The sequence below is a fragment of the Mesitornis unicolor genome, unplaced genomic scaffold, assembly GCF_000695765.1.
Source record: "Mesitornis unicolor isolate BGI_N332 unplaced genomic scaffold, ASM69576v1 scaffold18451, whole genome shotgun sequence".
Lineage (NCBI taxonomy): Eukaryota > Metazoa > Chordata > Aves > Mesitornithiformes > Mesitornithidae > Mesitornis > Mesitornis unicolor.
The window spans coordinates 1-52953 of NW_010166047.1; the positions used below are offsets into that span (position 1 = coordinate 1).

A 52953-nucleotide genomic window follows, 5' to 3' on the forward strand; every position below is an offset into this window, starting at 1 on the left:
TCCCAAGTGGCCAGCCCCTCCTTCTATGATCAGTAAACTCTCCTCTTCCACCTAAGCCTACCCAGCAGTTCCCTGTTTAACCAAGCAGGTCTCCTGGCTCCTTTCCTTGACTTCCTACGTGTCGGGATGCTCCGATCTTGAGCTTCATAGAAGCAGTCCCTGAATGCTACCCAGCTATCTTGGGCCCCTTTACCTTCAAGCAGCTTTGCCCATGGGATTTCCCTTAGCAATTGCTTGAAGAGGTCAAAGTTTGCCCTGCTGAAGTCCAGGGTTGCAACTCTGCTTGTTATTTTGTTTCTGCTACATGAGATCCTGAACTCCACCATTTCATGGTCACTGCAACCAAGGCAGCCCTCAACCTTTACTGCTTCGACCAGACCCTCCTTGTTAGAGAGGATGAGATCCAGTCTAAAAGCTGTAGAGCAACTTCTTACAAGGGCAGGTAGTGAATAGGACAAAGGGTAATTGCTTTAAACTGGAAGAGGGTAGATTTAGACTAGATATTGGGAAGAAATTATTTACTGTGAGACACTGGCACAGGTTGCCCAGGGAAGCTGTGGATGCACCCTACCTGGAAGTGTTCAAGGCCAGGTTGGACAGGGCTTTGGGCAATCTGGTCTGGTGGGAGGTGTCCCTGCCCGTGGCAGGGGGGTTGGACTGGATGATCTTTAAGGTCCCTTCCAACCCAAACCATTCTGTGATTAGGGATGTTCCATCTTTTTTGCAACTGGAATGAAAATTTTAAAAAAAATGTTTATATGTACTTTTAAATAAAGAATCCAGAATTGTGCAAGTATGGAAAGCCTCATCTGGACTAGTACTGCGAGACCTCTCAAGAGTCACTAATGCTTTTCAACCATTTCTGTAATGAGGAACAGTGATCTAATTAGAGGGTCCTTGAAAACAGTATTTTGATGGAGGAAGGGACCTTGGCTGACTGTAAAGTGCAGGGAAAAATGTGTAACTCCCTTAACTGCACACAGAGAGAGAAATTGATGGAGCTCCTGTTCCAGGAAGGGATCACAATGTCAAGATCACACTTAAATGCTTGAAAGCCGCCTCTTGAAAACAGAATCCAATCTCATGTGCTACACACAGCAATCTCCCTCAGCCCCATTTCAGCCAAGCTCGCGGTGTTTTCTGGAAGGATGTCTGGCGACAGGAACAGGACAAGCTGATGGCAGGTTAGCACTGTGATATGCTGAGCCTGATCCAACTCCTATTAAATTGAGTGGGAGCAGACTCGGCCCTTAAATGCAGGAAATATTTTATTGTGAAGTATCTGCATGATGGCTGCCAGGTAGATCAATAAGGGCTTCCACTGCTTCCTGCCGCTCACCTTTGATGAGTGCTAGATTTATAACAAACCCACAAACTAAAGCCAGCTCATTTGGTCTGCCCTGATGGCAGCTGCTGCTGGAGATAAGACAGACTTTATTGCCTTGACTGGCTGGATAAGGAAGAAGAGTTATCTGCAGAAAGGTTAAGAAATGAAAGTTTTTGCAGTTCTCTAGCCAATTTGACTGTGGCTTCAGAAGGGCTCACATTGTGGCTTTAGGGATGGAGGAGAAGGGTTTGTTTGTGCAAATATTAAAGAAAAATTAATGAGGTTTATTTCAGAAAGAAGAAATACGATATGTTTAAGGATTAACCTGTCATGTCAGATGATCTGTGTATAAATCCAAACCAAAAATCTGTGTGGTGAATGAAGAGCCTTGCGATGCTCTTGAGCACGGTCACCTCTGGAACACATGAGGCTCGGGCATAGCTGTAGCAAAGAGGCGTCCCAGCATCTGCAGAGCAGCAACACCAGAATAGGCAGCAGCAGTGAAACATTAACGCTGTCAAAAACATTAGTTGAAGTTGTGACACAAAAACGCTGCTGCTTTGCTTAATGTCTGTTCTGTACGAAGGAAGTAGTTCTAAGCAAAAAAGAAAATAAAGTGCTCTGCAACTTGTGTTTGTTTGCAGTGTCTCATGTGATGGGGTGCAGCATGCTAAGCAGGTAAAAGGGAACGTATTTGTCGAGGCAGTGACAATTAAAGTGTGGTGGTAGTATTAGGTTGTGTGCGTTGTTGTTGGCATAGCTGAACTGGGAGTCAAAAAGATTGAGCTTTGCTCCACACGCACCCCTCCAAGTCTCTGCTTGCTCATTTGACTGTTCCCTTCTCTTAAGTCACAAAAGGAGATGTGTTTTGTTTCACAAAGCTCTCCAGACTCCTTCAGGGTCAGTAGACTGAGCATACTTTAGAGATCCCAAATGTCAAGGAGCAGGGAGGAGTAGTGAAAGATTTTAAGGGCAGGAGGACCTCTCCTTGTAAGGCTGCTGCTGGACACCAGGCCATGTCAGAACATGTCACATCGCTCACTGAAATGGGACTTGTCTTCTTCCTTGTTTAAAAAGAAGGGGGTAAAAGTGTGTGGGAAGAGAGTGTAAACTGCCTTATTAAATATAGATGATGTCTTGTTATATATAACATCATAATATTTGTGTGGTATCTGTGGCTTGGTTTCTGCCCATAGGCTTACATGCAGCCCCACTTACTGGGAAATGAGTTCACGCATTTAGAGTTTCCACGGAGGGTGCAGCGCAAGGAGGTTGGAAAGAGGATGCTCTACCGTGACTTCAACATGACTGGCTGGTAAGACTGTGTCCTTCTCAGCAAGGGGTCAGCCTTCTCCGAAACCCATGCATGCTTTGTGTGTGTCTTTGATTAGTGTAAACTGCATCAAACATGGATGTGTATACCCCTGTACTAAAGGGAAAGGTATTTCCTACTTTCAGATATATTTTTGTTACAAGTAAGTGTTTTAAGTAAGTTGACCTTTCTCCAGAGCCAGAACCTTGGTTCATTTTAATGTGTGAGCACTCAAAGCAGAGCAAACACATAAAGGGGAAGACACGCCAGGGGTCTTCCTGAAAGCTACACAACTTTCCTATCTTGGAAGTGGCTTTTTATAAAATCTGGATCAGTGGGCCATCATGCCTTTGCATGCTAAGGAACACTTGCAGAAGGGAAGAGCTGCCTTCCATACTCCAGTGCAGCTGACCCCTGATTTGAGTAACCCTTGAGGAATTGTTTTAGAGATGGGCCAGCCTAAAATGAAAAAGTTTGAATGAACAGCATTGACTCAATGAAGTGAAGACAGGAAGAATGATGAGGTTTTTGTCTCTGGCTAAATGTCTTTATTGTTTTGTATTGGTTTAAGAGACTTCTTCTCAAGTGACTCCCACTCCCTTAGAGACACCCTAATCCTTGCTGTTTTGGGCTCTGTGTGTGATCTGTGAAAGCAAAGACCCTATACATGCAAATGTATATATGCAAATTCACTTCCAAGCTGTTTGTGTTTCAGCATCCTTAGCAGGATGGGGAGGGAAGAATGGAGGGGATTAAAAAGCCTGTACTCTTGTATGTTTGGAGACTTGGATGCTCATATGCAACTACAACTCCACATGCTTCTGATTTGTCCCATACTTTATAGACCATAAATATAATGATGTTTCAATGGCAGAATAATGATAAAAGTTTAGTTTTAATCTGGAGTGTTTGTACAGAACATGTTAATCTGGGAATAACTATCACTGTCCATCATCTTGAACAGCTGCTAGTATAATATGCAGTCTCACCCTGAGAATGATGACTTCACATTTTAAAAGGGCTACAGGCATGAGCAAAAGAAGAGGAACAGAATGAGAACGTTGGATCAACTGAGGACTTAAACAGCAAAACACTTGGAAGATCATGAGACACTTTCCCAGTTTCTGCTATAGGAGTTTTCTTAATAAACTCCTGAATGTCTCTAAAGACATCAATAGAGAATGGCTTTATGTAGACTTCCAAAAGCTCTTTTTCAAGATGTGAGATGCTACTGGGAATTAAAAACAAAACAAAACAAAAAAAACCCAACCTTGTAATTTGGGGGACAGCTCCAGAAGTAGCATAGGCCAAGAGCTTCCTGAGAGGAGGGTAAGAGCAAAATTCTTTCATCATGGCTGGAAGGCAAAGAGGGTTTCTCCAGGTTTGTGAGAGCTGTTTTCCATTTCCCCAGTTGTTTCACAGTCTGGAAAGGAAATGAGGTTAGAATGATTGAAGTTGCAGCATTGGCAGGTGACACCACAGCTCTTTTCCTAATAAACAAGGAGGGCCATGAGGAAGTGCAAAGAATTAAGTTATTTACATCAATGGATATCACAGTGACCAAATTTGGTATCAATAAATACCAAGTAAAGCATGAAGAGGAAAAGATTTGCGCACGTTACAGGTTCCAAATGAAGTTGAGAGCCATGTCAAAAAGCTCAGTGGAAGTTTTGCTTACTGTGATTTTTTTTTTCCAGTCAGAGTCACCAGTGGAAGGCTGGGATGCGTACAGAGTTGGAATGGTTAAAAATTAAACAGAGAATTCCGTATATCAGCTTGTACCTAATTTGTGAATCTGTGCATAGCACTTCACCTTTTTCAAAATGGTTATTGCATAGCTAATACTGTTTGGTATTAGAAGAAAGATAAACAAGAAGGAATGCAAATTTTAAATGTAAATAATGAGTAAGCTGGGTAAATCTAAGCGGATGGCAGATTTGATTCAATGTATTGTTTTTCAGTACTGGTGTGTGAACCCCGTTAACTCTAGCATATGGCAGGGGGGAGAAGAGAGTTTATTTTCCTGTTGATTTTTCTGAATTTCCTGAAGTGTAGGATACATGTTGATCCAGTTACACATTCTAAAATGGTCAATGCAAAAATTACCACCAGTTTAGCACAAATATGCCTAGCTGTAAGCAGTTATTCCAGCATAAGTACTTAAACAGTGACTTGAAAATTCAAGTCTGAATTCACCTCGGTGTTGTCCCAGGCAGAGGTGGCCTGTGCCAAGCAGAACCGTGTGGAGGCTCTGATGAGACTCTCTCTCCCTGCTGTTCCTTTTGACCTCTGGCTGGAAGTGGAAAATGGGGGCTGCGGTTTTGTCCTGAATGTGAAAATCGGAATCTTTTATCTGTTCCATAGCCCACAGCTCGTACACCAGTTACCTCTTTCTTTGTTCACCTCAGGACAATAAAATGGTGAGGGGAATTGCTCTGTCACCATACATTTATCTAAATCAGAGCCCTTCTGAATAAGGATCCATTTCTTTTTGTAGGGTGCTTGCCCAAAGGAGTCTTGTTTTCCATCAAATTGTGTGCAGTGATCTCCTAAAGCAGAGGAGAAGCAATCTATTTCTATTTATCTAAAAGTCTGGGTCAATCTTAATGGCTGAGATTGTGGACAAGATGTTAGATTTCCAGCTTGGTGGGCCCTCAGAGGTGATGGTTTGAAGTGACTGGTGTTTCACAGTGGCCATTTTCCGCTTCAAGGGTTTTGCTTCTATTTTCTTGCCTTTCTAATTCCCAAATTTAACTGCTGCATCAAGACACAGTGGCTGAGGACACGTCTGTTCTGCCTTTGTTTCTAAGGACAGTATCTATCGTGGAGACTAAATTAGCATATATATTCCTTTTCTAGAAAACGTCAGATGGAGCTTTGGCCGGCCAGAGCTTGATACACTAAACCGCTGCCAGACTTTCATCACTTGCAATGCAGAACATCAATTGTGTGAACCTTTTTTTGGTCAGTGACTTCACTGTGTGTTGACATTTACCTGTACATGTAGAGAGGTGCAGGTGACGAAACAGGCACTTTTACAGTTAATTACTGGCTCATTTAGTGAGAGAGTGTAAAACCCTCTCTGCTCTGATGTTTCCTCAGGAAAATGAACTGGTTTAGAATTCAGGACACTTTCTGTGTTTTCTGTTTGAAGCTGCATGATTTTCTTTTTTTTTTTTTCTTCATTTTTACCCTTCTCTGGTGCTCTGGAGCTTTTCAGACTCTCAACAATGGCTTGGCTTGCCCAGCCATTGGATTACAAAAGGTTATTGTCTTTGGGTCTGTCATAATGCACTTGGCGTTTTTCTTTTTCTTTTTTCTTTTTTTTTTCCCCTCGTGTGAAGTTTCCACACTGGCTTTGTCTCAGCAGCCCACAGTGGTAGCAGAGCTGCCAAGTTTCCCCACAGCATTAGGACAACCACTGATCCAGCAATGTGTACCGCATCGCTAGTCCAGACTGCGTGTAACTGCTTTGAGACCAGCCTTTCCCTTCTCCCTTTGGCTCTCTCACCCTCTCTCCTTTCTTTGCAGTGGTGGCTGGGATGAGAAATCTTCTGTGTTAGATATATCTAAAATAAATCACATTTAGGTGGGAGCTGCCCCTCTTGTACCCTCGCCCCACACATGCTGTGGTTGAGCAGCCATTGCAAAGCACGTACTGTAGCTGGCAAGGCACCTGAAGAGCTGTGTCTCCTGCTGACCAAGCCTCCGAGCTGTCTCAGGCCGTAATTTGCTGGCAGATGTTTGTGTTACTGACAGTCTTTCACAGCTGGGGCTCTGGGCTGGGGTTTGCAGGCCTGTGGCTTGCAGAGGTTAAATGTGTATTGAGGAGAGGGTAGTTCTGGTGGCTTGGACAAGTCCTGGCAACAGAAGCATCAGGGAAGACTCGATGGCCACATAGGCAAAGTGCTGCCAGGGCTAAAAAAGGGGTGTAAGTAGCCTGAGGTAGAAATATATGGGGGAGAAAAAAACCAGACTTGATGATAACTGCTCCTTTAAAGGGCTGCACAGAATTAGTATTCTCTGTCTCCACCTTTTATTTAAAAGTTAAGACACAGCTGATCAGGTTTTCTTTACTCATGGGTAAACCCAGTGTGAACAATTTTGAAGTGCTTTGCTCTTACTGTAACCTAGACACCCTCCCAGAACCTGGTTTTCTATCTTACTGTGTCCCTCACTGGCACAGTGGCTCCTTCCAGGACTCCCCTCTCAGGATCCCGTGGGGCTGGAGGAGCTGTACAGTGCTGCACTTAACCAGAAGCATCCAGAAGGCACCACCAACTGGCATCGGCTTTTGTGGTTTCAAAATTAATTTTTTTGCCCCTGCTTGGAATGCAAACAGTGACCTTCCTGCTGCTCACATTGAAGTGAAGTTCTTTAAATGCTTGTTTCCAGATCAGAGCTTTAGCTTTTGGGCTTGACTTTAGGGTGGCAAAAGAGTCTAGATAACGAGTCCATTTTTGGACCGGATTTGCTGACAGCTTGCTTTGCCCTCCAGGAGCACGCAGAGTTGAGCTGCATCACGTTAAAAATGGTCTGAGGTGGTGTAGCACCCACCACGTGTCGTGGGCTGAAGCCCAAGGTGGCGGCAAGCAGGGGAATTGGGCGCTGCCTCTGAGCAGGCTGTATGTTTCCCTCGCCAGCTCGTGTCTGTGTGTCTGGCAGAGGGGAGCTGTGGCACACGATTTGCCACCCCAGGGTCAGCCCGTGCTGAGGAATCGCGTGATTTATTCCAAAGCAGAGAAGCTGGTACCCTGGGGCGAGCACTAAGCAAAACCCATTTTATTCTAGAGTCAATATTGTCCACTGCCTGGAAAGCTGCCAGCCTTCTCTGCGCTCGCCCTTTTCTCTCCAGCAGGGAAGGTCTTTCAGCCTCCAAGCATCTGATTAAAAAAGCAACTTCACTTTTCAAGCCATTTTATTTTGTTTGGGATGGATGCCTTTTGCTTTCATTGTGCAGCCTGCCTTGCCGTCTGCGGTTCAGACTCCAGCTCACAAAAACCAGGCTCTCATTAATCACTTACTGGGGATCCAGAATACCCCGGTGAGAGCCAACGTACATGTTTTGCTTGGTAATGTGTGAGCTGATTTGAACAAATATTGCCAATGCGGCTGCTATCTTATTCTTTATTGCTGGGCTCGATGTCCTCTGACAGCGCGTTCAGGTAGCCTGCCCAAGGAGTGCCTGAGCAGATTGAGAAATGCCACAAAAAATGCTTTATGGAGCAGATGCTCGCGCTGCACCCCCGTTTAATATAAATTGATTTATTGAATCAAGCGCAGAAGCCCTGCTACAGAAACCTCGGGCTATATCCTCTGGAGAACCACCTAATAAAACAGCCCCAACTGACACTCCTCATTAGCTTTTCCACCGATCCCAAGGCAGTATTTAAAGTGACAGTGTCCCTCTTTTCGGCCTGAATTTATCTGCTGGCTAATGCCTGTGGGTCTAATTAGCTTAGCATTATTAGTCTTATTCAGATAAGCTGCATTTCCTAACAGCTTGATTCCAACTTGTAAAAAGTAATTGGAAGTCTGCAAACCCTGTGCTGTAACCTGCTTGATTGCACCTTTTAGCCAAATTCATGTAATTTACAGAAAGTCATCTTTTCTTCCCCTCTCACTTTTTTAATTGAGCTTTTTTGTCTAGCGAAACCTTCTGTGCATCTTCTGTTGAAATCCTGGCTGTATTGTTGTGTTTGAGACCTCAGCCGTATCCTTTGTACGATCGACAGGGAGAGATCAAATTTTAATTTCATAATTACTTCACAAGAAAGCAGCCGTTTCCCCAGTCATGCCTGGTATTAATTTCCTCCCAGCAACTTATATTTTCATAATTTAATGATTATGGGCCACCTTTGCAGCACTGGGCCCTTTCTGGAGAAGGGAGAGATAGGATGTCATTTTTGCGGCAAAAAGTATAATCCACAGCCACTTCCCTTCTGTTTTTTTGGTCTTTGCTCTCGTCTCATTGCGAGGGAGCCTGGAGCGGGATGAGGCGGGCCGTGCCGTGCCTTTCTGGTGTGTGCAGCCAGAGCAGCTTGCCGGGTTATGCCTGGGTGTCTGGGGTGCAGCTCTGCGATGATGAATGGCTGTTTGCAATGTGCATGTTATGCATCTTTTCAGGATTTGCAGCCCTCGCTGCAGGAGCAGCGGGAGGTGAAAGCTGACCTGCTGTGTGCAGCACATCTCCTGACAGTGATGAATGGCTCTGCTCTCCCCAAGTGCACACATGCCACAGGAGCTGAGCCAGTGTCTTCAGGGCAGGAGAAAGCAGAAACAAGAAAGTAATGGTGCTGCAGCAAAAGAGAAAACTTAAGTCTGGGGTAAAGCTCTTTGTGAATGTCCTCTCTGAGGCCAAGTGAGCCCGACACGAATGAGAATGGTCTGAGTTGCATCTTGCAGAGGCATCTCCTTCTGGAAGCAGTGTGGCTAAGGCCTGTCTCTGTGTGGCTGTGCATCTCTGCTTGGGCTTTGCTTTGGCGCGAGATCAGGTGCTGCCTATGCAAGGGCAGACAAAAGGGCAGTCTCTTTTATCAGAAAGAAACCAAACTGAAATGAAGTAATCTTCAATCTAAAAACCCAAGCAAAACCAACTCTTATGCCTGGTAAGGTGAAGTCTCTTCCCCAGCTGCACAAATTTGACGTAACCTCAGCTGGGTCCCTAGGAAATCCTCTTTTTTCTGTTGCCACCCAGGATTGATTTATGGCTTTGCTCCTGGCTGAGAGGATGCCCCTTGCTCCTCGGAGGAGTTTCCAGTACTGCTGTGGGATGGTGAGGTCCCTGCTTGCTGTGTCTCACTGCCTGCCCCATCCTATGCTACAGTGATCTTTTGCAGAAGGGTTTGCTTCGTGATTCCTCCTTAACAGCAACCTCCTTTCCTTCCAGAGGATCCCAGCTAACAAGTGTGGAGCAGGCATTGTGAGGGTAACGTGCAGTCTTTCTGCTGTCTGCTTCACCACATCGCTTTAACAAGAACTACACCAAAATGTGAATTTACAAACAGTTTTTCTGTCCATCACAGTGCGTTAAGCCTGCTGTGTTAACAGCCTGCTTCCTTTACTCCTCTGTCTTCAGAGAAAATTGCTGACAAACCTTCCTGTTTGTCTTTTAAGTGTAGAGAGATAAAGTAAATTATAAGAAGCCTCAAGACAGCAAATTCTCTGGGGAAAAAAAAAGACCTGGACTGGTGAGACTTGCAGGTCATGGATCCACTCAATGTGCAGCTGCAGCGTCTGCACACAGTTCCTGTCACTCGTGGGTGGTGGAAGCTCAACTGGTCACAAGCAGTGGATGAAAGCACTCAGAGTACGCTTGCTCTGTCCCTCCCAGACTTGAGCACAAAAGCAGCAAGAGAGGGTGCTTATAAATACCTTCAGTTAATTTTTTCCCTGATTTGTCCTCAGCTGCATTTCAGGAGGTGCCTGAGAGAAGATGCCAGTGCTGGAATCTTTAAAATGAGCTGGCCAAGATGGACAGAGTTTGTTTTGCTTAGGAATTACTTCCACAGCAGTGTGTGGTGCTGGAGGATATGTCCTCTCCAAATTCCAGACTCTGTTTTAGGACCATACAGGACAGTGAAGGCTCCCTGGAGGTCCAGAGCTCCCATACTGGTCTGATTTGACCAAGCCAGAAATCATACATGTATACAAGTCATGCTGAGATACTTTATTTTATTTCGTTTATTTAAATTTGTAGATGACAGAACTGGCATTTGCAGAATGAAGCATTATACAGAAGATGTTTCTGAATTTTCTGGGGAAAACGCAGGTTTTCAAGCTTGAATGTTTTCCTCTTCACCTGAAAGAAATCCCAGGACAGCGTCTTGGTTTAGAGTAGATATTTCCCTAAAAATTGTTTTGTGCACATATGCACAAAACAGTCGGTTGTCTTTAATTGATTTGGGTTTGCCATCATCTTTTTTCGTAACAAACGTTACTATAGTTTGTGTGCTTTTATTATCTTTGTTTATTGTAGTTTTGCCTCATTAAAGTGTGTATCAGATGAGTAATAGGGGAAAGATACTGAGGTACTGGAACATTAAAGCTAACCTACCTAGAGGGTACTTAGTATCAGTCTGGATTTGGAGATCCTGACTCTGCAGAAGCACATATGTGTAAAGACATTTTTTAAAAACTATGGCTGCTTCAAGGCATATATTGCGTAATTTTCAGTGGCTCTGTACCTAGCCTGTGCTGCACATCTTTTCTTGGTAGTAAGCACACATGTGTACTGGTTTGGTTCCTGTAGTTCAGTAGGCAGTGCAGATAAACAGTTCCTTTTGGGTTGGTGATTTAAGCTCTGTTATCCAAAGGGTTATTTCCAAACCGCTGATTACTTGTGTGGGAGGGGGGAAAAAAGCCAGTTTCTATCAAGTTTTGTGTTGCTCAGGGATTAAAATCTGATTTTCTGTCGGTTTGACCAAGTTGAGCTTGGACAATGGGAGCTTGGTTGGTTAGCTGGGATAGCTTTGTTGTGAGGTTTTTTGAGGGGGAGTGGAGGGGTGTTTGAGGATGGTTCTGGGTTTGGATTTTTTTTATAGAGTGCTAGGAAAGCAGTGCTAGGAATACAGTGAATCTACAAACCTGTCTCAAAGGAGAGCCTTCATCCCTGTACTCAGTACGAAATAGGACATTTCTGAAGCCGTGGTAATTTTTCTTTCTTGCTTGCTTGCCACAAGTGGGTTTTGCTCTGTGCTTTAAGCTAAAACCCTTTGACTATTCTTTTAGCTCTTCCTTTGGTTTATTTTTCAGTTTGCTCTCGGGTATCATTAGCAGGGATGTGAAATACAGACAAACTTTCTAAAGCCAAGTGCTATGGAAAAGCAGAGCAGAGAGCCTGGATTCCCCCGTCATTCACAGAACTGAGCCTTCCAGGTTAGGGTAGGTTGCGTTTTTGCCACCATCTGCTGTGCCTGGGGATCCCAACACAATACTTTCCAGGACCAGTAACCTTATACCGTTTGGTGTAAAAAAATAAAATAAAATAAAAATATATCTATAATGTAGATTTTTTTTTATTTTTTGGCTTTGTCAACTTCTACTCTTACGTGAATATGTGCTTTCAGAAGGCCAATTTTAAGAACAAATTGTATGGCAAGAGAACACGTAACACATGTAAGAAATTATCTAGGATTTTGGCTCTGAAATCTGTATTTGGGACCTGACCAGTTTTTCAAGTTCTGACCCAGCAATATGCAGGTAACTTTGATAATCTTTTACTTAAAGAGCACAAATGACCTCAGCACTGAAGCAAACTTCTTCCCTAGATTGTCTTGTGCATTTAGCAGCTTCTGGTGACTTTTTTGCCATGTATTTAGAGCAGACTCCAGTTAGCATATGAGTAACATCATGTCAGTCCTAGTTCTTTCGTTCTGACATCTCTTTTGGCTCCCAGTGCGATTTGGCCCGATTTTCCAAAATGTTGATCCTGAGTCCAAATGTAACTTTGTGGGTGGTACATATGTCAAGCCCTAGTTCAGTATTTTTGGACAGCAGTAGCATTTCATAATTCTTTTGAAATGAAAAGAAGAAATGAAGCTAACTGAAAAAATCGCAGCTAGATGTAGCTGGGCACAAGCTCGCCTTTTCTACTCCCCCCTCCACCTCCCTGTTTTTCCATTTGGAAAAAGAGGTTTACGTGGCAGAAGCACTTGACAGGATTCAGGCACATTCAGAGCAATAGCATATCCTTGTGTTTATAACCTGTCTTGTCATGCCCTGGTGGTGGCCACTGAGACCTCCTGGGATGCAGATGAGGAAGATGGGGAGAGGGAAAGGTTGCAGCCCTGTGTTGGTGTTTGCTAGAGCAGTGAGCTAGGCTGAATTACGTAGGTGGCTGAATAAGGCCATGTTGGCACTAAGAAAGGCAAACAACCCCCTCAGGTTCTCCGTATGTCTGTGTTTGATATACCTACTGCCATATTATATCTTTATATACAGCACACTCTAAACAGCACAGGAAGGTATAAATACAACTTTATTACATAAAATCAAGTTAAATAGTCCAGAAGGTTGTAGCCTGTGTGAAATAAACACACGTATGAAGTACAGGAGGTTTCACAGGGCATAAATCAAAATGAACTTCATAGCTTCCTTCCTTCCGTCTCCCCATGCAGTTGCTGAGCTGCTCACGGAAAAGCTGTCCTTCATTCTTCCCTTGCAGCAAACCACAGGCTCATATATTATTAATTGTGTTTCACTGGTAATGCAGTACATAGGTACATTTTCTAGAGTGTCTCAGGTTGCTTTTCAGTGTTTCTGTGCCAGCTCCACTGCTGTGGTTGTAGTTCTGAGCATTGTTTTTCAAGTGCTGATAATTTTTCAGGCAATAGCAACGTCAACAGAAAAGGCATGTTTGAGATGAGTCTTGACACCCAAGTTTTGAGCCCAAGAGGCGATTTGCTGTGAGAAGACACAAAATAAATCACAGTAGCCCTCTGGGCCTCCTTCACTTAGTCACATAGCTTCAGGAGGTGACAGGCTAGCCAGCTGCCCTTCCTAATCCGCTGGTGAAACAAGTTAGCGTCAGCCTTTTGCAACATGGCCTCTTCTAGCATCCTTGCACCGTTGTGTCACAGTTGAAGGCCCTAGGGACAATGGTCCTTATGGTGCTCCCATAAAAGATGCTGGACTCGGCAGTGGAGACCGTTCTTTTGAAGGACACGAGCCTAAATGATGCCTCTTTCACCCTTTCTTTTTTCCCCTTCTTCCTAAAGCAATCAGTGTGAGGTGCTATGAAGGAGAATATAAGAAAGGAGGGGAGAGAGGGAAGAGAACTTGGTTCCTGGTTTTTGGCTGCTTACAGGACAGTATGTGCTTCAATCTGAAGGATTTGTAGTTGTCTTGCAGATAATACAGTCTGTGGGTAAAGAATGGTTTCATTTTTCCTTTAAAAAGGGAGCTGCAAATAGTTAAGTCACATCAGCTTAGTCTTGTTTGCCATTTGTAACAAATATGTACAAAAACTTGAAAATCCAATAAGAATGCTTGTCTTGTCGGGCTTATGGTTTGATTACTCCTTTGACTGATACCCAGTGTGGACTCAGCTGATCCCCTTTCTTGATGTCAGTTCACAACTGGCTTTACATAAGGAGTAGGAGAGATTTCAGACTCCTCCTCAAGTAGGTTTTGCCGGGTCTCCCAGCAATGTAGGACCAGCTGGAAGCTTTGGGACATGTTCATGAGCAGTCAGAGATGGTAAAATTCTTCCTCCACGTTCAAACCAAGATATCCAAGTTGGTGAGTGAGGCAGAGACGTTAGCTATTCCCTGTTGGAAATAAAGGAAAGAGCAGGAGCAAAGTCCATGACTGACTCATCCCTGCCAACAAAATGCTATTCTAGGATTTAAACATCAGGGAAGTTTTATTATGCTGGTTACTTGTAGTGATTTGTGCCTTTTTATTTGGTTTAAGAGCAGTCTGTTTGCCCTTTCCAGTACAAAAATGCCATTTCAATGCCTTCTCTGTATTATCTTATAGAGATGCCCAAGTGTCATGGTTATGCACTCAAGATATTCTTGACTGTGTGCTCTCCCATGGAGCACCCACTCAGTGTGTTTTGCAAACCTCACGTGGTTCCATTTTGAGATTTCACACATAGTGATGCTTTGTAGTACGGGAGCAGAGTCCTCCACTACTGTTTCTTCTTTGTATTTTGGTTGCTTTTCCTTTTTTCTTTTTCTCCCCCTAAACCCTGATATGGGTCCTACCTGTGATTACTGGGAAATGTAAAGGTGGGGATTAAATGTCTGTGCTACGTCCTTTGAGTCTGAGGTTTGCCTAGGTGATGCAGCACGTATAACTACGTAATACACCACCATTTATTGATCCCAGGTCTATGCTATATTTTGGTGAAGCATGAGGCAGTTTGATTACAGTATAGGATTTCACCCCTGATTTTTAATTTCCTGCTGGTTTGTGTCACAGCCTTAACATTGTTTAAACCTGATTCAATGCGACTCCCCAGAGCTCAAGCAACCAGTTCGGCTGGAGTGCCACAAAGCAGGGGCTGGCGGTGGCTGGCAGAGGACCCACTGCAGCCCCTTCCCTCATCCTGCCTCTCCCTTCTGCTTTGGTAGGGAGCGCTGATTCATATGCTCAGGGGATGATTTTGGAATCACCGCAAGGGCTTTGGGCAGAGACGGGCCAGGTGGGAAGGACAGCACGCAGGGCTGGGGAGTCACCGGGGAGTGACAAAGTGACAACTTTGTGGTATGAAGGGAAGCGTGTGCCTCTGAGGGGGATGTACTTCAACCAGAGAGGGTCCCCAGCACCTTGGCTGAAGCATGTGTTACACAAACCACGGGATTTTGCAGTTTGTGAGAATGACAGCTGTCTATTTTTTTAAATTTTATTTCTCACTGGCAAAATTGCTCACCTTCTCACCTCATCAGTGTCAACAGCTGGATGTGGAAAAGGTAGAGTATGCAGGCATGAGGTAAACAGAATCAGAACACGAGCATTTACTTCTCTTGGCCATGGAAAAGCTGCTGTGAAATGTGAACTTTGACAACCTCGACTGGTGCAGTCAAGGTCAAATAAGCACTAAATATCCTTCCAGCACTCTTCAGCATGTGAAGCTTGTCTTGGCTTAAGCAGTCGTGAAAGATGGGAACAGGATTGGAGAGCTCTTTCACACTTTGTGTACACATCCTGCCGTTGTTTACCATCTCATCTTGACAGTGTGAATCTAGTCATTGGTTGGCTTCTTGGTGGGTTTGGGTTTGGTTTTTGTTTTGGTTGGTTGGGGTTTTTTATGACACTGTATGACACTACAGCTGCTGCCATAGCCAGCAATATCTTACCTGGTTAGGATGTTATTCAGTCCACCTCTTTTTCCTCACAGGCAATAGGAGCAGCTTAGCATGTTAGTTATTTCCTTGTGTTCACTTTTTGTTTTGGTGAAAGGGATGATTCTTTAGGGAAAATCTTTCCACAGAAAAAGAAATTTACATCTTGGTTCAAAGACAGAGTAGGAAAAATATTTTTTTTTTTTTTAAATCACGGCTGCTTGTTTCAGGCACTGGGTCACTGATTGAGTGCAAACTTTATAAACGTTTTTTGTCCTCCTCCCACAGGGCATACAAAACCATTGAGGAAGATGACTTGAAGTTTCCTCTTATATATGGAGAAGGCAAGAAGGTGGGCACATTTGCTTTCCTCAGACCAAAGGAAGAAGGAATTCTGTGCTGTTTACTACTCAGTTTAGCCTGTGGCAATCCAGTGTTTTCCACTCAGTATCTCTTTATTTTATCGTTTTGACAGCTTGAAAGAATATCTTGGTGCTGTCATAAATCAGTCTCATGTCTGGGGGGCGGTGGGGGGAGCTCAGTATACTAAAAAGCATTTTTACAGCAACCATAGTAATTTGCCATTCCATTTGCTTTTGTTTTTCTTTTATTGTAAGTAGGCTACAATGGAACCATCGCCTTAAAATGTTCCTGGTTTCATTGTAAAATAAAACTGGGCGGAATGAAATTAGCAAAATACCTCATGTTTGCTGAAAACAAAGCACTAGGATATTTAATAACATTTTGGAGTGCTTTTGAGATGCAAAATCCTAATTTAAGAAAGCGAGGGATCAGGACAGGATTTGAGAAGTATGTAACACACCTTAACTGTATCATGTTTAGCTAGTGTATGTGAATTCACTATTGACTTTTTCTGATGTGAATGCTGATAGCTTTACTTGAAAGGAAGAAGTGAGCTGTTCTATTTGAGTGTACTTTGTTTCCAGCTCCGTGATTAAGAACAGTGAGATCATTAGTGCTGATCCCAGCAAGCTTAGCTGGATGCAGCAACAGGATCAATATAAGGACGCAGTGGTGTCAGTTTGCCGATATTGGTATGCTTGCTGTGTTTCTAAATAGTGTTCCCCTGCTGTATTAGGTTCTTATCTCAATGCAAAAATGCACACCTTTCAAAATTAGTCCAAGTTTTGAAGGTTCAGATCTGCAGCTTATCTCTGAATTTGGTTAGGTTTATAATTATTTGCAAAATGTTTCATGCACATCTTTTTAATTTACTTTTTTACTGCCTTATGGAGCCAGGGGTTAGTGAGGCAAAATAATCTTGCACCAGTTGCTTGCCGTTACTGATGCTGGGAGCTCTCTTGCTCAGAAGCTGCTGCAGCTAAACTAGAGTTTGGGGGAAGTGATGTGTGCAGAGAGCGAGGCTCCCCCTGAGGCAGTCAGCCTGGTCAAACCTTGGAGAAACGCTAATGAAGAAATGCCAAGCACCTCTGGGGAAACAGCTGTTGCAGAGGAGGTGACTGGGAAAGGAGATGGTAGACCTGAGGTAACAGCAGACCTGCCCTGGACCGGCTCTCCACAGAGGAGAGCACTGTGGTCAGTGCCACTGTCACCTGCGTGTTAAGCAATTGAAGGTGGCCTTTGGCACTCTTCCTTGGTGGAAGGAGCATATGGTAATACGTCAATAGGAAGAAGCGGGTGAGTAATTAGGCTCCTCATCGTTTTTATAAAACCTGTTTACTACCAGTATAATTTGCTGAAGGAATGCTCTCGTAGACTGGGGACAGTGAGGCGGCTGGGTTAGGTTTCCGTAGTCCCAGTCCCTTACAGATTGTCCTAATCTAAGATAGGTGTATGCAGACTGGGATGTGGACACATACAAAGCTTGAAATAATGAGGGAAATGGAGATGACGTGAATGTGAAAAGTGCTGAAGTTGATTAGCTGTGTTAAATCTAGAGTTTCTGGGAGAGAAAAGGGAATTAATCCCTAGCTGTAGCAGTTACAGAGTAGGAGTATTGTCTCTTCCCCTATTGATGCAGTGCATGTAGCAAGATTTTATTCAATTGCTTTTCTTTATTTCCAGGCTCGGGTTATGGCAACAATTGGAGTGACCCGAGGACTGGGAGACCATGACCTCAAAGTGCATGACTCTAATATATACATCAAACCTTTCCTGTCCTCATCTCCTGAGGTAAAATGCCAAGGTTCAACTATCTGATCTGTGGGAGAGAAATGAATTTACTTAGTGTGCTTATTTGTTCTTCTCAAGTTGCCCATTCTGACTGTGGTCCAGTCCATGTAATGCACTGCTCCTCCCCATGGCCTCAAGCTAGTAACATCCACATAGTAGCAGGAGTGTTATAAGTTCCTCAGCTATGTGCACTGGCTCTGGTTGCTCCACATCCCTGGTAGAGCATTGATGCCTTCTCACTCCCTGGTCTACAGTTATCCTGTAACTTCGTCCTTCAGCGTGACAGAGATCCATTTCTCCCCGCCTTCACATGTTCCAGATCCCCTTGAGGCCTAGATCACGCTGCCTTCATAGGAGCTGATGTAAATCTCAGTTCTCCAGAAGGCAGCACTTGGATGCCTTTCACGGTAGGGTGGTATCGTGCATTACACAGAGGATACCAAATCAGCTCTTAAGCAGGAAAATGCCAAGAGCGGTTGGAAGAGTGCTTTATGCTTCCATCTGTCCACCTCTTTACCTCCAGTTCTTAATTCTTTATGATGGTTTTGTGCAAACACCAAATAATGGCAGGAATGGCAGTGTGCATTCCCAAATGATGGCATAATGAGGGGATTATGCAGTATTTGTGTTAGAGGTAGCTTTAAATGCCTTCATCATTTTGACTTGCCTCGCCACAAACAATTCCAGTTTTTGACCACCAGAGACATTGTACTGAAGGATATCAAGCCCTCCAAAGGGATTTGAATGTATTTGTTAACAAGAAACATGCAAACCTCGCTTTTTTTTCCCTCTGTAACTGCATTCCTGGTCCTACGTCAAGGAACAGATGACACATATTTTTCATAAAATATTAAGCAAGGGCAAACCATCTGATTGCAGCACAAAAAGAGGAGGCTTTGCTTCTGTGATTCAAATGCTGTCCACTGTCAGCTGGCTTGCTGGAGTTTTAACTGTACCCAGTATTTGACCTTGAATTTGTTGCTTGCTGTAGCAGTGCAAGAGAATGAAAATTGTTATACAAATGACATCATAATGCTAGGAAGGAACCAAATTATTAATTTAACCTTGCTTAGAACATCTTTGAGACTTTAAAAATAAAAATTTAAAAAGTGCTGATTGATTCTGGACCTGAAGAAAAAGGGGGACGTCTACAGACAGCTCCTTCTTCACATTTCCTTGCTGTCAGTCCAGTACCTTCCATGTCCCTGCTTTGACTGTGTGGTATGCCTCACTTGGGACCTCCTGCTGTTCTCAGCCAGGCAGGCAGCAGCTCTGCCCTCATCACTCTGATGGATTTGTTTAGTGCCAGTGAAATGATGCAATTCTACCTATTTATTTTTCTTTCTGGCATGCTGAGATCCAGTGTTTCTGGGGTATGTAATGGCTGCAGCACAGTATCATCTCTGCCAATTGCTGCTGCAGTATTTGTCTGTGTGTATAAACCAGAGCTTCTCATGGGCTTTTCTGATTTGTGTGGAGTGTCTGTACGTGTTCAAATTCTGGAATATGACATCCAGTTCATATGCTATCCACATTTCAGGATCTCTTAACTGCTTCGCAAAAAGGAAGCAAAATTGGCTTTGTTTCCACATTGCCTTCACAGCTAAATTCAGCAGAAGTGTACTGGGACAGGAGGAGGAAAGACAGAGCACCAGCCACCTCAGTGTAGAGATACTGGCAAAAAAAAAGCCTTGGATTTTATTATAAAGTAACATATGCTCCGACTTGCTTTCCATTGCACCTCCATCTCTGAGCCATCTCTTCCTTTTCTTCTGAGAGAGAAACCCAGGGCTTTATCACCTCATGTTTTTCTCTGACTTACTCTGTCCATATGTGGACAGTGCACCTTGCACAGAAACTGGCATTAAGAAACACCATCTTTGTGCTGCCATCTGGGAAGCTTGGCACTTGGAAGGAAAGGCGTCAAGCAGCAGTCATATTTGGCCCTTGTGCAGCATTGGATTTCAAATTGTTTATGTAGAGGTAGGGAAGCACAACGTCTGGTTTCCAGACCTGGAAAAGGGAAGGCACAGGAAATTAAGGTGCACAGTGAGTCGTGACAGAGGGAGGATCCAAGTCCTCTGGCTTCTGTTTCTGTGCTGTAATTACAGTGTCCTTTCCAAAGTTGAGGGCAATGTGGTGTGATTTCAGAATATTTTATTTCCAGTGCGATAAAGCTCTGGTATGCCATGGCCAACAAAATTTAGCTGAAGGAAAGGTAAGCGTCCCCGAGTCTACAGCACAAAGTAGGCATAGAAAAGTAATTTGAGGGTGGTGCGAAATGGTACTTTGATAGAGTGCCAGGCTATGGGAGGAGAAGTCATGTAGCCAAGACTGACAAATATAATCAGGATTCAGTGGCTCAGCTGTTATGAGACCAGATTTGGAGGACTTCTGCAGGTTGGTGAGCTCTAGAGAATTGAGCCTTTTATAATGAACTGGAGTAGCACAAAGCAGACCAAGCTATGGCTGAGGCTCTCTGGCATGGAATTAAATATTTATTTTTCATAATGGAAGAGTTCATTTGAAAGCCTTCAGCAGGAAATTCTGCTTTTTCAAGCTCAGCAAGAGCCGCCTCATTGCAGCTGAAAAGCAGAATTTAATCCTGAAATTTTTTGGACAGCAGTTCAGCCACTTGGTGGGAGAGGTAGGGCTCTGATGGCAGAGTTTGGCCCTTCCCAGCGATGAACCCAAAGCCAACCACCAAGGCAAATGGTAAGGAGGTAATGAGGGAGCATTTTTCTCCTTCCATTATGTCAGTAAAATCTTTCTGACAACTCCACAAATGTGTCAAAGGAGACCATTTTAGATTCATGTCTGCCTTCTGGAGAAATCTTCAGAAATTACACCGTTGAAAGGAACAAGCAGGGCAAATACATGGAGAAAGGAGAGTATGATCAAAGGGAGTGAAGGTGGTTTCAAGAAGCAAACATCACACTTCAGTGGCTTGAAGTCCTTCAGGGTTGTGTCTACCAGAGAATTAAAAAAATAATAACAAATGCAGTAGCTGGTCTTGCAGGAGCACTTTGATTTCTCAGGAAATGTTTGAGAAACTGTTCTGCATCACAGGTTATTAATATAAAAAGATATGAAGCTACAGACTAAGTGGAAAGTTGGCACAGTCTACTGGAAATTGGCTAAAGGGCAGGAAACAAAGGGTGGCGGTAAAAAGCTAAAAGGAGATTAATTGGTGAGTGCTGCAGGGAGCGATGTTGGGACCCGCTTTTTATTATTTACATATAAATTACTTGGAGGGTGGTATTGAAAGATCTCGTCGTTCGCCAGTGAAGCTGCGCTGGATAACATTGCACATAAAAAGGGATGATACAATTAAGAAAGGGCTTAATTTATTGCAGTAGCCAAGTTGATCAATAGTGCAGGCGAGTGAATGCAGGCTGTTGTTTGGCTCAAATTCCCCCGGGGCCGGCAGCCGAGGAGCACCTCAGGTGGCTGCGGGCTCACTTGTCACTCTGTTGTGAGCGGTTTTGCGGCCGCAGGGACTCGCATCGGCTGCCTCTGAAAAACAAGCCTGGCAAACGAGCCACGGTGCCTTTGCAGAGCTGCTGTGGTCCTTTCTGGCAGCCAAATGCAGGTTTTGTCTGGTGGGTGGATCCATTCGAAATGTAAATATAAACCTGGCCCACCTGTTTGTTCGTTGCTTGCCCGGAGCATTTTTCTCAGTGCTCTTGACTACACGTCAGTGAGCAAGATGAGAAACAAATACCTGGATTGAAGAAAGGCGCTAAGTGACAAACTGCATAACACACGTTCAGAAAGATGTCGTGTGTGACTGCTCTAGCAGTGTGTATCCACTGTTACCTGTCAGCAGACTTCTGTAAGTACCAGTCAGCATAACACACAGTGTAACCCGGTGCTTATTGTCATGGATGTCTGTGCTACCAAGATTCCAGTGCTCCTTATAGTTGACTTCTTACATTTTTATGGTTACTAAAGTCAAGTTTAGGTAGTTAACAGGTCAGCTGCTCTACATCAAGGCAGACATCAATGGATCTTAGAAGTATGGTGACCAAACTCGTCTCCTTTGAGAGCTGCCCTGATGCTCCAGAGAGATGTTAAAGAGCGGGAAAGTTGGCCAGGGCAGCACAGGAGGGACTGGTGGACTGGGAGGAGTTGGTGGTCAGGCTCTCAGGACAACACAGGAGGCAGAGGACAGAGCACTGGTAGCCCAAGGCATTTGGGGCAGAGGACATGAGTTCTGTGGGGCACTATCAGGATTGACATCTGGCTGCAGAAGCAAGGAATCATGAGGGAAGGACTGAAGATTCAGGGTGGAACTGCCAGGAAATTTGTCAAGGGTGCAGCACCAGGTAAGGAAACCCCTGCACTGCCAGCTGGTGTCTGGCCGTCACCTGCCCTAGCAGGGCTCTGCAATACTGTTTTGCAGTGTGTGCAACTTTGCACAAACTTTTGTCACAGACAGAGCATCACTTAAACCTCACTGTTGTTTAGTTTCCCGAAATACAGCTACAGGAAGGAGGCAGTCATTGGGAAGGTTGGCTCTGGAGTTACAAAGGAAATAGTAGTAATTTCGATTGGAGGCAATGAGCTGCTTTTGATCATGTAAGATGTACAGTGCCAAGGGGTTGCTCACTGTTGCAGGCACTTGGGTAACTCCCTGGATCTCTCCTCATCCTCCCGACACTCTGCCATATTGCACTCCCGTGCCTTTTCTGCACAGCATGCGTGGAACACGCTCTGGAGTACTGCACAGTGTGGGGGTGTGTGGAGTGGGTGTTCAGTGAGCTCTGCTGCTCTGAGCATCAATTGCACGTGCCTTGGTGGTGCTGGCCATCCTGTGGGCCTAATGTGTCGCTGCTGTGGTAACCGGATGCCAGGCAAAGCTGCATTTCAGTGAACATTTTGTGGCACGTCCAACTGGTCCTTGTGTACAAGAATAGTACCTGAAATTGTCCCAAGCTTGCCTCCTGTCATCTTGATGCTCTCTTTTCCTTAGCCTGGGTACCAGCCTAGCACCCCTTATTGCTCACCCCACTGCCCTTCTCTGCATCTCTTTTGACAGCTGTGCCCTTCTCAGTGGGACCCCTTTCTGGAGGTGCTCAGTTCACAAAGCTTTTTGCTTTTGGGAAGTAGCCACCTTGTTCCCAGATTACCCATAAAATCAGTTATTGCTTCTTTCTTTCTTTTCCCCAAAAACTAACATGTTCGTGGTAAAATAGTCTGGTTTTGGTGGTGCTGTAGCATTGTGCTGCACCAAAGATTTGGACCTTTTGCCCTATGGGTTGGCTGCAGGTAGCTTTGACAGGTTTCTTACCTGCTCCAGCACCCCTCCTCAGTCAGACAAGATTGTTCATTTCAGGAGGATCCAAATCAGTGATGCATGGTCTCGGTTTCCTACTTTCTCTCCCATCAACGCTGCAAAAAATGCTCTCGTGGTGTGGTGTGTGCTTTGCCTGGGTGGGAGAGCCCTGGTAGATGTGTTTGTCTGAGCGCTGATGTTTGAAGCTTGGTTATTCCTGCGAGGGGCTTTGCTGCTGAGTGCATCCCTGAGCATTAACCCTGATGCTTTCTCAAATATTTGCCTGTACCCAAGAGATCTGACCAGAACACGTGCTTATTGATGGCTGTGTTGGCAAATTTACCCCGCACACCCCAGTGATTTCTGAGTTGAAACCCTGGGCTGTTACAGGCTGAGCTCAATTTTGGGGAATGGGGCTATGACAGCTACTGGTTTCTGTGCAATGGGCTTGAGAGGAGAGCTGTGCTGCATAGAGGGATCTTTTCTATAGCACTATTCCCACTCAGTCTCAATAAGGAGATATGCGCTAATGAAGACAGTATCTTGCCTTGACTTTAATCCTCTCCAAAGTCCTTATTCAGCTGCTACCTTAGATAATGAAGTGAAGGTTATGATTTACAAATGACCTTCTTGTGCTTTTTGAGCGAAAGGCGAACAAGTAAGGATTAGCAGTCAGGTCTAGGTGATTTTTTTTTTTCCTCCGGTACTGGTTGCAGTCCCATAAAATCATAATTACATTAAAAGGTCCAGGCATTTTATGTGCATTGCCTGCTCCATGGCTCCTAAGGGAGAATGCACCAGGAGGGAGAATAAAACAGCTCATATTTTCTAGTTATGCCAAATGCTTGTTCTGACAAATTTCCTGACTGCCACTGCTGTTAGTGGAGCCTGAGGCCAGAGCAGGGTGCGTGACGAGGTGCACCGTTTCCAAACTTCAGTACAGATGATCATTTCCTCCTGCCTGCCTTGCCAAGGCTGTCACACTTCTTTCAAACTGTGGTACTTGCTGTGGTAATTAAAGTGCTCCGTGAGCCCTTCGTAACGGCTCCCCATCGCAACCTGGAAATTGCAGGCACTTTATCAGCTGGAATACAGTGTGTGCTGGAAGGAGAGTTACACTTGACCAAAGGCTCAGTTTAAAACACTTGCTGTGACCTTTCCTCATATTCTGGCCTAGCTGACGGGCTCCTGTGTGCCCCCTCCACTCCCAGCCTTCCCCAGCCTCGTTAGGAAGAGGATGGTGGAGGCTGTTGTAAAGGCAGGGTGTTAATGGAGGTGCTGGCAGCAGTGGTCAGCCTGACTGTGGCTGCAGACTGACAAGGTGAAGCCAGTGGACGTTTTAATGGTGTGGATAAGCCTGGGAGTTCACTCTTGTGCTTGTCTTTTATCAGTCTCTGTGTACTGAACCCCTTACAGATGCCCATAACTGAGCAGGCAAACATTTTTTCTCTGTTTCATGGAACTACTTGCTTGCTCAGGCGTAATTCTTGAGTGCAGCATCTGCCTCAGGTCTAGGAAAGTGAATGTGATGCCGTCTGCCACATAGGCGCTTCTAAACATGTGCAATTTATCTGGCAGAGCTAAATGGATCTGGACAAATAGTGAAAACAATTATTTGTGAATATTTTATTAGAAAATATCAAAAATTCATCAAATAAATTATTCAGCTTCCATATGACTAGTCCTGCCAGTGATAGGGAAGAGCCTCAGATGCTGAAAGCCAGCTGCTGGGTGGGGGAGGCTGCAGCAGGCGGCACGGTGCTGTACAGCCTGGCATAGGGCTGCCTGTGTTCATCCACAGCCATGCTGAGCTGGAGAAGGAAGGGTTGCTGACTCAAAGGCTAAACTCGGCAAACCCTAGCAGTGCTGTAGAGTCCCTCGAATAGAAGGAAAGTCTTATAATGAGAGGCTAAGGGAGCTGGGGTTGTTTAGCCTGGAGAAGAGGAGACTCAAGGGGGACCTTATCACTCTCTACCACTACCTGAAGGGAGGTTGTAGTCAGGTGGGGGTCGGGCTCTTCTCCCAGGCAACTGGTGACAAGACGAGATGGCATAGCCTGAAGCTGCGCCAGGGCAAGTTTAGGCCAGATATTAGAAAGCACTTTTTAACAGAGAGGGTGATCAGTTGTTGGAATGGACTGCCCAGGGAGGTGTTAGAGTCACCATCCCTGAAGGTGTTTCAGGAAAGGCTGGATGTGGCACTTAGTGCCATGGTCTAGCTGATGTGGTAGTGTTAGGTCATAGGCTGGGCTTGATGATCTCAGGGGTCTTTTCCAGCCTCAATAATTCTGTGATTCTGTATTTCAGTGCCCTGACTGAACCTGCTCACGCACAGCCGGACTCAGCAGTGTTTGACAAACAGTCTGACAGTCTCCTCTTTCAGGGATGTCTCTCTGGTTTTTTTGTTTTAGGTGAGAGTCTATGACCTCCTGCAGTACGAGCATGGGCCTGACGATGTTCTGATCCTAGCTACTGATGGACTCTGGGATGTGCTGTTAAATGAAGAAGTGGCAGAAGCTGTCACTAACTTTCTACCAAACTGTGACCCCGATGATCCCCACAGGTTCGTGGTCATCCCTGATTTTCTAGCTTCTCTGCAGAAGAGCACTTTCTGGTAATGTATTTGTGTAGAAAGTATGGTATGAATAACATTCAGTCAGCACACAACACTTACAAGAAGACATTTTTATAAGTTGAATGGAAACTCTACAGCGAATGTGGTGGTTTGGGGCTGTTATAACTCAGAGCTGCCAGTCTTCAAGGGAGCAGTTGTGAGATCACGGTAACTTGGTGTGGGATCCATTTTGTTTCCCATATGAGGTCCAGAAGTAACTTGAAGGAGGCTGAGGTCTTAGAATAGCATGGCAACAGATCTCCGTCTCCAGCAGTCACAGGTTTCCTCTTAACTCTCCTCTGGGTAGTTCCTCAGCACTAAAGATTGCTTCTCACTGGGACATCATCAGCGTGTATCTCCCTCTCTCTCACTGAATGTGTGTACGTGTAAATACTGCACAGTGTGGTTCCCACGCATTCCTGGTCATACCATGACCTTTAAACCTGCCTGCAGTAGGGGATGCCCAGTGCTACCAGCTGCAGGACAGGTGTGGTGACAAAATAGGTGGAAAGTGTGAATATTTCATTTAGTTGGATTCTGTTTCATTGCATGATTTTAACCTACCTCATCCTCTTCATTTTCCTGCCTTTATCACCTCTTGCTTGATCGGTTTCTCTCTTTAAACATACCATCAAGCAAACAAGTTCCCAAACAACTGCCTTGAGTGGGTCCATCAGTGTGTCTGCTGCTGAATTCAGTGTCGCCATGAATTAATACATTACGCTAGAGATCAGAGGTCTCTTGCTTGTAAAAGGAACGACTGTGAAAGTGGAAAGAGCTTTATCCTTCCCTAGGGACTGTTCAGGAAGGGAAGTGTGTGTCGCTCCTGAATTCAGGCCTGGCCATCACTGTCTTCTGCCCATGCCCTGGGCTGAAATTGAGGAAAAGAGCTTTTATATGTCCCCAGTTGGCCGGTGGAAAGCAGGAATTCAGAAATAAGCTCTGGGATATCTTGGCATCCAAGTGAAAACACACAGAGAGCTCAAGTTACAGCTGTTTAGATGTGCCAGCTCTTGAGTACATGGGGAAACTCATCTCAAAATGCTTGGTGTTTCTCATGTTTCTAAGTGGTCTCTTAACATGGTCAGCCCTGTTCTCCATCAGCAAACAAGGAAGGTAACTGGGACACCCTGACAGCACTTGGGCTTTAAAGTGAGAGCAGCTCTAAAGTAACTGTGGGACATTAGTTAGTCCCTGTATGTGGCAGCATGAGTACAACACACTCCAGAATTGGGCCTGCTGTGTTAGGAGTTAGAACAAACATGTTTATTAGTGTTTGACCTCCTGGTCTATGAATGGACATCTGAACTGAAAATAAATTTATTCTTTTAAGTAACTTTGTGCCAGGTCATTTAGAGGCTTACAAATAGCAGTGGAAAGACATTTCTCACACCAGCTTGCAAAAGGTAATTAGAGCAGTCCCTCATATAGTTTACAATGATATTTATGAAAATAACCTGTGTGGAATTGCTCTTGCTGCTTGGTTGTAAAGAATATTTAAAGGGCTTAAAGTACTGTGTGAGAGGTTTTACGTAATTACTTCACAGTGGTCCAAATGAGCTATAACTAATGAATTTACAATAGCACAGCAGCTCAGACTGTGGAGCTGCGTTCATTCCTCTTACTACTCAGTGACAGGAAGATCTTGTTTGCTGTATTATCAGCATTTAAAGAAAATGTTATCCCACAAACTGTCAGGTTCTGTGACGGGTGTAGTGACACAGTCTGTGGTGAGGTGATCAGCTGGAAGTATAAAATCTCTAGGGAAGCAGAAAACTTGTCAGACTTGGCCCTGGGTTTGGTAAAGCTTTGCTCTTCTGGAGAATCTACCTGTGGAGCAGACCCAGGATCCACCTGACCCAGTAGCCTACTGACTCCCTGACAGCAGCATATTAAAATAAAATAAAGCCAGAGAGGAAGATCTTATTGCTGCAGAGTACTTATCTGTTACATAATTAGCTCTTTGAGGGAACAATATCCCTCCCATTTGAATTAGAGCTTATTTTATAGCCTGATGGGTAAGAGCTTACAGCCCTTGGCAGTGCTCTTGGGACTCTCTCCTGCTGATATTTACTGTCAGAACTGTGAGTGTTTGTTGCCCACAGAAAAACATCTTTGAATCCTGTCAAACACAGCATGTGTCTGGGCACCTCCAAGTGCAGGGAGAGCAAAGTCCTCGCATCTGTCCTCACCCAGATGTACAGACACAGCCTCAGGGGATTTGGGCAGTGGGTGATGGGCGCAGACTTGATGAGAGAGCGGTTCCTCTGTGAGGCTGTGATGGAGTGAAGAAGCTGGGGTGGAGCTGGATTTGTTAGCCCGCTCATTTCTTATGGGGATTGTGGCAGACAAGAGCATGAAGGAGACCCTGTGTGAAGAACAGGTGGTAGCGACACACGGCTGCTTTTCATACATCATCTCTCTGAAGAGGTATGAAGATAGAGAAGTGTGACTCTTGCCCGTTTCCTTCAGCTGCACTTATGTAGGTCTGTCCACTGACCTTCGGAATCTTTTATTTCTCATCCTTCCTCCTGTCCTCTCTTGTTTCCCCCCACTCACTCTCTCCCACTAGCTAGAGATTTATGAGGATGCTGGGGAGTTGCTCCACATCTGTTGGATGTGAGAAGATAAGAAGCTGCTCAGATAGCAGCACATTTCCCCCACTGTCACCGTTTCTCCTGCAGTCCTTTCACTGATCAATACTGAAAGCTTCAGCAGAAGAAAAAAAAAGTATATTTATTCTTAAAACACAAAAGTTGTATTCCAGCGAGGCTGTTCATTAGGGGTAAGTGGATACTTTAAAACTACTTCAGCAGTTTTCTAATGCTGTCTCGACAGCTGAATCCCAAGTTCACAGCGCTGGAGAATAAAGCATTCAGTAATGGACTGCTGCTGCTATTCATCTCCAGGTACAAGAGCCTCACCCTATCTCCTCTAGTGCCAGGCTGAACAGCACTGCTTCAATTCAGCTCTACACAGGGAGAGGAATATGTTACCTCGCTGCTGCCTTCACCTGCTCCTTTTCCTTTGCTTCTCTTGTGTATTTCACAGTCTGTCTACGAGATAATTTCTGGTTTGTTAAAACACTTTTTTTTTTTTTTCCAATCTTGCCCTGTCCAAACACTGAACAACAAAAGCTTTACACAATCAAGAGCAACGCTCATTCCTTTGTGCTCTTTAGATGTGGGGAGCTCTTGTTAATTAGAAAAAGGAGGAAGGCAAAGTTTTCTCCCAGAATGATGTGTGTTTTCTTCTCTTAAATTCTGACAATAGCTGAGAAATCTTTGGAAAAGATGTTATGGCCAAAATTCACTCAGCATCAGACATGCTGTGAATAAATATTCCAGTTTGTTCCTTGCCACGTGGAGTCCTTTTGTTCCTTAGCCCTGCATCTGATCTGGGGATTTGGGAGCTGGGAAGTGCAACTTTGTGTGGGATTTTTTTTCCCCTTGGAAAATACAATTTAATGTTGTATCAGGACAATAGGGGCAGCGCTTCTTGTTACATCCTGCCATTGGTGCAGACTCATCTGGAACCCGTGGACAGCATGCACGTGTGCGTGCAAGCCTGTGTGGTAGAGTTCGTGCCTTGGACCCATCTCTTGTCGCTAAAAGTACATCTTCTGTCGAAACTAGTGAGGGCTAGAAATTTTATCACTCAGTACCATCAGGAGCAGGGAGTGTGTTGCTTCTGTATGACATTACTTGGATTTAACATCAGACCTTTTGGGTAGTCAAATGTTGGTTTATTTCCATTGGAGGAATCTTTCTAAGCAGAGCAAATAAATCTGTTCCTGGTTCGAAGAAGCCATTTGAGTTGAAGGCACCAAAATTGTAGAAACAGAACACAGTTGGGTTTTTTTTCCCTCGTTTTATCCCCAGAGAGTGAATAAACTCTCCTCTGATAGAAATTACCATATAATAATACATTCTCTGGTGCAGATTTCTGGGGTTAGAGCAGTCCTGGATTCTCCCTTAATAAACTTCCCCCCACGCTGCTTCTGATCAGTGGAGATTTCGTTCCTTCCCATTCCTCAGGTGAGGTCTGGGCAGACCATTTCTGGCCAAGGATCCTCCCTAGAAAAGGGGGTCTTGAAATGCAAACCTTTCTTGTCCTTCCTGGTTTCTGGGAACTGCAGAGGTGTCCTTTGCTTCTGGTGGCCTCTGTGTTTGGCTTCATAGACCCCCGCATCATCTTTAGAGATTGATACTAATGCTTTAAATAAAACACGGGTAGACACAATATTGAAGTGGTTTTTATTGTCAGTCTTTTAACTGTTTGATTAATTTTTAATTATCAAATGATAGAAAAGCTTGCCTCTACTCAACCAAATTCAAAACAGCTCAGGTCCTGGTGTTGGACTGTTGAAGAAAAACATGTGACATTAAGCTGCTTCTCAGGGAGTACACAGAGGTGTTGATCCAGTACCAGCAGGTAAAATTATATGGGAGAAGATGTCAGAGCACAGGATTCTCTGTGCACCACCTTTTGGGCTCTGACATCCTTCTGCCCCCAGGGAGCACCTGTTATTTTTTCAGGACAGAAAATAACTCCCATAAGTCCAACACTGCTCAGCCCAGCACAGGCTGGAAGTTTTGAAGCAACATGAAACTTAGTATTTCATTAAATTAAGGACGTGACAGCTCACATTCACACAGTGTTCATTGAACTCATAAATGTGAAAGAACTGTGGGACTCTGTTAATCTGGCTGCATTAACTGTAAGTTTCCTTTCTCAGTTTCAGAATAAAAGAGATTTAAAAATCATTCTTATGGTCAAGGAAACCAGACAAGTTAGTCTACTTGGTTTAAGGTATAATTTGGATTTTGCTTTTAGTGCTCTATTACTTGCTTTCAAATGACTTTGTTATAGTTTGTCTCTGAGATAGTTGAGCCATGCTTACCTTCAGGTGTGTCAGTGAACACGGGTGTAGTTTTCAACAGTAAGTAGTGTTATTTTGGGTCTTCATTTTTTCAGGCTAGTCCTAGAAAGCCAGTTTGTTAAAGCAAGCGTGTTAATATTTTTCTGAAAACTGGTGAAGCCAGGCACCCAAAACAACCACTGACTTTTTGATCTATTGGTGCCTGTCAGATACCTTTAGATTCTGATGCAGAAGCTGTCACTGAACTGGAAGGGGTTGCTCTGTGGTTATGCTGTGGTTTGCATTTCTCCTACCTGTTTCTGAAGCACTGGGAAGTTGTCCTGGTGGCTCACAAAGGTAAATCTGGCAGGCTCTGAAACCCGCTTTCCTCACCAAGATGCGCACTCTTCTGCCTTCTCCGCAGGTACACGCTGGCGGCGCAGGACCTGGTGATGCGAGCCAGGGGGGTGCTGAAGGACCGGGGCTGGCGAATATCCAACGACAGGCTGGGCTCTGGAGACGACATCTCTGTCTACGTCATCCCTTTGATACATGGGAACAAACAGTCGTGAAAGGAGCATCCAGAGTGGTCACAGGATGGGAATCTTTTTGGGAAGGGCCTGTGAGAGACAATGTGGTTTTGGTGATCTGACCAGGACACTTCCAGTTGATGTAATCTATTCAAAACTAATGCTGGAGGGGTATTTTTCTGCCCAAAGGTAGGGCACTGCACATATACTGTATATGATTAAAGATAACCCTTAAGATTACAATTTCCCTATAGAAATGGTTTTGGTGCTTAACAGGAATGGGATTTAAATGCTGCTAGCATATTATGGATTCTGTCATCCCTCCAGGTGGGGAATTACTTTTTTTTCTCAGTTTACCATGTAGCTTGGAAGAGCCATTTCAGTTGTGAAAGTAGAAGTGGGTATCAGAAGCCACACAGGCTCCTGAAATCTACCCCCAAATATTCAGAAGGTGACTCGGGTCACATCTCATTTAAAAATACCTATATATACATATATGAGACTCAGTAGTTTTCTTCTTTCTACAAGTTGCATTCATGACTTACCTATGGACAACTTCCAACTTGTGTAATCCTTCAAACCCCCATCTTCCTCTTCAGTAGACTCTACTCCTGTATTTTAGTAGGAAAACTGAAGTTGTTTTCAGTGTGACTATGCCTGTTTACTGCAGCTAAAACAGCCACCTGCAAAATTGTCCAGGAGAAACAGGTAACAGTCTTGTATGGCAAAACTTGTTCTGGTGTGGGGAGTTATTTGTCAGGATTCCCTGTTGGGTGTATACCACGATTAGATAGAGCACGCAGCTCAGCTCCATGTGATGTTTACCTGGAAGCCATGGTTCGTTGGGATCAGAGATTTTCATTCATTGAGTGGTTCCGCCTGCTTCATCCTGTTGAAAGGATCCCTGACTCTACAGCTTTTGCAGCACTTGGGATTCAGTAAATTTATTTGGGCTCCTGAGTGTATTTTTAGTTGGATTCCTACTTGAAGTGGTGGTCTTGCTATCAACTTGGATACCCAGATAGTGATCTATTTAACAGTCATTTCACTTCTTCCTGCCGCATTTATTATTCAGTGTACCTTTGCCAGCTCGACTTGGCAATCAGAAAGCAACAGCTTTTAACTTTGTCCTCACAGTACTGAGGACTGCACTCAAGGATCAGAAGATCACTGCGATAGATAAAAGTCCTTGGCTTGCTTCAGCAGCTTTTTTCTTACCGATTTAAATAAAGCAGACCTGAGTAAAACATTATCAGAGTGGAAGCAATAGTCCAAGAGGGAAATAAGTAAGCAAATCTGCAGCTTAACCTGGCCGCCTGTTCTTCATCGGCAGGAGCTGAATCAAAAACAAGGTTCTAGCGTATAGGCAGTTACATTGGCTGGGGAGCCAAGTTCAACCAAGAGTTGCCCCCAGACCACCTACTTTTGGAGCTGCTTGTCTGGTTTGTACTTTTTGGATAGACAGAAGGCAGGGAGCTGACGTGATCGTAGGGCACTGACTAGGCAGCTCCCAAATGGTGTCTCCTGTCCAGAGGAGGAGGAGGATGCTGGGCCCTCTGCAGCCTTTCTCCTGAGCAGGCGTGGCCTGGAGCGTGCCAGTTCTGCAGTTTACAGTGTGCTGTGTAAGCACCGTGCAGCGTGCGTGCGGTGTAGCTGCCCAGATGCTTTATTTGATTGCATCCAGAAGTACACGTGCCAGTCTTGGTGGATTTAAACTACCCTTGCTCCAAATCTCTAGACCCGGTAGGAATCCCAGTTTGAGAGCAGGCAGTGCAGGGTGTGTAACAGCTCAAACATGCAGGAAACTGCATGATTTCAGCCCAGAAACTGCTCTGTGCATTCCCCAGTGCCTGCATGTGATAAAGCTGTGCAGAACACGGATATTTTATATTCTAGAGCTTCAGCATAAATCAATGGCATATCTGATTATGTGTTGTCATGCTTTATTCTTTCCTTTTTTTTTTTACCTTTATGTCTTTTTCTGTGTGCAGCTGGGTGAAAAGAGAGGTTTGGAGTCTAGAATATTTTTCACATGGCCCCTCATTTGTTCTAAAGTTTAAGCAAGAAGTCTTCTCTTGCACATTTTTTTGGCCTAATAAACTTGTAAACATGCTTTTCACGCTCTGTGTAACTCTTCTTGTCTCTTTGCAAACGCATTTGTGTAGCTCTGTAGTGATTCAGATCCTCTTTCCCAAAGAAACCAATGCTGGCAATTCTGACCGAGTCGTCTGGACAGCAAAGAAGCTGGTGCTCACTGGTACGAACCGCAATCCTGAGTCAAATGTTTCGGTGCCCGTCTTCATTATTTGGTAGCGTGGTGACAACACTCATACCAGTCATTATAAAACCACTGAGTACAATGTGGTGGAAATAAGCTTCTAGTGTAACACTAGCCAAATTTTAAAAGTGAAACTTCAAGGCAATGGAAAATGCACGTTCTCGTTCAGGGCTGTTTTAAATGTACCCCTGGAGAGATGGGTTAGCAGAAGGGGCGACTTGGTGGGAACAAACTGGCTGTTAATTCCCAGAGCAGAATCTCATGGGTGCTGGTGTGGCTTTGTGAACTGGCCTCCATGGTGTGTGGTGTTCACCCGAGGCACTGCTGTCAGTCAGCCCCCATCTCTGCAGCTGCTGTACCCAGGTGGAGCTGTGTTACTGGCCAGCTCCTCTCCTGGAAAGGGCACAAGTACAGTACCCACCACTTATAACAATGAGCATCGATTATGAAGTTCTGAGAACTTCAACAAATAGTAAGTTTCCTACTCAAATGTATGTGACAGAATGTATGTGTTGCTTTTTGTTTTGCTGCTTTACACATTGTCTGTTACACATCTACATGCTTGCCTCCCTAGAGTGTCTCTGGTGCCCCTCTGAGTCACTGAGTTAGTGCCTGGGCTTTCACCTCTCCCTGCTGTCAATAGGAGCATCTTACGTGCCTGCACTGTGGTCTGTGCTCTGCTTCAAGGCTTGGTGTAAACACACACACACTGAAGCATCATAGAAATAGGAGGCAGGAGTAATTTACTGGGGAGGTATTGTGTCAGAAGCAAGAATAATTAAAAGCATTTCCTATTCCCTTTACAGGTTGAATTATTTTGGGAGTCACAGGATGAGAAATCACTGATGGCAGGGAGGATTTGTGGTGCACAGCACCATTTTTCAGCCAGGCACAGGATGGATGTTGCCACGTGCAGATTTGCAGCTGCTCTAGGGCTCAGTGAAGCTCCTGAGTTGGAAGCACCCGGCTCGCCTCCTCAAACTGGAGCAAGTGAGGCACCAAGTCCAAATTTTAGGTCCTTGGCACATCATCTTAGTTACTGTCTGATGACGGCAGCACTGTGGCTTTTTTCCAGTGAAGTTCCCTTAGTATCCGAAACTGCTTAAGCCTTAGCAGCAAGGAGCCTCAGCCCTGAGTTAGGTGTGTATTGATATCGCTGTCGCATAGTGCTGTACGCAGGCAAGTGTTAAAAGTTGGGCAAGTTCTTGTCCTTCCTTGGACAGCGGCAAGGAAAGGACACAGCATGGTTATCACCACGGTTATAGTTCAGGTTGGCTGGCACTGCAGTGTAACGCTGTCTTCTGGTCCCTAGTCCAGTCCGGTTTCGAGAAACTCAAACCCAAGAAGCTTCCAGCATTTTCCTGTTAATACTGTTTTAGGTAGTACAGCCATTTTGGACATTTGTCTCTTGCACTACAGTGTAAAATATTCTCTGGTTACTTTGATGAAGAAGGGAGGTAGAAATTTCATTTACAGCTGCAGTGACGCACACAAACGTCTTTTGGTACGTTAAGGCAGTGATGCTTCCTTGGTGAACACAGGAGTGTTGACTGAGAGGGCTGATGTTCAGGGGCCTCATGCTGGAGAGAGAGATTGATTTTTTTTTTTTATGCATTCTAAAAAACAACAGGACTCACAAGCTGAAGGAGAAGTGATCAGAGTCTGCTGTTTCCATGCTAGAGTTACTTCCGTGTTACAGGATGACAAGAGAGGTCTGAGAGGTACAGTTGACTCCGTGCGTCCAGGATATTTTTGAAGAACTGCACTTGATGTTTGGGCAGATTTTGGCTTGGAACTTTTTCATAGGTTTTTAAAGAACACTACAAGCAAGTCTGCTGGGTTTCTTTCTGCCTCGACGTGTTGCTTTTATTTTACATTTTATGTACAAATAACTTTCAACATTTCTGTATCCAACATGAATCGCAAACTGCGTGGAGGAGTTGTTCCTCCTGGTCATCTTTGGTGTGTAAACAGTTTTCCTCCATGTGTCTCAGATGAAGATGTAGTGATGTGGCTGCCATAGAGAGAGTGACCAAGCGATGCTGTAACTGTGCTGCTGTATTTCTACCCGTGATGTACTTGAAGGAGGATGCCCTCATCCACCTACACTCTTTTTTCTCATTTCTTTTTTCTTTCTTTTTTCTTTATAACCATGGTGGTGGTGTTCTTTCATAGATGTCTTATTTTGGTTTGGGATTTAATTTTTTTTAATAGCTGCCACCTTTTTCTTTCCTTCATTGGACAAGTCATCTTGTTTTGAGATCTGTACCACTGTCCAGGTTTTATGGCCTGAAGAATGGAGGACCTGCTGGAGGAAGATGTTTTGGACCAATGTACTTCTGCTTTGTGACTGTGACATGTTAATCTTTTTGTAACCTGAGAACAAAAATGTTTAGTAAAGGGATATATTTTGTGTTTTTTGAAACTTTTCAGTGCAATGAACAAAAGAGGAGGATGCTGAAGGAGTGTATGCGCAAAGTTTTAAAATAAAATTTTAAATTATGTATTATCTATATCCATCTATATCTATAACCGTAATTATTCTGCCTTTGTCCTGAGGAGTATCTAAGCATCTGTGTGTGTATCACTAATTGTGCAGTACAGACTAGTGTACACTCTGCTTTGCAAGGGAATGGATGTTTCACTGGCACGAGGTCTCACTCCTGAAGTGAATCCCAGTGAGGTGCATTAGGGTACGGGTTGGTCTGGAAGAGTTCAGCTGTAGGACAACTCTGTGAGCTGCCGTGAGGTCGTGATTCATTGCTCAGGCTGCCAGGTGCTGTGTTCTGATGCAGTGAAGAGCTGTGCAAAGTGATCGGCCATCGACTCCTGTGGCATGAGACATCGGGTGTAAGTTTTGATTTTAGCTGTTGAAATAAGTTCTCCCTCCTCCCCAGTTTAAGAAGCACAGTCTCAAATTAGAGTAAAACCAAGGGTGAATTCACAGGTTCCCCCAATGCAAGCTGTTGTGGTTATTTAGTAACCAAAGTTGGATTTGGAGGCACCAAAGATGCAGAAGTAACACCAGCCTCTGCATTGCGCCAGCACGGGCAATACCCATCAGGTTGCCAGCGAGAGACATGTTTATATCTTTTTATCATATTATGATATGTTTGTATCTTTTCAATAACTGCATTGCAGCACAAGCAGTTCTCCCAGTTCCTGTTTCACCTCACACTTAGAAGAGCAGTGCAAACATTTGTTCTGGTGCTACCCCAGTGTTTAAGATGCTGCGTACGCCCGTTGTGTTCACTGAGCGGAACGGAGAGCGCAAGGGGAAGCGATTTGTTACTTTCACTCTGGTTCTTCTTACTCTCCTGTTAAATCCTGCAGTTTATTCCTGCAGTCTGACCACTGGGTCGAGTTTAAAATTCTTCTGCAAGTGAACTTTGGCACAGCTTTGCCTGGCTCGCTGGTATCAGCTGAGTGAGTGAGCGTTGGTAGCGTGCAGTGACAGGAGCCATTGCACGTCAGCTGAACCTGAAGGAGCTTGCTCCACGCCATCCTCATGCTTTTACATCTCCTATGTCCTAAATTCTGTGAGCTTGTAGGTCAAGTAAGGCTTGTTATTTTCTTTTTTTTAGGATACAGCTCTTCAAATTTGGGTATCGGTTTCTGTAATTCCTGTAGGCAATAAATCAGTGCTAAGCCAAACAATATATCCCTGGTATTTTACTGAATGCACTCAGTTAACTAAAGCAACATAAGGGAACAATCTCAGTAATTTATTGTATTTTGTCCAGTTACTGTAAAACCGAGGCCTGAAGTTTCATCTTCGAAATGTATCATAGCGCAATGTACCTTCACCAAAAGTTTACTTCCTCATGCTATTACGCTGCAGCTTTTATTGATTCCAGAGTTGCTTTCATGCTTTCCAGGAAGGCTTATATAAACCAAAGTTATTGCACATCCTGTTCTTGTTAGAAGGAAGGACGAAAGCTTTTTTTAAAAAATCCTCCACTTTGCAAAACAAAGGATGCCATAACATTTAGGGACATAAAATGATTTCAGGAGAAATTGTGCTTTGATGACAAGGTTAATAAAGGAAGACAAAATGTGTCTACAGGTAGATAAAGAACAGATTAATTGGAAACTTTAAAAAAAAAATAATTTAAGACCAATTAATCTAAATTTGAAGCTGCAGAAGTCTACAGCACCGTGCCACAAAATAGGAAGGGGAGAGGGGAGGAAGCTGCAGTAGGAGAAATAATTGGGTCTTTACCGCAGCTAATTGAAGGCTGATTGTTTAGATGCACAGGCAGATGAGATCTCTGAACCTTCATGAATTTTAGGCCACCTAAGATTAGAATTGCGACCTTTTTCTTGGTGTGCGAGTGCATAATTTCTCAGGCTCTGAAGAGCCAAAATGCCTCTGATCTTTACCCCTGAGCATTTACTCCCTTCAGCAGTAGAAGGCAATCCCTTGGGGCGTTCGTCTATACAGCACTACAGCAGCTGTCATGGTTTGGCGTTGTCCCTCCGCTTCAGAGCCATCCCTGGATTCACAGTCCATTGGTTGGGGGCTTTTTTTTCATTTCTGTGGTAAATGAAGACCTTTCCCACCAGGCCGTAGCCCAGCAGAGCGTCTTTCCCATTCACTTATCTTAGGGGTGGTGTTTTACCATCCTCTTGTTAGCAAGATGCTACCAAAGCTTACTTAGATGCAATATATGAATTCTCCTCTCTGAAAGAGGAAACTGATGGTTTAAAGTTCGTTTTAGAGGAGTCTCCTTTTTTTGAGCTGTTGTTTCTTTGGCCCAGCTATTCTCCAGGGAAACGACTTCTCAGCAAACCAGGACCTGGCTGCAGAGCTCAGACACAGCATGTAGCTTCTGGTGTGACAACTGTTTATTTCTGTAATTATTGCTTTGACTTTTGGGTGACTAAGCAAACAAACCTGAAATCTTGCTATTTTTGTTTTAGGAAGGGAGGACTTAAGCAGATGGAAATTCTGCACAATATGCATGAATTAAAATCACAAGCAAAGATACTGTTGTCCATGCGAGAGGCTGCTGAAGACAAGTGACCAGGCAGTCACCTCATCGCGTAGCACAGATTGTTCCTAACAGAGGCTGTTTCCCTGCCCGGTGCAGCAGTCTGCAAAGCACAGGGATGCAGAAGCAACTGACAGCACCTGCAGCCATTTCGGCCTCTTCAAAAATTTAGTCTGAGTCTGCCCATCCGGATCTCTTAAGTGCGTGCTGGTTCAAGGTTTAATCCCACAGCCCTCTGCAGCTGTTTCACCACAGCAGATGTGGGCTGCGGCAGCTGTTTCGGGCTCTGGTCCGGTATCACAGCGCATACCAGGATGGGGGGGACCTGGAGAAGCCAAATCCAGTTGCAGCTCTCCAGGATCTAGCAGCAGACAAACCGATGACTCAAACAGGGAACTGCCAAAGAATGTACAAAGAGTGGGGAACTGCTGCATCCTCAGGCAGTTTAGACCTTGGTTCTGAAAGCTCCTCTCATCCCCATGTTTTTCTTGTTTATTTTCATTCCTGGGTTGGTACTGCAGCGCATTGCATCAAAAGTCTTTTACTTCTTACTGTCCTGCAGCTTTCCCTAGAACTTTGCCAGCTAAATGTCAACTGCATCTCCCCCAGCTGAGATCAAGGTACTCCACAAACGAGCTCCTAATGCAAACATCTTACACTGCATTGTCTGAGGAATGAGCTAACTTTGCTCCCAATTAAAAAAAAATAAATAAATTTACTTTGCTGGTCTTTGCACCCCCCCTCTTAGTGCTTGTTTTCCACCAGAACGAATTTTACATCTGGGAATTCAGAATATGTTAGAGCTGGAACATCACTCTTACCCCTTCTCTGCTCGAGTGCGAGCATAAGAGCAGTTTAAATGAGCCAGACAAGAATCAAAACACACCCTTCAAGCTAAGTCTCATGTCCAGACACACAAGTATTTTATGAATGGGAAAAATATTAAACACAATGGTCAGACAGTAAATCTTGCTGTGGTTACATTTTTCTCAGAAGAATGGTGTTCTAGGGAAGGTCTGTTTAGCGCCAAAAGAAAAAAAAGGAGAGTTAAAAAAAAAAAAGAGCTTTACGATTTTGTAAAGTTTCCCAGGGGTGCTTCTCTGCTGCTGCTGCTGCTCCTGCAAGATTTCCTGGTGCTGGCTTCACTGGGAACGTAGGCAGGGACCTGGGTACTCAGTTAGGAACGGTCAACCTTCAGGACAGCGACAGTCAAATCAGCTGGGACATGGGGAGGACACCACCAAACTAACCCGAGGCCCTGATGTCAGCTGCATGGCACAGACTGAGTTCTGACAAATACGCGCTTGTAGAGTACTGGGTCTATAACTATATGTGTGTATATATATATTTATATATAAATACAGATATAGATATGTATATGGGGTGGGGGAATGGGAACTCTGACCAGCAACTAAGATGTTGGAAAAACGTGATCTGTTCCAGGAGCTGAGAGCAAGCAGTGGTCAGTAAATGCACCTATTTTAGCTGCCAGTTACCCAGAATACAGCTAACTCCATGTTTGCGCTTTTGTTAACAAATCCTCCACATTTTTTAGGAAGATTGGGGGGTGGGTGGGAAGAACAGCAAGAGACCCTTTTCTTCAGGTGTCTCCTCATCAATGGGTACAAAACTGTGTTTTAAAAACTGAACAGGGAATAACTCGAGTTTGTTCGGTCTTTGGAGGAGTCAGCAGCTGCCTCTGTATTGCAAAGCCTCCTGTATCTGCAGGTCCTGGGCGTGCACCTGCCTGTGGCCAGCAGACAGCCTGGTCCCTGAGCCACCCGCCCCCGGCCAGCAGCATTTGGGTCTCATGGTGATCAATGGAGACTTGGGAACCTGCAAGACTGAGCAGTGGCTACAAAACAGTGTAGGACATGGCCATATAAGCAGAGGGTTAGACCCTTCAGGATATATCCTCCTCCTCTTTTTTTTTCTTTTTAATGAAAGCTGGTAATTATACCCTACCCAAAACACAGCTCAGGAGCAACACCACCAGCTCTCCTCCACTCAGGAAAATGGACTCATCTCTCCATCTGCCCTGGCAGCAGGCAAAGAGAGGGAAAAGCATGGCTTTGCCAGCAGTCAAGAACCTGCACCCCTGCTGCACATAAGGGCGTGGTCTGCCTCAAAAATGGTGCTTGGTAGTGAGGGTTTTGGGGTCTCCTTGTTGTGCTGGGCTATAGCTGGCACTCGACCATGTTGGTTATTGTCTGGCAACAGCCAAGGAGGCTTTTGTTGCTTTTCATCAATCCTATGTAGCTCCTAAATTCAAACGTGCTGATGTTTCTGGAGAAACAGTTACTACTTTTGCTTTTAAAAATGCATCTAGGTCCATCGCAGGATGACTGCATGCCAGCCTCCCCCAGCAACCATTCAAACTCGCCCTTGCCCCTGCCATGTGCAACACGCCCCTTGCTCCCAGGAAGGTGATTCATTTCCAAGAGGCACATTTGTAGGGTGTTTCTGTGGCTCTGTGTGACCTGCATTGGGGATGAATTAGAGACCTCAGCATCGCAGACATATCCCAGGGTCGCATTCAGGAGGCACAGGGAAGCAGTGGGGGAAGGATGCAAGCAGAGTGGTCAGCTCTGTTGCTTCACATGAAAATCAACTCTAATAGCAATTAAGGGAAAGGAGCAGGACATTAATAAGGCAGCAGTGATTTTTTTTCCAAATTGGTCACAACCCATTGGTTTATCCCTCAAAAAGCTCAGCTGAGAAGGATTCTCTCATCCCTTTGTCCCCCCTATCTCTTTCAATAATCATCCTTCTTCATGCAAATAGAGACGGGAAGGGGAGCGCAGGGAAAGGTTAACGCGGAGGCAGGCGATCTTTCATCGAGATGGTAATTTTGCTGCCTGGCTCCACGCCAAACGCAGGCTGCAGCCACTCGCTGCCATTCCAGCGTGAGTGAAAGGATCTTTAATAAGAGTGTAAATAAAAGCCAGGCTGAGAAATGAGTTTTCCATCCCAGCAATCGCTGGCCTAACCTCTGCTGTAAATAGTCTCTCAGAGCAGCACAGATGGAGTACCAGCACCTGGGGATCAAGGCAATCTCTGCACAGCGCAATTTAAACAGCTGGGTACAATTGTAACACGAATTAGCAGGGGTAGGCGGAGGGATTCCATTTTGTGTGCTAGGTAAAAACAAATCACTTTCTCCTTTTTCCCCTTTAAAAAAAAAAGTGGGGTGGGGGGGAGAACTTTTGACATGATCTGGTGGGAGGTGCTCTTCCCTGCAGCTGTTAGATTAATTTAACCATGAGAATTTCCCACAAGGCGCTGTAAAAACAGAGCCCTAATTTATGATCATTGATTTAACAGCTTGAAAGTGATTTATCTGACCCTGGTAAAGATAGCGAGGACACCAGAAGAATGATCGGTCACTCTGGGCTTTGTGCGGCTGTGATTGGCCTTATTAATTTAGAGCAGAAGGTCTGTTTCAGTGTCTTACTGAGACAGTCAAAGGCGCTTGGCAACTGAACCATTTTAAATAGTGGGGGTTTTTTTGAAGCATTACTAATGCTGCTAAGTACTGAGAATTTATTCCACATGGAAAAGATCCTCATTAGTTAAGAAATGGTGAGGCTTCATTTAGAACTGCACACAAACAGATGCCAGGTCTTAGATCTCCAGGTTGGCTTTTTCTTAAGTAATTGTTATTTTTTTTTTTGCTGCTGTTGGGAATCTGAAGCACACTGTGAAACAGAATTGTTAAGCATTACGGTAAATGAGAAATAGCTTTGGAAGAGATAAAAGAGGTTGGCACGAGGGACTGCCGGCTCTTGCTCTTTTAAAGGGCCGATTTCAGAAACATCTAAATGCTTCACATATTTTACTATTATTTTTATCATTCAGTCCTCTTTATGGAAGTTATAGAGCACCTCTGTTGACAAATATACCTAGGCTTTGTTTCAGAAGAAAGTGCTTTGAGTTGAAATGAGTGTGGCATCCGCTGCTGAAATGTCACAACTGAGTGATGCAATTTCATGGCACAAATACGAGGAGAGAGGCTGAAAGGCAAAGGGAAAGGTGAGTGCTCTCTCTCCAGAAAGAACAACTGCTTTAAGATGAAATACAGATGCTTTAACAGCTTATCTACACCAGAAAATCTGAATACAGGATGAAGAGTGTTTGTACATGTGCACAGAAACGACCCAGGAGGTGCCACAACTGTTTCTGGTGCTTTAGGGTGCTAACCCGGAAAACGGGCTGGAAACAGCTGAGTACCAATTTATTTTGCCACCTGGACTGACGTGCAGCGGGGTTGAATGTCACTGATTGGGATGGCTCTGCCTCTCACTCACTGCTGGATTGTGCCCAGATTTAAAGCCCATCCATGGGGATCTTGGCAATTTCCCGCCACTTTTCCAGGTGGGAGCCAGAAGGGCTGCAGGGCAGGATTTCATCCACAGGGGAGGAGTGTGCCCCGTCCTGATGAAATGCTGCCATCTGACCTGAAACGAAGGCACTCCACTTAATCTCCATACAACAGGGGGGAAAAGCAGAAAACAATATTTCAGCCCTCCAAAATGTGACATAGTAACAGTTCTTTTTAGAAGTGAAAAGACAACACAAAACAATAGAATGAATTAGGAAATATGTGGAAAAGCCTCCACAAAAATCTCACACACGTTGTCAAGAGATTGAAGGATAAATGTGTGAACAGTGATCTGTCTTGCTAAAAGGTTTGGGGGGGGGCAATGGTAACTATAAAAACAACCCCAGAATCCCATATGAAATAAACCAAAGCTGAAGCCCAGATTATGGGCCTGAAGAATACAGAAAGCTGTATGTCAGCCTGCACAGCATCTTGCCATCACCTTGTGTTGCCATCAATCTTCTGTTGCTCCCTATAGCACACCATGGAGGCATTAGGAGAATCTGATCATTAATGTGCAGCATTACTTTGCTTAAATTCAAATTTATGGGGGGAAAAATAATCAATAAGGTGAGTGGCGCACGAAAATGTTTCTGCACACCGCTTATACCCGTGACAAGAGTCCCCTAAATAAATAAAATAAAGCTGCTTCTTCAGAGTACAGACCCACATACCAACAAATCCTTGTCCCTCCCAAAATAAGGCCAGATATTTCTTCCCACTTAAAGCCCATTCTGGATGGGCTCAGATCTAATTCTGGAAAATTACAAATAAGCATCCTCAACACCACAGAAATCACAAACACCTCTAAAGAAATGATTGCTTTTTACCAAATGGATCGCCTTTTCTTCTTTGATCCCTTAATTTACCACTGACTTCATACTAACACTTGACACCACGGCACACATGGATGTAAATGAGTCTTCAGGTTAGTTTAAAAGTACAACTATTTTTCATTTACCATAGCAGGAACAACAACCTAAAAGACGTTCTCAGTTAGGTGCTACACTCCACGTGACATCCCAGAATATTGCTCATTTCAGAATTCCCTTGTTTAAAACTCCTAAGGATGGTTTGACTGGCATCTCAGGGTCCAAAATATGTGACTTGTTTACTGCTGAAGCATCAGCAGTTCAGGACCAGATATTCAGAATCACAATTGGCTCCTATTTACTTTTTTATCTGAAAAAGCTCCAGTTATTATGTTCACAGAACTTTAGCAAGAGCCAGAGAGACCATTTGAGGTGATCAAAACTTTGCAAAAATTCTAATAACTGAGGATCCCAACAAGGTGATTCTTTACAAGTCCTCCTTGTCTTTGAACTTCTAAGAACTGTTTGCGTGAAAAGGTGTCTTTGATTACTGCGAGAGCATCTGCAAATACGCTCAAGTGCCAATGTGCTTACCATTCAAACAAGGAAAGTGACAGCCCCTTCCTCTGATGCTGCCTTGTCCTTTCCAGCTCTGGATCACGGATCACACCCATAGCCCTCCCACGCCTGCTCGTGGTGTGCAGCCTCCCCACAACAGTCACCAGAAGCAGACTTCCCTAGGAACATGCTAGAAGGAAATAATCGATGGCCCAAGGCTGCAATTAAAGCCCCTTTCAGACATTTACATACAAAACACAACAAAAAAAGGCTGTTGCAAGTCTCTTAAATATGCCCACAGCTTAAGTCACTACTTAGGGGTCCTACAGAAACTCCTAAAATGCATATTAGAGTTAAAACAGCAAGCTAAAGGCACTGCATTCATTGATGTGGTAAGGCCCACAGGCACACAAGCCATGGCACAAGCCCACCCCACACCACGGTGGCACAGGCAGGGGCACAGGCAAATGCCACTGCAGAGGAGCAGCCACCACCGTGGGGGACAGCACCAGTGGGAGAGGAACCACACAAACTACACAAACTCAAGACAAACCTGCCCGTTGCAGCAGGTCAGAGATGCGCTGCTCTGCGTCCAAAGCTCTAGAGCCAACTCTGAAATGAACGCTGGGCTCATACTCACTTCACTGCTAGGAAAATCACTGGAACGAAGTGTATGGAAACAAATTAAGATAGGTTTGGAGATTTTGTTTGTTTGTTTAAGAAGATTAAACATTACTTGAGATCTCCTGGAGAAAGGATCAGTTCCAGTAATGCACCCAGCCTGATTTGGTCCTCATAAGAAAAGCTGTTAATTATTAGGCATACAGCTTATTGCTTATAAATGCAGAGGTAAGGGTAAGCCTCCAAGTAGCGTCTTGAGGCTGCAATACCGGAATAAGTTAAGTCATTTGCAAACCTCAAGTTTTCTTCCACAGAAGAAGGCATCACAAAGTTAACGTCGGTTTTGTTCAACACTGAGTGATGCCATTAATAGATGCACAAGAGGAGGGGTCCCGGGTAGTCTTCTGTAAGTATTCGGATGCCAGTGTGCAAACACGTGGTGTTGCAGCAGAAGGAAAGCAGCGCACACAACTGGCTGGGATTAGCAAACAAAGTGGCGGTTTGTGAGATCGAAATCGTATGATCAATCTTGTTTATCTCTAGGATGAAGACGCCGACTCCACCTCATATGCAAAGCACCATCCGCTGGATTACAGCTATTACCTACAGCTGTCGATCTGCGGAATATATGTGTGTATATGCATATATATCACATGCTTTTAGATGGGAAGAGGGAAATAGATTGCTTATATGAAATGCATTCATGTAACAGAAAAATGCTGAACGCTCTGTTTCCTGATTTCAGTCTCCTTCCTATGGAAAGGAACTAATTGCTCGTTATCATCAGCAGTAAATACAGTCAGAGCTACTGAAGTTACATTTCAGTCTTTAATGGAAACATGCTTCATCTCTAATGTCATTATTCCTACTGTCACTGCACCCGTGTCATTTCTTGTGGCTGGCATTAGGCCACCTTCCCTCATCTGCGTCGACAGGCAAAGGTAGACACACAGGTTTTCAAGAAATTACTCAGAAGATTAAAATTCCCAAAGTCATAAATTCAACACAAATACCCTATGTTTTTAAAAATTGCACTTCATGAAAGAGCCACCATGAAATATCCCTGTTCTCATGGTGTTCTCTTTTCTAGTAACAGCAGAAGTTTTATTTTCGAACAAAGACTGTTTTGATATACATTGATCATTCACTACTGCTGAGAAACCCTAGGCTAGTGTTTAGCATGCTTTCTGTTGATAATTTCTTAGGTGGCGGTGAGCAGGTGAAACTGGGACCAAGGCTGATTCATGCACATATCCCAGTACTTTAGCAAAGCTTTTGAATTTCATCTGTTTTTCTTACATTGCTTCTTCTGTCTTCATCATGTTCTCTGTCCCATCAGACTAATTAAATTTGGAAACTACAGAACCAGGATTTGCTGGGAAATAAAAGAACATTAAAAAAAATATATGGTATTGTTATAGCAGCAACATTTCTGAAACCAGGAGACAAAAACCACCAGAATCTGGGGGACAACAGGGACAGAAGCCATAGACAAGCTGACGAAGGTAAAAGAAACTCAAAAGCACAACTGAAAGACTTCATTTACGCTATTTTCATTAAATGTCCCAGCACTGCGCCATCTCTACACTAGCATTGCAGTAATCGTTGTCAGGCGCCTGGCTGTCCGCTGCGGTTTCCCAGCCGCGTCTTGAGCAAACCAGTTCTCCCAGACCATGTCCTGTGAATGCCACCACCAGGTGCCACCGTACGGCAGGGGCTGGGAAGGCGCTGAGGAGCTGAACCAGCAAAGCCCGCTCTCCTCTGCATTTGTGCCTATAGAATGAGTTCTCGTGTGGATAACACCACAGGTAAAGTGGTAAGGGTGAGTTCTTACAGCCCTTCCATTAGTAAGCTCTCTTCTTTATCCGGCTGCCCAGGTTAAAGGCATAATTTGGCATAAGTTGTCCAGAAACTCAGTATTTTTAATTTCTCTTCGTCTTGGTCAGTTCTGGATGAAATAGGGCAATTAATTCAAGGTTCATAAGGAAGGATTAGCAAATCGAGAATTGCATAAACCTTGTTCTCTTAGAAAGTCAGGTTAAAAGTGTTCAGCCATGGAAAAAGAGTTGGTAAAAAAGCAAGTGAAATTACCCTATAAAGAAGAATGAGCTTTTGAGAACAACAATAAAAGAGCGTGTGGCTGTGGATTTGTTTTACCCTTCTGTTTCTAGAGACCTGGGGAAGGCTGAAATGCTTAAAAACCACTCGGCTGCAATAGTAAGGGTGTAGCAGCGGCATGACACTACAAAACGATGGTTAACAAAAAGATGTTGTCATAAGACAGGATCAAGCAAAGCAGTTGGAGAATATCTAGATAAACATTTTAAAGCACACAATAGGAAGGGGCTCTTGGAAACCCAGATTTTATTTCTCGCTGTTTTTGCACCTATCTCACATAAGCCTTCTCAGGAGTTTACAAAAGACTTTCTTAAAATTAGTCTTTTGCTTGGTTTTTTTCCCCCTGATCTAGGGGATAAGTCTGCCTAGGATGACTACTGCTCCAACAGCCCTTTGTCTGTCTGTCTGTCTCCATGCCATGCTCTGTGATGAGCCTTCGTATCCTGTGCCCTTTCTCCCTCCCTCTTTCTATGTAGGCACAGATTGTATATAAATGCAGCTCTATCTCAACTTAATTGCCCCCTGCATGGGTCTAAATTTGATCTCAGAAAGTGTCCACAATACTAGCATATCCATTAAGAAATACTGTCTTAATGTTCTCAGTGATCCATCGGTCTTAACACCAGTTCTTGAGTCATCTGTTGACCATCACCGCTTTGCCCTCCCTTCTTCAGGAAATGGGAAAACTCCACTGAATTTTCTAGGACATCTGTACACTTCTGTTCCTGGGATCATTACAGCTCTCAGATCCAAATCTGTAATTTTTATCTTAGCAAACATACTTCTGGATCCATTCTCATGCCAGCCTACCCTTTTTTCTTCAGAAGGGAGTACCGGTTACATGCATCTCCTCCTTCTGATGCTAATTGCACCTTCCTTAGATTCCCCATCTTTCTTCTGTCTGCAGACCACTCTGTCATCTGTTCATTTTCACAGTCCATTTCTCATGTTCACTCTTCCTTGGGCACCAAACACTATCATCACAATTTTTTCTTATTTTCTGCTGATGCAGCCATCTCTCCTCTCTTCATTTGCTACCCTGCTTTTTCCGTCATTCTCTCTTTTCCGTCCTTCTGCAAAGGAAACTTGTTCCACAACTTTATTCTTCCTTCACTAGCCAGTCTTGTCAACTTGAATTGTGCATCAGTTATTCAAAAGGTCACTCCCACTATTTGATTGCCTTTCTTTTTCCCAAGAGTCCCCTTTTGGTAAATACCTACAAAAAGTCGCCCATCTAATCTTCTCCTCCTTCACTCCCATCTTGCTGTTGTCTTCAAGAATCCATCTCATCTCATGTTGTTGTCACATGCTATAGCTAAAATTTCTCTTAGAAGAGATCTGTGCTTATAGAGAAGTAAAGGAAATAGCAATATTTAACTGGAATTATCCACCATTACTTCTACATAATGAGGTTAGGTGATGTGAGAGAGCTTTGAGAATTGGCAAGTACATAAACTACTTCAAAGTGTGTGTATAAGGACTTAGAGTTGAGTGCTTCTCATGAAATACTACGCTTACTGCCAGAATTTCCAGCACCAGTAGGACAACATTTAAGTAACAGTCAACTTCATCAGAACTCAAGTGCAACTGATTAAACTTGCTTTCTTTGACAGGGAAATAAACCTAGCGGAGAGAAGAAATGCGCTGGTGTTAGTATGAACTGGAAGATTTAGGAATTTGTTCTACCAGAAGCCATTCCTGCAACACACTTCTCATGTATTCTTCAACAACTGTGGGCTGGTTTTTGGAAAATAAGGTTCTTACCAGCATTATTTGAAACAGAAAAGAGCAAAAGTCTACTCACGATAAATTCAATATCACATTGATAAATAAAGAAGTCACCTTAAATAAACAAAAGTATTATGATAAGGATGAAGCAGTCCTGATAAGAAGAAATAACCAAATTCTGAAAAGGAGGAAGGAGTTAAGTTATAGGAGCATTGAATCAGGAGATGTACTTTACGTTCATTACATAGTAAGGTAATACCATTCCAACAAAAATAAAAACCATGTATTTTATGCAAGACAAATGAGGTCATTAGTTTATACTTGCAACTGGTCTGATTTCAGTCACAGATGTAGGATTCTCTCTAGTACAGTGAAATTTTTGACACGACTAATGAGAACAGTCACATGGGAATGGTCAAAATAAAATTTTAAAAAAAGGAAAATAAGATCCATCAGGCAAAGTTGTGAAATAGTGCTTGAATAGATGCATTCATTTTAAGAAAATTATTTTCCACATGTATGTAAAGATCTGTCCCTTTTTCAAACTGCAAAACTGCTTGAAGGAGAATGGAGATTAATTTGGAAATACAAAAAGGAAAAAAAACCACAACAGCCAAAATGGAAACTCAATAAAGAAGTGGAATTATTGCTGGAGAAAATGAGCATACTTTCATCTTACATTTCTGCAACTATTAAAGACTTCCTTGGGTACATACCTCTTGATATGAAATAGCATGTTCTTACATGAAGCACTATTCATTCACTATCAAGTCAAACATCGTAAGAACTCCAATTTTGTTCCGTCATTTGCAACTATCAAGATAAATGCAGTGATTTACAACCCATTCTGCAGACTGCCAAATTCAGGTTGTATTGGATAAAAAAGGGAGGTGAGAGGGAGAGAAAATACGACTACATGCATCGCTTTTCAAGCACTTCCTTCTGGTTTTTTTTTTTTTTTTGTAGTTACCAAGCACAGGCATTTCTGATAACCTCAGGTATGACAGTGAGACAGAGAGTTTGTTTGCTCCTTTATCTTTTTCTTGTAGGTTTTAAGACAAGCAGAGCTTTACAGGTGCTTACTAGAGAGACAAAGGCAGCTAAACAACTTGTATTACACAGCAATACACCTGAACTACAAATGGGAAACCATGTTCTGGGTCAGGTTCAGTATCAGGACTGTTTTAGAGCACTGCCTAACAACAGCCATTGCACCGCTCCATGGTTTAGGTGACAATACCATGGCAGGTGGCTAAAAACTCCTCAAACGCGTACTTACAGGTTAGACTGCAAAGGTGAGTAATTTTTGGTACAGTTTCAGACTACATCTTCCAAACCACCAGACTCATCTGTGAACCATCTTGTTTGACTGCTGGTTCTCCTGCTGATTCCCCAAGGTTACTTGAGGCAGCTGAAAAATCTCAGTCCACGTTTGCTGAAACATCCTGCAAATGGGTCTTTTCGAGTGCTGAACAAGGCAGAGATTAAGTCTAGCTGGTTGTGCTGCAGCAGATCACAGAGGAGTGTCCTTGGAGAGGAAGAGCAGTTTCTCAGCATTAGCTTAAGAGAAAAATCTGTTGGCACAAACAGATGCTTAAAAATAAATATCTCATCCATGTAAAACAGAATGAGGAATCTAAGGAAATTAGCCTTTATCATACCTTTCTGGTTTTTTTTAATGAGAATCAGACCATAACGTAGACTGATCTGATAGCTCACATTAAGTTTCTTGGTTTCTTGTGGTAGCAGCAGCTTCCATAAAAGGAGCATATGATCTGCAATACTTCAAAGGGATACAGACCCCACCAGCAGTGGATCCAGCAATTCCCTAGTTGCCTTCTACAGCCAAAAAAGACTTACATGAGATACACACTGTTGAATGAAGAATGTTTCTAACACTTTCAGTAATTTGGAAAACAAAACCTGTCAGGCAAGCAAGTTCTTCTTATAGCATATGAACTCTCTATTTATAAGAAATAAGTGTTTTTAAGTTGTAACACCAACAAATATTTACACTAGGTATTTGCCACTGTTTAAAAAAACCCCAAACAACCAAAAAACCCACCTCAAAGCCCCACCCTATCTACACTCCAATGAGTGGTGCAGACTGTGGCTTGCAGAGTTTTCCTGAGTAGCCCTTTTCCTAGGAGAAGGTGTTGCAGCACCTCCCAAGTCTGTTCATGCTCCAACATACAAAGCCAGGCAAAACGGGTTGTTGTGTAAAAATGCACAGGAGGGGTAGTACATTCAGTTTCAGCAACAGCCACTGCACCTCAGCCTTCCCAGGCCACCACACAGGTAGCATCCAGCCTTTTGGGTAAGTGTGCAGGCATGGGCCAAGCACAGGGAGTAGTGGGTTTCGCTCACTGCCACAGCATTAGTATGGGCCAAGCCTGGCTTTCGGTGACAGGCAGAGGAAAATGAGCTCAGCAGCTGCTCAAGGAAGAAAATACCCACTTCAGTACAGATCAGGATAGGCAGACATTGCTACAGCTAGAAGCAATGGAGATCAAAGGACCCCAGGCTTCTGCAGGCAATGCTATGGCTGGGTGCTCCTGCCAGGAGGAGGGCAGAGGGGTGCCTGGATGCAGGGAAGGAAGATGGGACCCAGAAGTTTGGTGGTTGGACACCTCTGGGCATGTTCCACGACCAATGTATCTGTCAGATACATTAGGATGACCACAGAAGAGCTACATCCAGTAGAAAGGATGACACTAAAGATGACTCACTATGGTCGCAGAAAGAAGCAACTCATTCCAAAGACCAAAAGAATGTCCCTAAGCTAGAGGTGGACACGTGCCTTGTGAACCAGAACCAGGAACATCAGCTTCACGTGATTTCCAGGAATGGTGAAGGCAGCAGGGTATGAAGCCAAGGAAACACCAATGACAGACATGCAGTAACTGTATTTCACTGAGAAAACAGTGGTGTACAATACCGCACCAGTGCATTGTTAATTATTTTATTTTTCTTGACCACGGGATAGATGAGGAAGGAACATGACTTTGAATTTTCAAACATCAGACATGGACCACTGTGTGTTATTTAAAAAGACAGTTCTAAGTCCTACAGCATGTTTCAATTCTACCACTTAGCACCACCAATTGTTCAAATGTTTAATTATTCCTAGCATTCAGACTGTAGAAATTAATGGCATAAGATACAACTGCATCTTCTGTGCCTCTATTTATTATTACAAGCTCCCTACTATCAGTTTACTTTGCCATATGAAAGTGCTATGTTACCTTCCATCCTGTCCTTTGATCTGCAGAACACGTGTATGGCCTGCAACTTGAGACCTTTCCCCCAAACACTTCTCCAATAGTCCCATTTTCTTTCTGAATTAAGATGGCCAGTCCATCAATATACAATAATCAAGTGCTATATGAAAGGAAGATCACTTTTTTCAGTTTAATACCTTTCTTTCTGTATACTGAAGCCCCGTAGCAGAAGTCCACTTCAAGAGGACTACAGTGACACAGCCCCTTTTCTAAATCTTTGCTTAAGGAGATGGAGTCCCTGTGTTGACTACCTTGGTCCATGTATTCACTACCTTGGTCCACGTATTCTGCCAAAACCAGTACAAAGTGGTTAACACGAGGCTGTCATGTACTGTATTAAATGTCAGGGTTAGGAACCCAGCAATCTCATCCTACTTAATTCTACCATGGACAACCATATTAGAAATGTACAAGCCTCCTAAAAAGCGCGGGGGAGGCAGCAGCAAATTTTACCCAGTTAAAACATATGAAGGGTAATTTAAACCTTCAATTGTATCCCTGTCCCATTACTTTAGATATTCAAAATACAGAACTAAAAAAACACTCCTGTTTTGACAGTCTTGACAAATCACAATGTTGATAATAGTGTTAACAGTAGTTTTAGGGATGGAAAAACAAACTGAAATAGCCTAGAGATTCACATCATGAAGCTAAAAGGGAGGTACAAACACGTAAGTGAGAAAGGGAGAAAAAAAAATCTAAATGCTTAACAAATAAGAAAATGTCATGTGGTCTAGCTAGGTTCTTCTGTATCAGCCACTACTAATGAGAAGTGTCATCTTTCAGTCACTTCAAGCCCTGCCAAAATTATTATTGCATCAAAGACACTGCTTTTTACCTGGTCACAAGGATGCAGAAGACAAGCTTTTTAAACATGACTTGATTAGCATAAAGGTAAAAAATCAGAAGAACTCAAAATGAAAGAGGGAGAAACCAAAGCACAAAATAGACAGTCAAAAGCAGCCAAGTCTTGGTATTTCAGGTGATGGTTGGGACTAGAGCAGAGTCAGTAAAGATGGTACGGTCACCTCAGTCCTTGCTGCCTTGGCTTGACCTGAGGACTTTGTCATTTCAATGCATCGTGATTGAACCCTGAAGTCTGTAAGTGCTGTGACCCACACTGGTGCTGGCTTTGCAGGTAAAGCCTGAACATCTTTTTACTCAAACAATGAATTCCAAAGAGATGAAGAGAAGGGAAGCCCTCCTCTTCTACCATCTAGGCTTAAATTTCAAAACACTGTGTCCACTGCAATATTTAACCGTCAAACATTCCTATTATCCATCAGATATAATCTCAATATGTTCTTTAAACCAGC

At 43.9% G+C, this 52953-nt stretch overlaps 1 protein-coding gene across 1 annotated transcript; it reads left to right on the forward strand.

Moving 5' to 3' along the window:
• Positions 1-2523: 2523 nt before the first annotated feature.
• Positions 2524-30908, forward strand: LOC104548738 (protein phosphatase 1H; the record flags this gene model as incomplete). Its single annotated transcript, XM_010194842.1, has 5 exons — positions 2524-2642; positions 15719-15782; positions 17477-17584; positions 25273-25424; positions 30761-30908. Coding segments are annotated over 5 exons (591 nt in total), but the record flags the coding sequence as incomplete, so codon positions are not given.
• Positions 30909-52953: the final 22045 nt, after the last annotated feature.